We start from the raw sequence: 69,716 nt of genomic DNA on the forward strand, positions 1-69,716 counted from the left end.
ACAAAGGTGCATTATTATTTTCAGAGGTAAAATCTAGTGATTCATCAGTTGTGTACAATACCCAGTGCTCATCCCATCACGTGCCCTCCTTCCTGCCCACCCCCCAGTTACCCCATTGCCCTCCCTGCCTCCCCTCCAGCAACCCTATTTGTTCCCTAGAGTTAAGAGGCTCTTATGGTTTGTCTCCTTCTCTCTGTTTCTGTCTTATTTTATATTTCCTTCCCTTCCCCTGTGTTCATGTGTTTTGTTTCTTAAATTCCACGTAGGAGTGAGATCATAAATTGTCTTTCTCTGACTGACTCATTTCACTTAGCGTAATACCCTCCGTTTCCATCTGTGGCATTGCAAATGGCAAGGTTTTATTTTTCTGATGGCTGAGTAATATCCCATTGTGGGGATACAGACCACATCTTCCTTGTCCAGTCATCTGTCGATGGACATCTGGGCTCTTTCCATCTGGGTGCAGGTGCCCCTTCTCATCACCTCACTTGTATCTTTGGGGGTAAATAGCCAGCAGCAGAATTGCTGGATCGCAGGGTGGCTCTATTTTTAACTTTTTGAGGACCCTCCATCCTGTTTTCCGGAGGGGCTACACCAGTTTGCATCCCCACCAACGATGTAAGAAGGTTCCCCTTTCTCCGCATCCTCGCCAACATCTGTTGCGTCATGAGTGGTTAATTTTAGCCACTCTGACAGCCGTGAGGTGGTATCTCTGTTGAGCTTGGATTTGTATCTCCCTGATGCCGAGTGGTGATGTGGAGCATTTTTTCATGTGTCTGTTGGCCTTGTGGCCATTCTCAAAGAAGACCTATACATGTAGGTTGGATGAAGATCTTCGAACGAAGAAGAAGAAGAAGAAAAGAAGAAGAAGAAGAAGAAGAAGACAACCTTCCAAAGGAGACCTACACATGTAGGTCCAAAAGTTTGGTCTTTTGGAGAAACGTCTCTTCATGTTTCTGCCCACTGAAAATCCAAATTCTTGAGAACGTGTTAAAGGACTCATCTTTGAGTTCGAAAGTATGTGTCATGTGGGAAATGAAGTTCCTGGGAGCAGGGATCAAGTGTTAGTGAGAGATGAGCAGCAGTGGGAGCATCTTCCTGCCCCGAGAGGCAGCGGCTCTGGGAACTTGGCATCGCGTTTGTGGTCAACGGAAATGGTGTTCTCCAACGCTTGCACGTTGACTCCCATCCAGCTGGTTTCTGAGTTTCCAGTGTGGGAAATGTTAGACGCAGCTCTTATGTGGGAACCGTGCATTAGTCAGGGTTCTCCAGAGAAATGGTACCAATAGTGTGTGTGTGTGTGGAGAGAGAGAGAGAGGATTAAGGAACTGGCTTTTGTGGTTATGAGGCTGGCAAGCCTGAAATCTACGGGGTAAGATGACAGGCTGGGGACTCAAGGAAGGGATGATGTTGTAGCCAGGGTTGGAAGCCAGTCCTGGGACAGAATTCCCTCTTGGGAGACCTTGCTCTCTTAAGACTTTCAACTGATTAGATGAGGCCCACCCACACTGCAGAGGAGAATCCGCTTTACTCAAAGGCAGCTAATTGCAAATGTTAGTCACGTCTAAAAAATATTGTCACAGCAACATCTAGACTGGTGTTTGGCCAAACATCAGAGCACTGTGTCAGCGCAGGCCGGGCCCCAGGGCGTCACGTCTGGTCATGGCCACGGCTGCTCACCTACCCCCTCCCAGTCTCTCTTCCCTGAAGTGGCGGAACTGGGGGTTTACTGCATAAAACGGGTGCTCTGGCCTCGAGTGGGGCAGTGGGTGCTGAGTCTCTACCAGGTGATGTAAGAATAGCCGCGGGGTGGGGGTTTCCGTGAAGATGGGGGTCGGGAGGGCAAGGGGCAGCGTGGCAGGGCCACTGGGTGGGACAGGGAGGGTGGCCTGTCGCCTGGGCCCCTGCGGCACTCAGGTGAAGCATGTGACTGTGCCCGGGGCTCCCTGGGAGGCTGAGGAGGTGGCCGCTGGCCTGCGAGTGTCGCTCCGAGCTCCCTTTTGGGGTCTGGATGGTGGTGGTAATTGGGGGGAGTCCGCTCTGTCAGCAGATCATAATAGGTTTCCCAACTTAGCTACAGGGGGTTGAATGGTGGCTCCCCAAACTCTCATTCCAGAGCCTGGAACTGGGAAGGTGATTTTATTTGCAAAAAGGGTCTTTGTACACGTCCAGAGAGTGAAGATGTCTGATGAGATTACCCCGGATAACTGAGGCGGGTCCCAAATCCAGGGATGAGCATCCTTGTAAGAGAAGGGCAGAGGGAGATGTGACACGGACATAGTGGGCCCTGTGAGGATGGGGCCACAACGTGGGATGACGCAGCCACAGGCTCAGGACGGCGGGGGCCCCCGAGGCTCGGGCAGGCAGAGAAGGGAGTCTCTCCGAGAGCGGCTGCAGGGAGCAGGGCCTGCCCACACGCCGATCCCAGACTTCCGGCCTCCACCCTGAGACGGTCCGTTGCTGGCGGGTGAGAATTTGTTAAGAGCAGCCCCGGGGCCCCTCGAGATCCGGGCTGGCTGCCACCCCCTGTTCCAGGATGCAACACATCCCGTTTGCCAAGACGGTGCGCGCTGGCGTGGGTGCCGCACCTCTCCCGGCACAAGCCAGGGGAGGAGTGCGGGGGTGGAGGGCTGTGGAGAGGGCAGGGCGGCTGGGTGGGGGGCCGTGGGGGGGCCGGACTGGAGGAAGCTGGTGTGCTCCTCTCGCCCTGCCAGCCGCTGCCTGGGGACGGCCCCTTGCAGAAGCCGGGACAAGGGTCCAGGCCAGGAGTCGGCAACCTTGTCCCGTACGGGGTCAGATGGTAACGACCCAACTCTGTTGTAGCACAAAAGCATCACAGACAAGGAAGCACAGAGATGTGGCCCGATCCATGGACTCAGGCCTGGGCCATGGGGCAGGTGTCCTCGGGAGGATGCAGGGGCAACGGGGACTTTGGAGAAAGGAGGTGGGGCTGGCCTGCCTTGGGAGCAGCCCCCCCAAAACTGTCAGGCCTGGTGGCCCCCAGGCTCGGAGGACGGGTCTTCTCAAGCTTCCCAGGGGCTTGTTTGGAAGGCAAGGGGTCTGGGCAGTGGGGCTCACGGTGACCCTCCTGCCCCCCACAATGGCAGCCCAAGCAGCCAGCGCTCCCTGGGGACGCTGTGACAAGTCACGACGAAGGTCTCCATGGAGCAATGGCCCACGGTTCCCAAGAGCAGAGACAGCACTGATGCACCGTGGCACAGGCGCAGACCCAGCTCCTGGGTTTATCAAGACACCGGCAGATGCGTCGCACGAGCAACGAGACCCAGACATCGTGGAAAAGAACCGAGTGGAAGTGTTCGGCCTAAAGATACACTCCAAATAGCCACGTTCTCCTGATAGGAGGTGGGGGCGAAGGTGAGCGAGCCGTGACCGGAGCCCCTGGAAGGCCGGAGGGGACACTAGAGGGCACAGCAAGCAACTGGGGCGTGAGACCAAGTTCAGCTGGAAGAGTGACTCTGAGCCCCCAGAGGCGGTGGTGGTGGCTGCTCTCTGGGGTGGAATCAGCCACACGTCCAGCTCCCAGGGGCCCGAGGCCTTGGAGCCAAATGGGGATGGAGAAGGGGCTCCAGCGTGGGGGGCTGGGCCGGCGGGACCAGGGCAGGGGCTGGGAAGGACCCCCCCAGCCTCCCGCACTGTCAGGTCTCCGTGCGGGGCCGCTGAGGGAGTGAAGGCCCGTGTCCTGGCTGTGACGTGCGCCGATGACGGCTCACAAGCCCCTCGAGGCCACCCTGACAGGGGACACCAGGCTGTTGGGAGTTTGAGGTTCTTGGAGCTCAGATCAGCCAGGGAGGAGCCTGGCTAGTGAGGTTCTGGGACACGAGCAGGTAAACTGGGGACCCACTGTCAACCCTCGGGGACAGCGGACTCACTGCTCAGACTCCTGTGAACTCGCACTGACTTTAACGTACTCTGGGAACAGGGAGGGGCGCGCCAACAAAGAAACGGATCCCCTTTCGTCGGTAGGACGCCTTCCATCCCTCGGCTTTGAGTCGGGAGCCAGGTGGCCGCCCGGAGCAGGGGTGTCAGACCCGTCTCTTCTACACACCCTGGCAGCCCTGGCAGCCGGATCCACCCAGAAGCTGGTTCCCGAAGCCCGTGGGCCAGCCCGGTGGCGGCTGCACCTGGGGCTTGGTGGAAGTGCAAGGCTCGGGGTCCTGGGTGGGCGCGGGGAGGGGGTGCGTGGAGCTGTGCCCGTGGTCAGCTCTCGCTCCAGGGGGACACTGCCTCGCACCCAGGACTCTGTGTCCTTGTCCACAAAATGGGCTTAAATTCAAGCCAAGATTGCACACATGAGTCCCCGTGGGGCGGGTCACAATGTGCAGCCGGGGGGAGGGGCGTGTGCAATTACAGTGACCATGTTCCGAGGCAGCCCCCCCCGCCAGGGTCCCCGTGGGCTCCCCTTAGAACCGGATGAGCCACCCAGTCACCCAGAAGCAACCCTGACTCCCAGGCTGCCCCAGGTGGAGGAGGACTCAGGGCCCCTCCAAAACTGACGGCAGGTGGCTAGTGGGCATCCCTAGTTGGTCCTGGCCCCTCGGTCCCACCGGAACCCACCCTGCGGCCCGCCTCCCCAGCAGGTCCTCCGCCCCCCCGACGTGGATCCGAGGCTCCCCTGCTGCCTTGTGCGCGCTGTGCCCTGGACCGCAGCGGGATTGCCCCCGGTCTGTGAATCCCAGGTGGCCTTGCAGAACGGGGGGCAGGAGGGGGCGGGGAGGTCGGCTGGTCAGGGGTTCCGTCACCCGCCTCGATGCGCAGTTGCCGGTCCGACAGCGCACATGCACACACGGGGACACGCACGCCTGCCCCGCTCCCACCCAGGCTGGAGCACACGGCAGGTGCTGCGCGGGCCCAGCCCCCCTCTGGCCAGGCCAGCTCAGAAAGGGACAAAAGATCAGGCTGGAGCATTCTTCTCTGTGGCCTTCAATACGTGCGTGGAGCGCCGTCGTACAGGAAAGCCACGTCAGCCTCGGCGTTTCTCAGGGATCGGGGCAGGCCGGCAGGGGCGGTGGCCGAGGGCATCAGGGAGCAGGGGTGGGGGTAGCGGCGGGTCTGGAGCGCTGTCACCTCGCAGGAGGGCTCGCTTTCGGACGGGGCTCCGTCTTGTCCCGTGTCCCCCGGACTGTGTGCAGCACGACGTTCAGGCGGGTGGAGGAGCACGAGCTGAGGTGCAGGGAGACGGGAGGCGGGCCTGGGTAGCTCCGTCGGGCCCCTTCAGGGCTGCTGGGTCATCACAGGCTTCTGCGGGACACACACACACACACACACACACACACACACACAGGTGTGTGCACTGGCCACTCCCTCATCAGAGGGTGCACGGACAGAGAGGGAGAATTTCAGGCTCTGAAGCACGGGGAGGGATATTCTAATCGGAAAGCCCGTCAGTTCTCAAGTCCCCGCTGGCAACTTCCTCCGGGACAGTCATCAGCCCTGGGCGGGGACTGCGGAGCTCCGGCCACGGTCGTGCCGCCGCTGTCAGTTAAGGTGGGGCCTGCGGGCACCTCTATCCTCGCGTCTGCCCCCACGTGCATCCCCTTGTTGGGGTGCCTGTCCCCTCCCTGGGTGTCCTCCCCATCCGTGGGCTGTCCCCTCCCCAGGTGACCTCCCCATCCATGGGCTGTCCCCTCCCTTTTGTCCTCCCCATCCGTGGGCTGTCCCCTCCCCAGTGTCCTCGTCTGTGGGTTGTCCCTCCCTGGGTGTCCTCCCTGCCCATGGGCTGTCCCCTCCCCAGTGTCCTCGTCTGTGGGTTGTCCCTCCCTGGGTGTCCTCCCTGCCCATGGACTGTCCCCTCCCGGGGTGTCCTCTGCCCCAAGCCAAGACCCACCCCAGGATGAGCAGTGGCCCCTGCCACTGGTACATTCTGGTACCTTTAAGAAATGTTTTCAATTTTCCTTTAAATCTTTGGCCAATTTTACCCGTTAGTGTTCCCCCGGTCTGTGCTCTGGGGTCTTTTTATTTTTTTCAATAAATTTATTTTTTATTGGTGTTCAATTTGCCAACATGCAGAATAACACCCAGTGCTCATCCCGTCAAGTCCCCCCCTCAGTGCCCGTCACCCAGTCACCCCCCCCCCCATGTGCTCTGGGGTCCTAACGTCACTGTCACCATGTAAACCCGCCAGGCCACCAAGGTGTCCGCGCCTCAGGAAGCAAGAGGAAAGCTTACTGCGAAGCTGTGGGCGGCCACCCCCTTCCTGCTGTTGGGGTTCCTCTGCGTCAGGGATCCGCGGTACGTGGACGCCGATGGTCGAGCAGAGTCGGCGGCTCTACCTTCGGGGACAGGGAAGCGGTTAGGGACGTGCACACCCCGTGGACTCCACTTTTCTCCGCGGCCTGGGAGCGAGCCTCACGGTCCCGTCGGAAAGGCTCCCTCCGGCAAAACACCAAGTGCCACTGCCTTTCCTTTACTCTGTGACGTGCTGTGGGCCGCGGGGCCTGGGGGCGCTGCCTTCGGCACGGAGGGGCCCCCCCCCCAAGGGCCCTCGCTCTCACATCCTGGCCAACGGCTTGTGGCCACAGCGAGCGGATCCCGGGGGGAGGGTGGCCAGTGGCCTTGTCTGCCTGCCTGAGGCCCGGCACCTGCTCCCCGGGGGGGGGTGCTGGGCCCGTCTCCCCCTCCCAGCCCCGGGCTCCGTGACGTTGCGGCAGTGGCTGCAAATCCACCACGGTGCAGGTGTTCACGCCACGGAAGACGGAAGCCGCCAAGTAGGGCTGCGTGACGCATCTTGCCAGGGGAGCTGAGGAGCTCCGTTCCGGGCAGGGCACGCAGGGCCGGGATCTGCCACCTGTTCCTGCTCCGGGACCCAACCCTACTGAGGGGACTGCCGATCCAGCGATCCCGGGGTGGGGAGGGAGGACACCCGTGGCCCTCCCCACCTGTCCCTGGGGATGAGGGATAAGAAGCCACTCCGCGGAGGCGGGTCATGGTGGCAGGAGAGGTGGGTGCAGGCCACCAGCCTCCGTGGGAAAGCCCGCCAGCTCCGGGGGCGCCTGGGGTGGTGAGGTATCCAGGCCCGGGACCGGGTGAGTGGCCTCTGAGGGCAAGGGGCTCACCCCCATCCTCCTGCTGTGAGCGGGAGCCTTCACTTGGGTTTCAGCCACGAGGCCTCCCGGAAGCTCCCCAAGCGCCAGTGCATGTGCTCCAGAAACCTCCTGGCCGCCCCGTGGCAGCTGGCCCCACTGGCACAGTCCGTCCCCTGGCTGGTGGCCCTGGGTCGCGGGTTCCCCTCAATGGGCCTTGGGACCAGCTCTGTCTCTGGGCTGACCTCTCGGGGTACGGGGAGCTCAGGGGTGCAGAGAGGGAGCTGGCAGGGAGGGGAGCTGGGTGCACACCGGGGTGTGCAAAGACGTGCCCTGAGGAGGTGGAGGAGAACATTCTGGAAGTGGTGGGGAACCTCCGAGGGGAGACACTGCACCCGGCCTTCGGGGAAGGGATCGAGAAGAGCTCTGGGCAGGAGGCCCGGCCCAGGCAAAGGTACGGAAGTGCGGGTTTGCACAGAGCTCTGAGACCCCAGGGGCCTGCGAGGTGTGTGCTGTCCACCCAGGGCCCTGCGTGGGGCAGGAAGTGAGGGCCTGGAGGGCTGTGCTAAGAAATCCCGCTCATTCTGCAGGCAGGCGGGGGCCAACGATTATTTGGGAGCAGAGGAGGGACACAGAGAGAGCTGTGCCCGGGGCCCTGGCTGTCACAACGGGTGGTGAGGGCAGACGCAGGGACGACGGGACACGCCACCGGGGCTTAGAGGGCTGACGGAGCAGCGGGGGGACCGGGCCCTGACCCAGGAAGGGGGCTGCTTCCCTCTGGTGACCTGCTGCCGGGCTGCGAGGGGATCCACGCACGGGCACACGGCTCCCCGCCGGCCCAGCCGTGCACCGTGCACGAGGCAGCCAGGCCTTCCAGCCTTTCTGCCCGGAACAAGGTCCGTGTCCTTGTCACACGGAGACACGGAGGGACACTAGGTCACATTCTGTGCTTCGCGCGAGACGGTCGGGAGCTGCGTACCGCATTAGACCAGCTTACGGCGCAGGGCGTGGAAAACCCAGCGGGGACGAGAGGAGCCGCTCCCTCTTACCTTGGCTTTTCGGAGAATTACTGAACTTCCTTCTGAGGAGATAGGGCGCAGTCGTCACCTAGAAGAAAGAAGTCTCTGGGCTTCACGACATTGCTGCAATTCTGGGGACCCTGGGTGGCTCCGCCCGTGGTTGAGTGTCTGCCTTCAGCTCAGGGTGTGACCCCGGGGTCCTGGGATCGAGTCCCCCATCGGGCTCCCTGCAGGGAGCCTGCTCCTCCCTCTGCCTGCATCTCTGTCTCTCTCTGTGTCTCTCATGGATAAATAAATAAAATCTTAAAAAAAAAAAAAATTGCTGTAATTCTTAGCCACACTGGGAGCTAACCCGGGACTTCCCAGGGTTCTTCCGGACTCTGGTGAACCAGGTCAGCTGTCTGTCCTTTGGCAGTATGTGAACACTGGTCAATGTTAAAATACGTGGTATCAGTGAAAGAAGCGCCAAGTGCCAGAGCATAAAGGAGGTGCTTCCGTTTGTCCCCCGGGGGTGGGAGGCACGGACAGCACGCTCTCAGCCCCGCAGACCTGGGGGTGTCACCACCTGCATGGTGACGCGGACGACCTGCGTGTCCTCTCTGAACTCATCTGGAAAATGGGCCAGCAGCCCCTTCTCAGGGATACTGGACGACTGCCCGCTCCTCGCACGTCCCCGGCTCTCGTGGCTGAGGCCCCTTCGCTCTCACTGTCCCGTGGACTGCGTCCCTGTGACGACGCGGATCTCCGCTCCCTGTTTTGCCTCTTCGGGCAGGAGCAGGTGGCCTGGAATTCCCCTGGAAAGTGCCCAGCATCTCCCCGGGGTCCTGCTGGGCGCGTTTTGTGGGCTGCACCTGGGGACCTGATGCAGAGGCCTCTGGGGCTGGGGCTCCCCGAGCAGGTCAGAAGCACCACGGCCCCGGGAGCAGGGCGGGAGGTCGGGGCCAGGGTGCCGGGGCCGACATGCCTCCATCACGCGTGGCCTGCGTGATCTCCATCAAGTATGTCCAGCTCCCCGAGCCCCGGTTTGCTCATGGGGGCCACAGGGTTAATTCCAACGCTCACTCGCCAGGTTTGTCAGCCCCAAATGGAAGGAGGGGAAAAACACTGTTTACACTGTAGAGAGCTGCCCAGCGTCACTGCACGATGAACAGGAGTGACCAGGGTGCGCTGTGGCTCTCAAGGGGCACGAGGCAGCAGGCAGGACGGGGAACAGATATTGCTCTTCCTGGGGCACGGGGGTGGCACCCCTGACGCCTCGGAGACCCGCCTCCCTCCTGGGCCTGCACCTCCTCTGCACGCAGTGATGGGGCCACTGTCTCAGACCCACCCCGGTCCCGGTGCCCCTGCAGGCACACTGGCTCCTCATGCCCACGTGGCCACGGCGGACACCTGCACCTCCCGGGGGCCAGGGGGTGCCGACCCCAGGAGCCCACCTGCCTGCGCAGGGCCGCGGGGGAGAGCCCAGAGTGAGGTGGTCTATGGGTGACGGGAGAGGAGGGGTCCGTGCGGCCTCCCGCCCCCACGCTGAACCACTCCCGCCGCCTTACCCAGAGCCAAAGACACCGCGTGTGGGGTTTGCCGAGGCCGAGGCCTCTGCCCACCATCCTGCCTCCCCAGCTGGGTTTTCCTGGATTTCCCCAACACGATGACGCCAGCCCCGTCTCAGCGCACGCCTCTGGGGACGCCCTGGGGTCCCCTGCAGGGCTGGCCAAGCTTACACAGGGCATGTTTCAGCCCCACCGCTCCCTGGACTCGACACGCTTCTGGAAGAGCTGCGCCAGCCTTCCTCTTGGAATGACACGTACCTCGTCCGAAGTCTCTGCATTCGGATCCTTAGGCCTCTGGTCGTAACTCCCAGCAAGTCGGGGAAGAAATATCTGGAGGACAAGGAGGGAGCCTGTACCTGCTTGCTGCTTGTCTGACCCCGTCACAGGTGGGCCCGCGGGACAGAAGGACGGCCGTCCTCCCGGAACACTGGCCCTGCCGTGTATCCCCTGCGGCTGGACCTCCGGGGGCTCTCCTGGGACCACCCTCTCTTCGCCTGCCAGGCTACCCCACCGGCGTGACCTGCCTGGGGACCCCAGCCTGAATCTGGGGAGACAGGTACTGGCCCCAGACCCGCCCCCAACCTGCTCTTCCCGCTGCGCCCAGCTCTGACAGCACATGCGGGACGCCACCCTTCAGGCTGCTTCTTTCGGACTTGAGGCCGTGTGCATGCGTCCCAAGTTCTCACAGGAAGAGCCAAGCTCGCCTCAAAAAGCGCTTCTTCAGCCAGAACCCCGGCGGGGCACAGCTCCCGGGCTGGCCACGGGTCGGCGGGGCGGGCGGCGGCCTCTTGGTTCCAGGCCCACCGGGGGGGCCTGCGCTCTGGCCGGTCCCCGGGCACAAAGCCCCCGCGCTGGGCGCCCGCACTCACCGGGAGGTTGGACTTCCTCCGGGGCTTCCCCGAGGGCTTCACCGTGAGCCCCGCAGCCTGCAAGGCCGCAATCTTGGACTTGATGTTGGACACCTGGCAGAAAGGACAGACAGGCGGACCTCGTTCAGCTGTGCCGATTCACCTGCGTTGTTACGGTTCCCTTAAGACAGGGGTCCCCCGGATGCGCTTTCGGGAGCCTGTTGTCACACGTGGCTGCCGGGGAGGGGGCTGCTGCAGGTTGCCCCAGGTGGGAGGGAGGGGGGCCCTGCACACTTTCTGGCCCATTAGGAATTCTGGTTCCCACCAGGGACGTAAGGAGGGGCAGCGACTGGGGTCGGCGTAGCTGTAGCTCTCAGGGACAGGGCTACACTTGACGGGCAAAGACTTGGTCGGCGTCTGCCTCTCTGGCATTACTATTTTATTTTATTTTATTTTATATTTTATTTTATTTTATTTTATTTATTTATTTTATTTTATTTTATTTTATTTTATTTTATTTTATTTTATTTTATTTTATTTTATTTTATTTTTTTTCTGGCATCATTTTAAATGGGCCCCCATTTTAAATGGCCCCAGCTCCCATGGCAGCCAGAGGAAACTTCTAGAAACAGAAACAAGGCCTCCTGTCCTGCTCCCTCCAATGGCTCCCCACCCTCCTCTCGGACCTGCCTCCCACCCTCTGCCCCCTCACACCCTCTGCCCCCGGCTCAGGGTTTCACTGCTTGTTCCTGAACACGCCAAGTTCAAGACCACCCCAGGACCTTTGCACATGTGTGCTGCCTTCTTCCTGTCCTATCCCTTCCTGGGCAGCCCACCTGGGGGCTCCACCGAGCCACCCTCACTTCCTGTGTGCACAGCTCTCTTTAAGAACCGAGCTCCTTGGTTGTCAGGCTGACTTGTCCCCCCTGACGAGCGTGCTTGGTGCACAGCTCAGGTGACATTCTCCTCACTCCTGGTGGGCACTTGCTTAGGAGAAGCAAGAATGGGCCGTGGATGCTGGCTCCCCTTGCAGCCTGAGGGGCAGACCCTCTCTTCTCTGCGGGTCCCCAGGGGGGAGAGCAGTCCCCAGTCACCTAGGCCGTCCCCGAGGGGCCCTGGCTCCGTCCTTGACCTCTGTAGACTACGGACACAACGCTCACCGGAACTCAGGTCCTGGGCCCACACTTGGGCTCCCAGGGTGACCCTCGGGTCAGAGTCTGGTCCTGAGACCCCCCACCCCCGGGGGCTGTCCTAAAACCCGAGTCTGCTTCTGGAGAAGCCCCTGCGTCCTGAGACTGGGCAGGGTACGCGTCAGCATCAGGCCCGCGGGGCTGAACACCCTGCCCGCCTGCCCCTCACCGAGGCTGCAGGCGGGTGGGCATTTCCAAGCTCCTGTTCGGGAGCTGCGGGTGGACTGTCCACGGCTGCCACTCCTCCTCCCGGGGGCCCCCGCCCCTGGGGTTGGTGCTACCTCGCTCTCCACCTGCTGCACCTCACAGGCCGTCAGGGCCACTCTGTCCTCCAGCTGCAGCAGCTCCTCGTCTGTGGTCCTGCCGGGCTGTACGAGGTCCCGAGGGCCCCAGGGGGTCGTGTCCCGTCCGTGCGTTTGGCCCGCAGCCGTGCACACCTAGGACAGGGAAGCACGGAACGTGACCACCTGCAGGAGACACGGCAAGGCCTCCCCAAGACGGGCCCATCCCAGAGACACCCCTTCCTGTGGGCCTAGGGGGCTGGGCACCCGCTGCCACTCTTGTGGGGGCCCAGGGCCCACCGGGGGTGGGCTGCCTGCCTGGGAGGGCATGGGGTGGGGGCAGCGGCTTCGTCACAACCTCTGGACGCCTGGCCCCACCTCTGCCCAGGTCCCGCAGAGCCTACCAGGGCGCCTCACCTCCGGGGCTGCCCCGGGGAGGTCCTGCGAGGAGGGGCTCCTGGCCAGGTCTGACCCTTCCTCCTCGCTCCCCGCCTCCTCGGACGAGGTGCCCTGGTCACTGACGCGGCAGGTCAGCTCCTCCAGCTTCTTCCTGAGGGTCTCCTCTTCTCTGTCGGCGTCGGTGGGCTCGCGGCCGGCGAGACACTGCAGCGGGCAAGGAGATCCACGTTCAGCGGGTCATCCACGGGCACCAGGTCGCAGGGGCGCTCTGGGAGGGGTCCGCAGCCACTGCCCAGAGGAGCTGGTCCGAAGAGCTCGTGCTGGGCCAGTCCCGGGCTCAGGAGCCAGGCTCTGCAGGGGCGGCGGCGGGGGCACACCTGCCGATCCCGACGCCACCCAGGCTAAGGCCCACCCACGGTGAGCGAGACACTGGGTGCTCCTTCGTGGGCACTTTCACCACCAACAGTTCTTCCCTCTGACCCCAGATGGGGTCCCCGAGCCGAGGGAGTGCCCCCCGCCGTCAGCAGCCCAGCTCCGCACAAGCACCAGATTCCCAAGCAGTGGCAGGAAAGCCGAGGCCACCACGGGTCACGTGACCTGGGGCGGGTGGCCCTGAAGCCCATTTTGATGCCCGAGAGTTCTGGAACACCAAGTGAAAGCTGGGAGTGGGACCAGAAGAGAGGGCGACGGCGGGGGCGGGGGGGTGACAGCGACGGGGGGTGACAGCGACGCCGAAGCTGATGGGCGTCCGACGCGTCATTACCCCCGGGCAGCTGCTGTCACCGGCGCTCCCGACGGGCACAGGAAGGCGCGGATCGATCGTGCCAGGCTGCTTGAACTACGAGTCGTTAGCTGGCCGCAGCCTTGGGTCACCGTGGGCCTGGAGGCACCAGGTAACAGCCTCCCAGTGACTGAAAGCGCCACTTCCTCTTCCCCTGAGTCACCGGAGTCCACGGGCGCCCAGATCGGGACCCGGAAAAATCGATGCCTCCGTTCTGCTTCCAAGCACAGCAGAGGCGTCTTTCCTGCCATTACGTCCTCTGTGGCTCGCGTGTTTTCAAAGGGAAATGGCACTTGGGGAGCGGGGAGATGTTCCTGCTTTGTTCGGCAGGTAATTAGCTCGATCCTCACGGCACCCGGGGCTCCGAGCGGGCGAATCTGCCCCAAGAAGAACGGAGAGCCGGGAAACGTCAACACGAGGGGCTCGGCTGCGGGTCACTGGCCGCCCCCCGCACTGGCTGCGGGTCATCGAGCCCCCCCCTCTGGCTGACGGTGATCAAGCCTCCCCCTGACCCTAGCTGAGGGTCATCGAGTCCCCCGCCCCCGGCTGTGCATCATTGAGCCCCCCTTCTGGCTATGGGTCATCGAGCCCCCCTCTGGCTGTGGGTCGAGCCCCCCCTCTGGCTGCGGGTCATTAAGCGCCCCCCTCTGGCTGCAGGTCATCGAGCCCCCCCCTCTGGCTACGGATCATTGAGGCCCCCCCTCTGGCTGTGGGTCATCGGGGCCCCCCCGGCTGCGGGTCATCGAGGTCCCCCTCTGGCTGTGGGTCATTGAGCCCCCCCCGGCTATGGGTCATTGTCCCCTCCCTGGGATGTGGGTCATTGAGCCTCCCCCACCTCTGGCTGCGGGTCATTGAGCCCCCCTCTGGGTGCAGGTCATCTAGCCGCCCCCCTCTCTGGCTGCAGGTCATCAAGCCCCATACCCCTGCTGCCGGTCATCGGCCCCCTGCCCAGCTGTAGGTCATCAAGCCGCCCTCTGGCTGCGGGTCATCAAGCCCCCCTCTGGCTGTGGGTCACCAAGCTCTCCCTCTGGCTGTGGGTCATCGAGCCCCCCTCTGGGTGCAGGTCATCCAGCCGCCCCCCTCTCTGGCTGCGGGTCATCAAGCCCCATACCCCTGCTGCCGGTCATCGGCCCCCTGCCCAGCTGTAGGTCATCAAGCCGCCCTCTGGCTGCGGGTCATCAAGCCCCCCTCTGGCTGTGGGTCACCAAGCTCTCCCTCTGGCTGTGGGTCATCGAGCCCCCCTCTGGGTGCAGGTCATCCAGCCGCCCCCCTCTCTGGCTGCGGGTCATCAAGCCCCATACCCCTGCTGCCGGTCATCGGCCCCCTGCCCAGCTGTAGGTCATCAAGCCGCCCTCTGGCTGCGGGTCATCGAGCCCCCCTCTGGCTGTGGGTCACCAAGCTCTCCCTCTGGCTGTGGGTCATCGAGCCCCCCCTCTGGGTGCAGGTCATCCAGCCAGCCCCCCTCTGGCTACCTGGGGAGTCCAGAGGTGGTGATGGATACTGGGCAGGGGGAGGCTCACCAGCCACCTCTGTGTGTGCAGGACACGTGGTTGCCACTGCAGACCCCAACCAGCGCCCGGCACAGTCCCTGTCAAATGTCCTCTCGAGCGTGGAAAGGAAAGAAAAGCATCCCAGGACAAGGAGCTGGAGGGCTCTCATCCGGGGTTGGAGGAGGCAGGAGCCAGGGGCGGCAGGGAGCCACAGAGAAGGGAGAGGGCGGCGGGCAGTAGCCCAGGCATGAGCTGCGGGTCCAGTGCTGCCCTGAGCTAGGCCCTGGCACTCTGGGCGCTCCGAGGAGGAGGCAGGAGGGCCCCAGGGCGCCGCGGACGCGGTAAATACACCACCACCCTGGTTTTCCATCTGGTATCAAGGCACTGCCCCTCCCACCCCAAGCAGAACGCCTGCTTCTCAGGTCCTCCTGAGCGACCTCCACGACGCTGGTGGCCCTGTCCTTTCTGCCCAAAGCGGCAACCACCTCGGCACTGGCTATGCCCCCGTGTGAGCTCCGACCGTCAGCCTTTCCACCTTACTTAGACACACGCCGACAGAAAACCGGGCATGAGCTCCTGGTGCTTTCAGCTTGTGTGCAACCAAACCAAAATTTACCATTTTTAAATTGGGAGCAGACCTAGGCCGTGGATTGAAATGAAGCACCATAACCTGGCACGGGTGAGGCTTCCGTGGGGAAACCGAGTCAGCGTCTGCAGGCTGAGCACAGCACCGATGGCCTTGGGGGCGGCTTTTGGGAGTGCGGGCCCACGCCCACCACGGGAGGGGGGCCATGCCAGGGCTGGGTTTCCCGGCCTTCTGGAACCCAGCCCCACGGAAACCCCTTCGTACACATGCTGTGCTGGGGCTCTGGTGTGAGCAATTGTAGATGAGCCTCCCCTGAGCAGCCCTCATCCAGGAAGTCCTGACCCTGACTACAAGCGCGGAGCCAGGCAACAGGGAAGAGCGGGACATTCAGACGGGCGCGACACGGTGTCATTCTGGGGAAGTCTCACCACCCTCCCCCCAGGTGTGTCTGTCGGTCTGGGTTTAGAAGCCGTCTCTGAGGGTGGGCAGGTGGGGGGGCGGTTCCTCCCTTACTCCCGGGGGCCCTCCCCAGGGCCGCTGTAAGAGTCTGCCCTGGTTTTCACTGGTGCACTGGGCGGGCTGCCCGCTTGCCTTTACACAAAGATGCGCGGGACACGGCGAGGTGAGATGCTGGTGGACGTGGAGTCAGAGATGAGAACTGTTCAAGGAGGCTCGAAGGACGGGGGGTACCGGTGGGGCAGGGGCTGCGGGTACCCTCAGGGCGGGGGCAGCAGGTACTCTCAGGGCAGGGTCAGCGGGTACCCTTAGGGCAGGGGCAGCAGGTACCCTTAGGGCAGGGGCAGCAGGTACCTGCAGAGCAGGGGCAGTGGCTACCCTCAGGGCAGGGGCAGCGGGTACCCTCAGGGCAGGGGCAGCAGGTACTCTCAGGGCAGGGGCAGCGGGTACCCTTAAGACAGGGGCAGCAGGTACCCTTAGGGCAGGGGCAGCAGGTACCCTTAGGGCAGGGGCAGCGGGTACCCTTAGGGCAGGGGCAGCAGGTACCTGCAGAGCAGGGGCAGTGGCTACCCTCAGGGCAGGGGCAGCAGGTACCTGCAGAGCAGGGGTAGTGGCTACCCTCAGGGCAGGGGCAGCGGGTACCCTCAGGGCAGGGGCAGCGGGTACCCTCAGGGCAGGGGCAGCAGGTACCCTCAGGGCAGGGGCAGCAGGTACCTGCAGAGCAGGGGCAGTGGCTACCCTCAGGGCAGGGGCAGCGGGTACCCTCAGGGCAGGGGCAGCAGGTACCCTCAGGGCAGGGGCAGCAGGTACTCGCAGGGCAGGGGCAGCTGACACTTGCAGGGCAGGGGCAGTGGGTACCTGCAGGGCTGGATGCCAGGGCACAGGTTTTACTGAATGTTACTAAAGTTGCCACCTCTTAAAGAAACTTTCTGCAAATAGACAAATCTAGTCTTCATCCCCCGTCTTCTGACCGGGGCTCCTCTGCCCACCGTGGCTCTGGCCTGCCCTGGGAGGTCCCTGCCCGGGCCTCACTGCACCTCCACCACCGCCCCAGCCCTCCCGGGGGCCTCACCTCAGTCTGATCAAAGGTCACCTCCCTGTGTAGTGTTTTCCTCGCTATTCCGTAAAAGGGGGGGTCAGGCCCTAAGAAGCGAGTGCCACCCTGGGTGCAGAACGGTAGATAGCTTTTCCCTGCAGACCTTCTCAGGGCCTTTCCCACCCTGCTGTGCTCAGGGCAAAGGGCGAGCACACCTCCTCCTGCAGGATGCTTCAGGGTGACATGCCAGGAAGGAGAGGCAGCTGTGCCTGCGGGCACGGACTCCGGACAGGGAGACAGACGTGGAGCCCAAAGACTCCACAATTCTGTCCTGCTGACGTTTTTCAGCTCAACCAACTTTAGAACAAAAAAACGTACCCCGGTTCCTCAAAAGCCATGCAGGAAGGGCGGGCTCCTCCTGCAAGCCTGCTGCTTGTTTTTGGCAGATCACTTCCTGGGGTCAGGAGGATGGAGGTTGGCAGAGCCTGTAACCTGCCCTACGTCGGCGGAGACTCACCCTCAGCCGCCCCCGCCGGCCTCGTGCATGTCCTGGCCTGCGTGGGCACATCTGCTGCTGCTCGGGCTGATGGGGACAGGGCGCTCAGCTAACCTGGGCCCCACTGGGCCGCCCCCCTGGTCACCGACAGCCCCGGGCAGTGCCGGTGTAGGGCCAGCCGGGCCTGGGGGAGGGGTGTCGACCGTGCTCCTCCGGGTAGTCTGGACACACACAGGGGTACGGGGCGGGCAAGGCCTAGCTCCCTGCAGACAGCCCCTCCCAGCTCCAGCCCCCCGCTGCCCCGCGGGCCCCCCGTCCCCCCGTCTGCCTGTGCAACCGCAGCAAAGCACCACTGCACGTTAGCAGCTTCCCGCCCTTTCTGGACACGCTGGATGTTGGTGAGCCCTCCCACCTGACGGCCCAGAGCTCCGTCCCCGTTGGGGAAGCTCCATGGGTGCATCCCCCGGCCCTCCACCCCCGCCCCGCGGGGAGGGTCCCGGGAGGAGCTCTGTGCCACACCTCCGGGTGCAGACAAACGTGCCGAGACCCGCCTTGGCTGAGCTACATCCAGGCTCCTCCACCCAGAGCGGGGGCTCTCCGCTCGGTGTCCTGCCTCTGGGTTCCTCACTCTCAAACAGCCTCAATCCCACGACCCCCTCCGTGGCAGTCAGGCCTTACTGGGGTCGGTGCATCTGTATCCACCTGGTGGTCCCGCTCTCCTCCTAGAAAGCACTGTCGCCTTCCCCCCGGTACCGTGTACTTGCTCAGGCCTAAGCCAATTATCTGTAAACGGGACCACGGTTTCAACTCCGTGAAGGAAACCCGGGGCACTCAGAGGAATCTTGTGATTTATTCCCTAAATCGGGGTCTTCAGTGTGAGGGGGTCTCACTAATTTAACAGGTGTCACGTCTTCTAAATTTTCTTAAAACCTGCGTGAAGTCTGCTGAAGGTACAAAGCAGTGGAGCATGTCCTCCTCTTGTAGGTGACCTGAGGATACTGGGTGGAGTGGAGAGTGAATACCGGCATCAAAAGGAGCCAAGCGGCGACACAAGCTAGACTATGACAGGCCTCAAAGCACTATTCCTGCGCGCAGGGAGCCGGGCACGGAAGGTCCCGCAGGGGACGCTTCTGTCTACGTGGAAAGCCCGGAAAGGGCAAATCCAGGAGACGAGAAGCAGGCTGGTGGCGGCCAGGGCCTGGCGGGAGGGGGCGGGGAGCGACGCTAATGGGAAGAGTTTCCCTCTGGGGCGATGGCGTTTTGGTGGGACCCGCGTGGTGGTGGCTGCGTGACACTATGAACGTCCCAAGTGCGAGCGAGCGTCCGCTTCGGAATGGCTAATTTTATGTTGTGTGGATTTCACTTCAACGAAACGATGGATATTTTGATGATACCACAACGCACGTCGGTTTGTGCAAATGTAGGGTTTTAAATTCAATACTTGAGATATTTTGAAGGCTCTGATTTCTCCACCAGGACTTGATGAGGTTAAGCTAAAAAGGCTCCTCCCAAGCGGCTGCAAGGAGGAGCTTCCCAGATGCCTTACCTGGCCCTCAGCCTTACTGGCCCTCGGCCTTACCTGGCTCTCAGCCGGAGTGTGGCCTCCCCGTCGGGGATGCTGGGAGGTGGTGCCCGGAGCCCTGGCGCCCTCGTCTTCGGAGACGGAGATGTCCGCGTCGGCCAGATGCTGGGAGCGGAGGGGCTCCCTCCCGACGGCCTGCGTCCCTTTGGGGTGAGAGTGGGTTCGACTTATTTAGAATGAAAAGCGGAAAGCCAGTGGACACGCTTTCCCTGATAAAGAAAAAGGAGAGATTACAGCCGCCGAGACGTGCCGGCGGCCCCTGCGGAGGGGGAGCCGAGAGCTTCAGGCAAGGCGCAGCCTCGGTGGGCCGCAGGGAGACAGCCGTGTGCGCAGGAGGCTCACAGCACACGGGGCCGCTGCCCGGGGTCAGGCGGACGGGGCCCCCGGGAGCTTCATGAGCGGAGGTGACTTTAGAAGTCCTTCCACACTCGTCACTACGGGCTTTTTCTCACGCCAGACCTTCTGTGGGCACGGGTCCCCTCCCGTGGGCCTGGAAATGCTTGTCCTGGGCTCCGGCTGCAGGGGGCTTACTGTCCCCACGGCCTCCCCATGAGGTCCCTCCCGGGGCTCCAGGCAGCCTGGACGGCACGGCGCCCGGCCACGCCGGGACCTGATGGGGGACAAGGAGCTGTGTCCGGGGGTGACCCTCGCTGGGAGGTGCTGCCCGGGAGCTCCTGCGGCAGGAAGTCACCGCGCACAGGGACTTCTGCACTCCATGGGCACGATGAGTCCTGCCGAGCCCCTGAACGAGCTGCCGGGAGGGCCCTGGGCGCCAGGGACACTCCGGCCCCATGACACGCGGGTTCCAGCCCAGGACGCCGTGTGCTGAGGGTGCAGTGCGGCCCTGCCCGGACTCCCAGCCCACGGCGACAGGGTGGACATGTGCGGCTTTAAGCTGACACATTGGTGATCCTACGATCCCACGCGGTGCCTATGAGCACGCCGCCTGTTACACGGTAACCCCTCTTCGCAGAGAGGAGAAACTGAGTCACAGTGGCTAAGTGGGTTGGTCGAGCGGCGTCCCGCGTCCCACCGCACCTGCGGGTTGTCTGAGGCACTCTGAAGGACGGCGCTGCCCGTCAAACCCCGACAGGTCACTGGGAGATGCCCCCAGTTTAAGGGATGAGGTGGAGACTGTGCTATTTGGACAGAATGGCTGGGCTCGGAACTTGGCGCCGGCCGTCTCCCTGGGCCTCTGCCCCCGCCCTGCCCGCCGCCCCACAGTCCGGTGCTCGGGGTGGTGAGGGGTCACGGCGGTGGCGGCAGGGAGGGGGGCATGAAGTCTGCGCACGTCCCCGTCCTAGGACTTGTTCGATGTAGATTCACTTACTCACTGTTCAGGGGGCAGTAAAGCCCCATGTTCCCCCCGAAATGCCTCCAGCATCCTAACTGCCCTGTGCACCCTGAGATTACGGCCCCTAGGATATAATGAAAAGGGAAAACGGAAAGTGGACCGATTTCCTGGCAGACGGTGTCTTAACCACATTTCCGGGCAGCTGGCCCCCGGCTCGTTAGCGGGACGGCAGGTTGCCTCTGCGGTCTGCTCCGCTCCCGCATCAGTAGGGGCTCTGAACTCCTGAACCCACCCCCCCACAGGGCACAGGGAAGACAGCCATGCGGGATCTCATTATGAAGCACACTGTCTGCCAACGAGATTAAACCGAGCAAATCCAGGTTCTCGGCACGCACAGGCCTCCCGATTCCCAGCTAGGAGCCGACGGCGGGCCAGGGGAGGCGGTGCCCAGGGGAGCCTGTACCAGCCGTCCCCCCAGGTTTGGAGCTGCCCGGTCCTTCGGTCACGATGGGCGGTCCAGGTGACCGGTGATCCTAATCCCTCAGGGACACCTGCTTGTCCCTACAAACCAGCTCAGGATCTTCCCTAAAGGCCACAGCGAGTTGTGTGGCCAGTTGAGGCATTAGCGCTGGAACTTCTGAGGGTTACAAGAGAAGCACCCAGCCCCGGGGTCAGGGTGGGGTGGGTGTGGGGATGGGGGGGGCAGGTGTGGATGGCGTCCACCAGGACGGCGTGTGTCGGACGGTCAGAGTGAAGGAAGGGGTTGCTATGAGTGAGCCAGCACGTCTGCACCCGTCGGGGCAGCAGGCAGGCCCCCCCCCCCCCCGGAGCCTCCTCCCCCGCAGAGCCCATCGAGGGACCTACCAGCTGCGGCTGTGCTGCAGGACCCCGCAGGGAGGCAGGGCTCGGCGAGGGCGTCCCGTCCGGCAGGTGAGAGGCTGTCCATCCGCTCTTCTGGATACGCACAGCACCCAGAGGCATCAACATCTGCCTCCTCCAGGACGGCGGCCTCCTGGGAGGCGTCCTCTGCACGAGGCTCATGCGTGAGGGCCTGGGCACACGGGACCTGCGGTTTTACGAGGAGGGTCAGCTCTTTGGCACATGGGTCCTTCCCAGTCCCAGTCTCGAGGGTTTCCAGGCATCATCTGAGCAAACGCCAGACACCCCTCAGCTCCGGCCCCTCGCCACTCACTGCCCTTTGCTTTCAGAAATCCCGCTGAACCCGCTTGCTGACTACTCTGCATCATGCGTCCGTGGGGGGCTGGGGTTCCCGATGCCCTAGGCCACTCATCACACGAGGGACCTGAGACCCACCTGACAGCCTCGGGGGCTCCGACTCACCTGCAGCCCAAAGCCCCGAGGGGGCCGATGGGGAGGTGACTGTTTTTGGGGGAATGCATTGTTCTGTGTACACCCTAATACTCCCAGAAAAGCGAGTGGGAGTGTGGGTGGGGCTCCCGGGGGGCCCCTGGGTGCCACCCCAGCACCTCTTCTACCTGCCGGGGTCTCTCTCTTGTGCCATCGTCCCCAAGGAATCAAGGTGCAGAGGGCTCCTGGAAGCCACATGCCCCAGGGCTCTTTTCCAGTGTGAGAGGGACAGGAAGGAAGCAGTTATCAGGCCCTGGAGGCCACGGGAAGTGGAGACCGCAGGGGCTGGTCTTGTGGCCCAAAGACGTCTGGGGAGCCAGCCCGCCGCCCCCAAAGTGGTCTGCGCATCCGCCTGGGCAGAGGCATCCCCCACCCCAGCTCTGGCCTGGTGCCGCCGCAGGGACGTCCAGGCACACGTGAGGCCCAGAGTCCAGAGCAGACGCCGGTCCTCGGGCCTGCCCTCCTGAGTCACGGCGTAGAAACCTTATTTCTGGGATGGGCAGTCACCCCGAAATCCCTGGGCCCCTCATCTGTCCAGCCCGGTTCCCACGTTCCCATCCCATACACCACTTCTCCAAGCTGCCAGCCCCGTCTCTGCAGAGATGGGGAGTGAGAAGATTCTGGACCCTGTGCCCTCACCCTGACTCTCCCCCCGGCCTGTCGTGCCTTGAAGCCTGCTATGGCCATCGGACTCCTTCCCAGAGCGCCCCGTCCCCCACCTGGGGCCCACGTACCTGTCGCTCAGGTTATCCCGGGAAGGCTGGGGGGCCAGAAACGAGAGCCCACTGACCTGCAGGCTGTCTGTGGCCGCTGAGACTGGGGACGAATGGGGGGGGTGACTTCCAGACCAAGTGGAGTCGTCAGAGTCTGCCTCAAAGTCCAAGTCGTGGAAGGAGAGGCGCTTTTTCTTCACAGGTGTGGGCGGGGGCAAGAGGAGGAGAGTCAGAGTCAGCCTCACAGAGAGGACCGGGGGCCCCTCGGCCCTGGGCAGCGGGAGGGGGGCGCCCCCAGGGGCTCATCTACCTCCTACACTAGAAACAAATCCGAAGGAGCTCCAAGGAGTCCGGAGGCCCCCCTGCCCCGAATTCCCCGCAAGATCTGCATCCTCAGCATCTCTTAGAGCAGAAGGAAACACCTGCTCGGCCCGAGGGGCATGGGGCTGCTCAGAAGTGCTGAGGACACGGGCCCGGAGCTCTGCGGCCTCGGGGTGTTGGGTGGGGGGCCGGGGAGGGGCCGGCGGTCTTCTCCGGGGCTGATGGCTGCTTCTCTCCCTTCAGAGGTGTGTATGGGGGGGCGGTTCATGCAAATGAGGGGGTCCCCCCCCCTACCATGCGGGGATGCAGACTTGGAGGAGAGCTCCCTGGTGTTCAGATGAAGAGCACCAGCCCACTGAAATCCTCCCCCACGACGATCTTGATCCTTTAAAGGTATTGCATAGGGAATGTTCCGGACACTGGCTAGTACTCTTCAAGCTCAGAGTGGCAGGAATACAATTCTCTCGCTGTAGACTGGCCGGATCTGGCAGGTGCCGAGTCTCAGGGACCCCAGCATCCTCCCCGTGTCTCCCGACTAAACTCATCATCCACCCCTGCCCCAACCTGCCCCCTTCCGTCATCCCACCCAGAAACGCTGGGCCGTGCTTTGCTCGTCTATCATCAAAAATAAGTCATAAAATGGGCATAAAACTGGGTGGCTCAGTGGTTTGGCGCCTGCCTTCGGCCCAGGGCCTGATCCTGGAGACCCGGGATCGAGTCCTGCGTCGGGCTCCCTGCATGGAGCCTGCTTCTCCCTCTGCCTGTGTCTCTGCCTCTCTCTCTCTCTCTCTGTGTCTCTCATGAATAAATAAAATCTTAAGAAAAAATAAGTCATAAAATAAATGAAGATGGAGACCAACACGAATAAAAGACTCGTGGTCGCCTATAAGGAAAAGTAAAATGTTCACAGGAAGGAGTCTAAAGGGGGTCCCCTTCCTTAAAAGATGCAGGGTGCTCTGGGACCCCTGCCTGCCCTCACAACCTCACAAGCGTGCCCCCCCCCCCCGGGACTCTGGCTGGACGGGTCAGGCAGGCTTCTCTGCAGCCTCTGCCCACCCCACACCTTGCTTTGGGGTTTCTTATGGTGAGACCACGTGTGAAAGCAGCTCCTCTTTCATGCTCAGTCTCAGAGACCGTCCAGGCACGGCAAGGGAGGCGGGGTCTTGTGCTCATGCTGAAGCACCCAGGAGAGCCGTGGAGAGCACGGAGATTTTTAGGAAATCAGGACCCAAGCCTCCCACTTGGCAGTGGGGATGTCTGGGGAGGACTTACTGTGCTGCTGAGGGGCTGGGCCTGGGCCACTGTGCCCGGTTCTCCATCCTCATCTGTCTGTTCACTGTCTCCACTTCCCTCGCCAGGGCTTGGCTCCGGCCCACCTACAACGGACACCTGCATGACTCCATCCGGGGAGAGAAAGACTGGGGGCAGACCATACATCCACCACCCACACATCCACCTACCCACCCATCCATCCATCCACCCCGCCCATCTACAGCCCATCCACACACCCATCTACCCCCACCCATCTGTCCACCCATCTACCTACCTACCACTCATCCACTCACCCATCCCTTCTCCATCCACCCATCTACCCACTGTGGATCCATCCATCCAGGCAAGCTCATCTGCTGGCCTCACAGAGACCTATCCAAGCATCATTTAGACCCGTTCTGAATCCCAGCAGGAAACTATTACTTTGCAACAATTTTGTCGAGGGTCACACCTTCAGGCATTTGCCCTCCATTCCTGGACTGCTTCTTGGGCAATCTCACCCCCCGGCCTTGTGGTGGGGGAAGGAGGCCAGAGCTAAGTCATGTTTTCTCAGTCATTTCATCTGCTGATCCCACCCCCCCTTTCTCTGCCCTGGCCAGGCCCTCACCTGAGCACCCAGGTGGCCCCGGCCCTCTGCTCTCCCACTCACGCTGGCCTGGCCCCTGGTCTCCTGTTAGGTCACCAGAAAGGAATCCAGGAAATGGACTCTTGGGATTTAGGGCATGGATCTTCCACCTTCCCTCAGGGGCCACAATGAGGAGCTTGGGCTGTGGGGCCGGGCCCTGCACAAGCTGCCACCACACACCTCAGCCTGTGCCGCCCCGGCCCTTACTCCTTGTGCCTTTGCGTGGGGGGAGGTCTCAAGTGTGAACAGCAGGGCATTTAGTGTCCTTGAGAACACCCTGAAAGCCTTTCTGGGTCCCCCGGACTCAGACCCGTGCAGCGGACGGACTAGGTAACTATCTTCACTCTCTGGACAGTGAGCCTTGAGGAAACTCACCCTAAACCACCAGACAGAGGAAGGACACTGAGCTGAGCTGAGCAAATGTGGACGTGGCTTCCGGAGGCCTGGGGCATGTGCATGTGTGCATGCCCCTGAGAGTGCATGTGCATGAGTGTGCATGCCCATGTGTGCATGCATGTGTGTGCATGTGTGTAGCGTGCATGCCCGTGTGTGCATGTGTGCGTGCATGCATGTGCATATGTGAGGTTGTGTGCATGCTCCCGTGTATGCTTGTGCATGATGTGCATGGTTTGCATGCATGAGTGTGCGTGTGTATGCACACGCATGTGGCCTGTCCCCAGGACCGAACAGGAACAGGAGCCCTGCGCCCCTGCTGGTTACCAGCTCCTTGTGCGTGTCCCCGCTGGGAAGGGTTTGCGCGGCCCCCACCCTCTCCAGAGCCAGTGATTCTTAACAAAGCCCAGAGGCCTCCCCGCTGCTGTCGCGGGAGAGGGTGCGCGGGCGCCCTTGACAGGGAGGTGGCAACAAACCCCACCCGGGGGCATGAGGCACTTACTGTGGTTGTCAGGCGAGCTGCGCGCGCTGTCAGGCGAACCTGGGACCAAAGAAGAGGCGGTGGGAAGGGACAGCCTCCTGGGACCACGTGCCCGAGGACGGGGTCCTCTCCCCTCCCTCCCGGCCCTGGACGGTCTCCTGCCGCGGGCCCCCAGGGGACCGGCCTGCACCAGGCCCTGGCTGGCCAGGTCTCTAAACAGTAACCTCCATCACGTCCAGTTTTTCAGTTTGACTACCTGAGAAAAAAGACGCAACTTTCCTCCCCCTGCACCCTCCATGACTCAGTGAGATCACCCCTGGACACAGGGTGCCCCCCTCCACCCCGACCCTGTGCTGCCTGGTTCCTGCTGCCCCACAGTGCCACCTCGTGGCTCTCAGTCGTGACAACTGAAATCGGCAGGTCCCGGCTGGGCGTCACCATCCCACAGCCTTTCCCGCAGCCCACCCGGTGCCTGGAGATCGAGATCGGCACCTCCCAGACGGAGGCCACGTCCTCAGGGGATCTAGTGAGGCCTCTGTGAACGGAGCCGCCTTCGGGGTTGAGGTTCTGGAATGCTCTGCTGTGCGGCTTTCCGTCGCGCTCCCTGAGGTTCCCACCCTCGGGCCTGCAGCGGGGCTGGACTCAGCTCCTGGGGTTGCAGGGAGAGACCCACTCGGCCGGCTCCTGGCTGCCCGAGTGGGCAGGGGGGTATGGGCTTTCCTGACGGACTCCAGCCTGAGACAGACACAGCCTTCAAGAATCGGGTGGCAGCGGCTCCCGTGTCTGTGGTCCCATCTGTTGCCTCAGCACAGTTACCAGGAGAGCCTCCTTTTACTCTTGAAAATGTTCTGATTTGGACGATTTATCATGTGCCTTCTTCCCCCAAGAACCAAGAAGCCTCTCACCCCCTGGTTCCCTGCTCCAGGTGCTACGAGCCATGACAGCTGAGGGGGCCTCTGGGGTGGGGGTGGGGTCCTTGTCCTAAATTCAATAATGTGCTGAGATACCTGAGAAGCACCTGGTCCAGTGAAAGCCCTAGTGCTCTGGGGGTGGCCCTGCCCAATTCAGATCCTGCTTATCAATGTGAAACTTTATAGGACATAAGACACATGTAAGGCCCCTCCCTGGAAGGCCTGAGGCTGGGATGTGATGAGGACACTAAGCCAAGAAGCACAGCATCTGCTCTTAACATGCACGGGCTCCAGCGCCTCGGGCCCTTGCATTGGTCCTCCACTTGGAGAGACTCAAGGTGCCAGCCCCCAGACACCCGCCTGATGGGCTGTGCCAGCCCGAATGCTTGGCCAGGCTTAATGGCAGAGCCTGGAACTCAAGTGGCAGGGACAAGGCACTTGTCCCCTGCAAACACTGCTCAGTCATCTCTGTTCAATTTCCAAACTTCGTCCTTCCCCTGAAATGATCTCCCTTCTCAAATACCTTAAAAGTGGACAATTCAGGTGAACGTACGGTTAGTGCAAGATCACAGTCTAGGTTTCGAGTTCATTATGGAATAAATACTTGGATTCAAAATATTTAAACACACTGCTGCGTTACAATCAGGACCCCTGAGTCTTGATAATCATCAGATGCACAGGGGATATTTCCCGAAAAGAGAAAGCCTAGGCCCCAAACTGGGCTCCCGGGGAGGAAAGGCCTGGAGAATGTGTTGTATTAGCCCGCGAGCGCCTGGCTATTCGACCGGCCACGGAGTTTGAGACCTCAGCTGTCAGTTCTCAACCTGCTAGAAAGCATAGAAAAATATGATTTCAAATAGTGGGCGTGTCAAGAGCATGCAGGACTTCCCAGGGGGCGAGGCCAGGGGGGTGCAGATGTTTGCATCCAACGGAAAGGAGCCAACCTCGCCTAAAACACCTGACACGGACAGACAGGTGCACACTCACATTCCAAAGGATCTGCTTGGTCTTAAAACATAAAACATGCCTGGGAACACAAAGAGCCCCCGGGAGAGGCGCACTCCTCACCTGCACCCTGCAGCCGTCCGCACAGGGACCGGATCACCTTGGCACTCCCGAACCGCTTGAAGCGGGCCCTCAGGTGCTTGTGGTACCACTCTACCGAGCCGATCTTCACAACTCTGCGGAGACACGGGGCTCAGGCCCGCGGCACTGCTCCGCGCAGCACACGTCCGTGCCCGCCCTTCTTCAGCCAGCCCCACCGAGGGGACGTGTCAGGCCCTAACACCCACTGGCTCACCTGGCCAGGTGGCAGGGGTCGCAGAGCCAGCCCTGCTCCTCCGGGTGGGCGTGGCTGCAGTCTTGGCAGGTGAAGAGGTGACAGTCCAGGCATTGCCTTTTGGGGGTCACGAGAAGCCGGTAGGGCTGCAGGCAGCGGGCACAGTGGGTCTCATTCAGGTGCGCGGAGTCCGCAAGCAGCTCCCGCTGGGAGCTTTCCTTCTTAATCTTGCCCTTTAACCCCCTTAGGAAAATATCAGAAACAGGAAATCTATTAGACACCTTCCTTGTTTTTGCAACAGGTTTTTTTTTTTTTTTTAAAGATTTTATTTATTTATTCATGAGAGACACAGAGAGAGGCAGAGACACAGGCAGAGGAAGAAGCAGGCTCCTTGCGGGGAGCCCCATGTGGGACTCGATCCCGGGTCTCCAGGATCACACCCCGAGCCAAAGGCAGATGCTCAAACGCTGAGCCCCCCAGGCGTCCCTGCAACAGGTTTTAAATGCTTGCACGCATGTGTGTGCACACACACGTATACACACACACAGGATCTTTCTCGTGTCCAGAAAACGGTGACCTAAAGTCACCAGCTCCTTTTCCAGAGGGGGAAGCCCAATAAGTTGGGTTCAATCACGTGCAGTCTGGGTAGGCTGGAACTGAAATACTTTATTTTTATAGAAACAAAATTGCATTTCAACAGTTCTGTGACTATTTGCAATTGTACATTTTTCCAGGCTGCCTACCGAGGAGTGTCATCCAGCACCAAAGGGCCGCCCTCGATGGGCTCAGAATCACAGGCTGGGACAGTTGCCGCCGCTGCCTGCACCACCTCAGCTAACTCATACTAATAGAGGAGGGACAGGGGTCCCGAACTCCAGCTCGGAGCTGGAACCCGCAGCTTTCCTGATGCCCAGCCCAGAGTTCGGAGACTGTGCTTCGTTCGGCGCCCTGTTTCCCCAGAGGACCTGAGTCATTAGCACCGAGCATCCAACCTTCCTCAGTCGGGGGTGAGAGGCCCTGGGGAGCCAAGTGGGGCCAGGGGCAGGTGGGGCCCTGGGGGTGCACGTGGTCAGGCCACATGGTTATTTCAAACCAATCTATTGCCCAGTCTAATTGTTTGAGAGGAGATTAGAGGAAAGAAAAATCCAAGTGGTTCATGGGCTGGTCAGTGCTCTGCAGACGCCACAGGGAAGGCAGAGACCAAGCTCATAGACGGGCAAGGCTGTGAGGCCCCGGCCAGTCGCCCCTGCCCTGCACCCTGGGTGAGCTAACGGCCCTGCAAGGAAGGCAGCTCCAGGCAGGTGGGGGTTGGGTTGGCACCCTCCCGAGAAAGTGACCGGTCGCTGCACTCCCCCGAGGTCACGAGGGTCCTGGGGACTGGGACGGGAGGCACCTCCTCACAAGCAGTTTTGGGGTCCTGCAGTAGGGGAGCAAGCTGAGCTGCCCCCCACCTCGCCCTCCCCAAGGTTGGTTCCCACAGAGCAAGGCTGCAATGGCCTGTTTGGAGGGCGTCCAGCACAGGAAACATCCAGCACCAGGGTGTCCCGGGAAAACCACAGTTATCCCAGATCTTCCCGGCGTGCTTGCCAAATTGCACCGACTGGGAAGTGTACCCCCACACCACGGACACATTCCTTTGGTTCTGGATTCTACAGAATGTCTGCCAAGTGCCGTATTTTTAGTTTTAGACGAGATCAACTTGATGCAATCTTAGTGGCAGGAATCAGCCGGACCCTGGGTGCCGCCGTCTTGTGGGAACACTGCGCCTGTGGTTTCTGAGCGGGACACCCCAGAGCAGGTGGAGGCTGGAGACAAGGCAGGGGTTCTGGGAAGCTCTGGGACACCACATGTGGGGGTAAGTGGCATTTCCTGGACTTCACGGGCTTCCCGCTCCTCGTTCTTGGGGAATTTAGGCCCACAAACAAAGCTCTCATCTCAGCTTTGAAAACCAAGGAAACACGGCCTAATGCTGGCGGCTATCCAGGGGGAGAGGTGTCACGGAGCCACGTGGGTGGGGCGGGCCTAGCCTCCTCCGTTTCCCCTGGGACTGTATCTGCATCAGCCAGAAAATCTAGAGGCCACCCCTTTGCCTCTCTCGTCATTCTGTATCCAGGCAGAAGCACAGCCCCAGCCCAGCAGGAAGAAGGCTGGGGGCCCACAGGACACTCTGCACCCCAGGACGGGAAGTCCTCTGAAATAGGGGCCCCGCAGCTGGCGCCTGGACACCGACGTATTGCAGGGGCTGACTACGGCAGAAGCGATAATTACACTCGGATTCTCTTAGATTCTCTAAAACGGAACTTCTCCTCGTCGTGGCTGGAGAGCAGGGAAGGAGAGAACCCGCGCGGGTCCAGCACAGTAGCAGCAGGTGAGGCCTGCCAGCCGCGGGCAGTCACCCCGACCCGGAGCTGCACGAGCAGGAGGAAGCGAGCCGGGCCAGGGCCCTCCGCACATCCCGCTTATTGCAAACACTGGGTCGACCAGATGTCGCTCCACTCGGTGCGCCGGCAGGCAAAAGCCCACCCCGTGCAGCTGTGGGTTCCCGTCATCTTCAGGGAGAAGCGACACCCTGCATGCGGTCGACGGTCAGAACCAGAAGACTAGAAACCAGTGTGGCTGGGATTCAGAGAGAGGGGGCGGGAGGGAAGGAACCAGGCTGAGACGGAAAGACCACAGGCTAGGTTCGCTGGGTGGAGGAGAGACGGCCCAAACAAAGATGGCAAGGGACGGCCACTGACGACGGGGAGGAAGACAGGCAGAATGACCATCGCAGCATCTTAAGTCCCACGACTGAGAACAGTGGTTCTCGGGGTGTGGTCCAGGGACCGCTGGAGGCTCTCGAGACCCTCTCAGAGGCTCCACTTGGTCCCCACTATTTTAGTAACAAAGCTGAGATGGTACTTCTCTCGGTTGCTCTTTGGCACCTGCACCAGTGGTGCAGAAGCAACGGCGGGACCTTAGCAGGGGTCAAGGCAGAGGTGCAGACCGTCCCAGCAGCCCTTGCAGTACGTGCCACAAAGGTAAGGATGGGCATGTCTTTGATGAAGCGTGTCCCGATTAAAGGTACGTCCTTGATGCTGCAGTAACAGCTGTTCATCTTACTCAACCTTGACCCCGGAGCAAGTGTCTTTTCCATATCCGGCGTGAAGGAATTAGTATGCACTCAAAGCATTTCTGCTACACCCCGAATCACCCCCACGTCTTGATGCAAGGAAGCAGGCCACTGCCGGAGCTCCAACGTGAACGAGAATTTTTCTTTTTTCACCAAGCATCATTTTTACTTCGAAGAACAACTGGAAGATGAACTATTCTGACTTGGGCGTTTGTCAGACGTTCCCTTAGAAATGAACACAGGGAGCCCGTCACCTCGAGGAAAGCAAGTGACAATGTTTGTGGCCAATGACAAAACTCAAGCTTTCAAGCATGAAGAAGAATGTCGGGAAATGTAGGTCTGCCACGGTGAGCTTGACAGCGTCCATCACGTAGGGGTTGCCGAGGAGGTTGGCGGTGATGGTAGTAATCCATGTGATTTTTTTTGGGGGGGGGGTAACAGATGAAATGTGTCACCATTTGGAAACTGTATATGGTGTGACCAAATGGCACATGGACAAGATGCACTTCGAGTGCAGGACAGAGCAATGGATTTTAACCTAACGGGGAAGGAAAAGTTCATTGTTACACTTGCTTTCAGATTCCACCATGCAGGGGGCACCTGGGGGCTCAGCCGTTGAGCGTCTGCCTTCGGCCCAGGGCGTGACCCTGGGGTCCTGGGATCAAATCCCGCATCAGGCTCCCCCACAGGGAGCCTGCTTCTCCCTCTGCCTGTGTCTCTGCCTCTCTCTCTGTGTCTCTCATGAATAAATAAATAAAATCTTGAAAAAAGAAATCACCAGTTGCTGCTGGGTTCCCACGTAGTATCAAAGCACGATGTCCAGAATCATCTGGGAAGACAGATGAAACATGCCCTTCCCCCCAACTACACCTCTGCACGAGGACAGGTTTTCTTCAAATCCTTCAGCCAAAACAACATATTACAACACATTCAAAACAGAAGCAGGACGACAATTCAACCATCTTCTATTACCCCAGCCACTGAAGGGATTTCCAAAAATACAGAACATGCCAGTCTCCTCATTTGTTTTGGAAAAAGTTGCTTTCCCTAACAACGTTAGTTACTTATGTTAACGTGTAAGTGGTTTACTGCTGTTATTTTTAAGTGAATGGATGACTGTTTTTGAAACGCCTGGCTCTCATTTTTTTCTTTTTTAAACATTAATGTTTATTTATTAGATTTTTATTTATTTATTCATGAGGGACACAGAGAGAGGCAGAGACACAGGCAGAGGAAGAAGCAGGCTCCATGCAGGGAGCCCGACGTGGGACTCGATCCCGGGTCTCTAGGATCAGGCCCTGGGCTGAAGGCGGCACTAAACCGCTGAGCTACCCGGGCTGCCCTGGCTCTAATTTCTGATAGGGTACACGCCGACATGCATAATCCATACGAACATAAGCTCTTTGGGGTTCTCGATAATTCAAGAATGTAAAGGGAGCCTGAAGCCAAAATGCTTGAGAACGGCTGATTCGGAAGCAAGTCTGCTGCCCCAGACACAGAGCCAAGGGCTGAAGGAATGGGGACGAGGAGGGAGGGGGCGGCCGTGGAATCAGGGACAGACGGAGGAGTGCCGCGAGGGGTGCCCCCAGGACCACAAACCCACAGCACCTTGCTCTGCCAGCCGGCCTCCAGCTCGGCCTGGGCACCAACATCAAGAGCCCAGAGTGGAGGGGGGATGCCCGTCGTCCTCAAGAGAGGCGTAGTGGCCTGGGGTCCGGTGCAAGGAAAGCCCTTTGAAGATGGGACAGGGCAGGGAAGTCCCCTCGAGGTAACAACTGGGTGTGGAAGGGAGGAGGACTGGAGGCGACGTGAGGCAGTCAGACCCGCGTGTCCTTGCTCCCCAGCCCCTTAGGGGCAAATCTGGAGGGAAGCAGAGTGGAAATGCATGAGTCCTGGGGACAGTCCGGGACCCAGGGGTCGGTGGTGCACCCTCCAGGGTCAGCTAGGGAGGAGCACGCGGTGGCCACAGCACCAACGTTCCCCAGCAGCCACTGAGAGAGGGATGAGCTCGGACCAGGGCTTCTGCTCTGTCTCCTGCATTAGGGGATCCTTAGGTGCGGGACAGCACGAGGGGCTGGGGAACTGGAGGCCTAGGGTTGGGGCAAAGAGGCCGCAGCATGTGAGGCTGGGATCGAGGATCTCAGGGGTGGGTGCCAGGGGCTCCCAACGCCCGGCCAGGACAATTCACACATGAGCGATGGTCCCCATCCTGTTAGCTGACCTGATTTATTTATTTATTAGATTTTTATTGTGATTGACCCTCCACGAACCAGTGGCGGTATATGGAGTCAAGACCCCAGCAACCCCTGTCCACCCCACGAAGGCCAAAAGCAGGGGGTGTGGAGATGGGGGGCTCTGAAAGACAGGCCTAAGCCAGGAAGAGTCCGTGCCAGCGAGCGGGGTCTCGGATACCAGACACCAACAAGCTGAAGCATCTTCTGCTCGCGTGGTGGTGGCTCACGAGCGACCTTAGACGGCTAATAAATGAACTGCTCTTCTCTGCACACCCTGGTTGGCTGTGACTTTTGACCATGCCACGGAAGCGGTGATCACTGGGAGAAACCATGAAAAGTCTCCTAACCAGGAGGGAAAAAGAGCCGGATCTGCAGATTAGGAGGTGCTGGGTTGCAGGCCACACACACACACGCGGGCTGCTGGCATCGCTCGGTGAGGGCGCGGCAGGCTCGCTCTGGGGGAGCAAGGGTCGGCGGCAGGTGGAGAGAGAGCTGGAAGCCACGGGGCAGTTTCCGGATGCTGCTGTAGCAAATGCCCACACCTTTCGTGGCTTAAAATAACACCAACTTTTTACCTGATGGCTCTGGAGGTCAGAAGTCTGACGTGGGTGTCACTGGGCCAAAATCAAGGTGTTGGCAGGAACCGTGAGCCTCCCGGGAGGCGGTGGGGGAGGCTCTGTGCTCTGGCTCTTTCCAGCGTCCCGAGGGCGTATCGCTGGCCCTTCCTCTACTGTCAGAGCCAGCAGGGCGGGCGGGGTGCACCTCGCAGTGAAGCGCTCTGGCTCTTGCACTGTCCTGCGTCCCTCCTTTCCTCTTGCAGGGCCTCTTGCGATCACCCCAGGCCCAGCCGGGTCACCCAGGATCGTCTCCCCAAGTCCAGGCCATGTGATGAGCAGCCTTAACTGCAATCGGCAAGCGGATCCCCCTTTTGTCACATAACCTGACATAATCACAGGCCCCGTGGATCAGGATGCGGGCGTCTCCGGGGGGGCACATTATTGTGCCAGAGTTCCGAACGGCAAGTTGGGCGAGAGGGGATATCACGCCCAGCCGAGAGCGTCCCGAATGCAAACTCCACAGCCCGGGCCCTTCCTGAGAAATTAACCTGCAGGGGTGCTTCAGACGGACCCCAGGTGTGACCCTAGGAACCGGGTGTCGGGGCCTGCAGGCACCGATGAGCCTCGGGAGCAGGATGCTGAAGTATGGAAAGCACAGAGCCCCAAAGCAGCAGGACGGCCAGTCACAACTGAACAAGCAGGACAGCGTAGCATAATGATAACTGAAGAGCAAGTATGTGGATATTTTTTTCTTTTTTTTTTAAAAGATTTTATTTATTTATTCGTGAGACCCAGAGAGGCAGAGACACAGGCAGAGGGAGAAGCAGGCTCATGCAGGGAGCCCGACGTGGGACTCGATCCCAAGACCCCGGGGTCACAGCCTGGGCCAAATGCCGGTGCCAAGCCACTGAGCCCCCCCCCCGCCAGACGTCCCCCGTTAGCAGCATTTTTAAAGTGAGCCACGTTCGCCCCCGTCTCATGCCGGGGGAGCTTTCAGAGAGTATCTCAGGAGCCCCGATCTGCTGGCAGAGATGGCAAATCCACATCTCCACCTGTTTACCTTTCTGAGGAAGGTTTCGCAGGCCTAATATTTGATTTTCGGGCAGTGCCCTTGGAAACAGGGTGTTCTATTTAGGTAAGCTGGGTCCTCGCCCAGGGGCATGAGTCACTGCCTGCGCCGAGCGCCCTCGCTCCCCCGCACCTCGGGATTACCCAGGATTACCCAACCCTTTCCGGCACAGACGCAGTCGAGAGGCCACCATCCTGAGCCTCCATCGACGGGGGCGCAGCAACGTGCAAACTCAGGACCTCATCGGCCATCGGGGCCAGCATGCAGGTGTCCCCAGGCCTGGCTCTTCCCCAGGCAGAGGGGGTTCAAGACCTACCCGGGGCCATTACCTGCCCGTTCCCTTCAAGGGGGGGTGCTTAGGTGCCACTCTGTACTCACGGGACATGAAAACATCACGTGCGCCTTTTCTGTAGCTACAACTTTTTCATACCCGAGTAACGAGGACGAATGTCACTTAGGAGCAATAATGCAGAGCGACGCGGAGCAACATCTCCCCTCCCCCACGCAGTCCCACAGTTAGGGACTTCTGGACATTCTTGGACATTCCTCGCCGCCGGGGACGCTGGCCCATCCTCAGCGTCCTCTCCTGGAAACGCAGATAATAACAGAAGCCGCGTGGCAAGCTTGTCTAGGGGGTAAACGATGCAACACAGACAAAGCCCCAAGTGCACGTTGCTCATCTGTGCACACTAAGACGGCTGCGAGTCTTCCCGCGGTCAGGCCCTGTGCTGGGTGCTAGTGACAGACTGGAGCCCTCGCCGGGCCTGACACGGGTGTCGATTCTACTCAGCAAGTGCACGACTCATAGGATAACAGACGAGCCCTAAGGGCCGTGCAGGGGGATCGAGCAGGCTAGGCAGAGAGAAGTGTTGGGAGGGTGGGGACTGTTTTAGAAAGGGCACCCGGGGAGGCTTCTCGGAGGAGGCGGCGTCTGAGAAGGGATGCGCGTGATGTGAGGGAGGGAGCCAAGGAGACCAGGGGAGGAAAGGTGCCTCCTGGGGGGCCATGGGGAGGAAGACAACGGGGTAGGGAGGGTGGAGGGGAGACGTCCAGCAGAGAGATGGCGTGGCATGAACCCGGGTGGCCGTGTGGCTGGTGAGCCACAGCTGGGACTTATTCTGAGGGTTGAGCCAACCGGGCTCTGGGGGCGTGAAATGTGGGATGAGAGGGGAGGAGTGGAAATGACTGTGATTGCTGGGCACTAGACCTCGGCCACCAGGCTGACTCCAAGACGGGGAAGTGGGGACCCTGGGGGCGGGAATCAATACCTGCCTTAGACACGCTGGGTTAGAGATGCTGATTAAACCCCCGGCTGAGGGCAGCCCCGGTGGCTCAGCGGTTTAGCGCTGCCTTCAGCCCAGGGTGTGACCCTGGAGACCCAGCATCGAGTCCCGCGTCGGGCTCCCTGCATGGAGCCTGCTTCTCTCTCTGCCTGTGTCTCTGCCTCTCTCTGTCTCTCTCTCTGTGTCTCATGAATAAATAAATAAAATCTTAAAAAAAAAAAAAAACCAGCTGAGGCGCTCAGCAGACAAATTTACCTGCTTCTGTGGGGTCAGAGGAAAGTTCTCGGCTGAGGGCATACAGCTGGGACTTGCTGTCTAGACCTGCAGTGTCCAATATGGTCACCACGCGGCACATGTGGCTATCTATGTTTAGTTATAATGAGAAAAAAAAAAGACGAAGTCGGTTCCCCATTTGCATCGGGCACATTTCAAGTGCTTAACAGACGCAGGTGGCTCCAGGTCGCCTCCCTGGTGGGCAGACGTAGCTCAGTTCCTGCCCCACAGGTGGCACAGGTCTGGAGGGTGTTAGCACTGTGGAGCAGGTGTGCATCCCTCAGGGAGGGGGTGTGCACAGAGGAGAGCTGAGGTGCGGGCCCTGGACCCCCCAAAAATGAATACTGGGTGGGGGGCAGGAGTATCAGCAAAAAAAAAAACCCAAAAACAAACAAAACAAAACAAAACCAGAAGAGGCTGGACCCCCAGCCACGAGCGTGGTGGAGCAGAGCAAGAAGCGCGGAGCCCCTGTTACTATTAGACTTTTCCGTGCATGTTAAAAAAATGAAATGCCATAAAACCATACATTTCCACAGTCTGCTTTTTCCACTTTAATACCTCGTGAGCTGGTCCTGAAGATTTATTGCTGCAGCTTTATTTTAAATGGGCGCCAGGCGATGTCTTGTTGGATTCACGGTGAAAGTCAGTTATGTAGCCAAAGCTTGTAATTTTGGACGTTACGGTCTTTCTAGTTCTTCACTCTTAGGATCCTTGTTGTGAGGAATTTCCTCTCTGCTTCTCTCCGTGGCATGACTTTTAGCAAAGAGCTTGCTGGCTCAAAGGGCGGGCACCCGTTTAGGGTTTGGTTATGTTGCCCCAGACTGGCCTCCGCAAAGGTCTGATTTATCCCCCTAATCAGCCCTGCATTTGCCTGCGCCCCACAGCCGGGCTGACCCCTGGGGTTCTCGTTCATCTTTGGAAATACGTGAAAATGTTATTTTGATTAGTCTGTATTTCTCCTGGTATTTCTTCAGGTTTATTGGCTATGTGCATTTCTTATTTGGGGAATTTCCTGTTCATATCCTTTTCCTATTTCATCGTTTTTTTTTTTTGTTTTTTTTTGTGGTTTTCTCATTTGGAAAACTTACTCATCTTTCTAAGAAGCTCCTTACATATGAAGGATATGAATCCTCTCCACTTACGCTAAACTGTTTCTTCTTTTTTTAAAAATTAAACCTCTCTCGCCATTTCCCTCTCAAATAAATGAAATCTTTAAAAAAATAAAAATAAATATTTTCTGATAAAATTCATATATAGATATTTTAGTCAATACTTATTGATAACTTCTGTTGTGATTTCTTTTTTTTTTCCTTTTTGTTTTCTCTTTTTTTTCTGTTGTGATTTCTGCCTGCATTGCTGTACGTAAGTCCTTCCACTGGAAGCTGATTATTATTATTGTTTTAAGACTTTATTTATTTATGCATGAGAGATACAGAGCGAGAGGCAGAGGCACAGGCAGAGGGGGACGCAGGCTCCCTGCAGAGAGCTCGATGCAGGACTTGATCCCAGGACCCTGGGATCATGCCCTGAGCCAAAGGCAGATGCTCAACCACTGAGCCACCAGGGGCCTCAAGATTATTATTTTTTAAAATTTTATTTATTTATTTGAAAGACAGAGCACACAAGCAGGAGGAGTGGCAGGCAGAGGGAGAGGGAGAAGCAGACTCCCCAAGGAGCAGGAGCCCGACGCGGGACTTGATCCCAGGACCCCGGGATTACAACCTGAGCCGAAGGCAGATGCTTTACCAACTGAGCCCCCACTTCAAGACCATACACATATTTACCTATATTCTCTTCCAGGAATTTTCCTAGTTACATATTTTACATTTTTAACATATCACTCAAAATCTGAGGTTAACCCTCACCCCTGCCGGTGGCTAGCTGTCCCCCAACTGACCTTTCCTACTGGTATGAAATGTTACCTTTATCGTCCTAGGAACTGTTACTCATCCTTGGTTTTTCTTTAGACCTTTCCATGTTGTTTCATTGATTAATCTGTGAAGGCCCACTTGATTGATTGATCGATTGATTCGAAAGGGCAAATGTACCCCAATGTTTATAGCAGCAATGTCCACAATAGCAGGGCCCGCTTTATTTTAATTAACGTAGCGCTGAAATAAATGATCTCAAGGAACGAAGGCCTTCTTACTATTTTTATTTTAACTGCTTTACCTTACATTTTTGTTTTTCTGTACCATTATCTCATGTTCCCTAAAGTGCCTTGGGAATCTCACCAGGGTCCCAGTTGGCTGATTCTCCGGCCATTAAGATGCTTGTGCAATCTCGAGCATACGGCATCACTTGCTATTTATTTAACATTTTCATGTGAGGCTCCACCATGTTTTGTGCGATTCTCCATAGTGCTTTTGCACATTTCTGATTTGTATATTTCTGGGTACCTCATATTTTTATTGTAAATAAGTTTTATTCCAATATATTTTCTAATTGATTATTTTTCCTATATATTTTCTAATTGATTATTTTTCCTATATATTTTCTAATTGATTATTTTTCCTACATATTTTCTAATTGATTATTTTTCCTATATATTTTCTAATTGATTATTTTTCCTATATATTTTCTAATTGATTATTTTTCCTATATATTTTCTAATTGATTATTTTTCCTATATATATTCTAATTGATTATTTCCGATGTCTAAGAAGGGGACACTGATTTTTCTTTTATATTTTTTGGTAATTAGCCAGACTACTACATTCTCTTTTACCTTGGCTTTACGGAGAACTACCTTGGGTTTTCACATCTGCAGATAACAGGTTTGTATCTCCGGGATTTATTCTGCTGCCTTCTCTAATCGCACCGGCCAGCCCATCGAGAGCAGAGCGAAATTAGCAGGATGAGTGCTGATGATCCTCTTCTTGATGATCCTCTTCTTGTTTCTAACATTAATATATCCTGACGACTATTATTTGAGGGATACTTTTATCATGTTAGGAAAGTATTTTTAGGGCGCCTGGGTGGCTCAGTCAGTTAAGCATCAGCCTTCAGCTCTCAGGTCATGGCCCTGGGGTCCTGGGATCGAGCCCCACATTGGGCTCCCTGTTCAGCGGGGAGCCTGCTTCTCCCTCTGCCTCCTGCTCCCCTGCTTGTGTTCTCTCTGCCGAATATATAAATAAAAACCCTAAAAAAATAAGTATTTTTATTTCTATTTTATTAATTTAACAAAATTATCAGAAACAGCATGCTCCCACTGAGATAGTCCTATGTTCCGTCTCCCTAGCACCCGGGAAGGCTCACAGCCCAGGCCTTGCACCGGGTAGCAGGCTCGGGGTAAAGAGGGCCATTCCCTCACACGAGGCTCTGCCCTCCACTGAGGCTCGAGGTTCATCCACAGCAAGACATACGCCCTCGTTACAGAGCCCACGGCTCAGGACTCGACGGTGGGAAGCAGGTAGTAAGGTAAAGGCATCCTAAAGCACCTCACTGGTGCCCATGTTGTTAACATCCTAATCTCGTCTGTCTTTGAGGTTTTGGTTCTTTGGAGTGCAGTGTCACGTCCTGATGGGAAGCCAGGAATAACAGGACACTCTGTACTGTAAACACCCCGCTCCCAAGTCCCTGGTCCCACATGCCAACTCCAGGGAAAGATTGCTACGTGCCTGGGGCTAAATCAAAGACAGCATGGCCTCTTTCTTCCTTCTTGTCGACTTCCAGAAACGGCCTGCAAGGAAAGCCACCCACTCGGGATGCTCTCTATGTGGTGCCATCCACTCGGGAGCTGGACCCTAGGAAAACTCGTTCCGGTCGATTCAGCGGAGAGGCAGCTGTGTTTTCTATCCGGAAAGCCACATCAAGAGGCTCCTGCTGAGGCAGTGGCCAAGACCCTCCGGCCCTCGCCTCTCACAGCTGGGATGGCCCCCGTGTCCCCCACGGGGCTCTGAACATCCTCACACAGCCTGGGTGAGGGATCAGGGGCGTCAGTATTTGGAGGGGATGCTCTACCTCTGGTCCTGCAGGTGTCATGGAAACCAGTCTCACAGCCACGTGGCCTTCGTCCTCCCAAGTATCAGCGATCTGGGCCAGCTCATTTGTCTCGTGCTTCGACAGAGGAGACCCCAACCTGTGCTGCTCCTACAGGGAGGGCCCAGGTACCCGAGTCTCGGCCCAGGCCCTGTCCTAGCATCCTCTACGGTGGACTGGCATATCCACATCTGGGGAGAAATCCACCAAATACACATTTCTGTTAACTTGTAGACGTTAAAAGAAATATTTTTGTGGTTTATTTTCAAACTGGTATATTCGGTGAACTGACTGTTTAGCAAACTGCCCCTTGGCAAATCTGCTCCCGGCGAATCAGGTCCATGCACTGTGTCCACCGGATGCATATTCAGGGCAGGAAAGTTCTCTCCATTTAGTGAACGTGTTTCTTGGGTTTCCACTTCTTTCCCCCATTAACTTGGTTCTATCACTGACTGTGGAAGCTTCCTCCAGCTGAGCTGTGCACTCGGTCTCCCTTTTGGAGGATGGCAAAGACATGAGAAACCCGTCTGAGCGATTCCCGAGCCGCTAGGTTTGTCACGGCCACTGGGTGACCACTTTCTCCTCTCGGCCCATGACTGCTTCAAGGATCAGGGAACCGGGGGGCGGGGGGGCTGGCATTTTAGCCAACTGCTCTGTAGAATCACCTCTGGTGTCAAGAACCCAGGGTCTTCATTTTCATGCTGGGTTTAGCCGCCCCTTCTAAGCAGAGCTGCCCATTCTGGGCAGAACCTGGACCCACGCGTTCGGGCCTCACGGTGCTCATCATGCCCACCCTCGTGCTCGGGAGCACATGTCTGGGTCCCGTGGCTGCCCCCGGGCCGCTGGGGGTGACGGGAGAAAAGGTCCCTCACAGTGGTCAGAGGCAGCTTTCCTTTCTGTTGTGTACCTAACTAGCAGCATAGTTACCAAGAGACAAAACCATCAGAAATGATAAGAAATATAAAAACCCTTCCCTTCCTCCTCCCTCCCACAGTGACTCGTCACTTCCTGAGCCACCTGCTCCACGCATGTTTGCACAGCAACAACCAGCCCCGGTTATGCCATTTGGGCTTTGCTGCTCTTGACCTAACGCTCCCGGGACACAGGCTCTCCACACCGTGGCCTCTGCACACTCGCGTTCCCGGGGCCGTACGACCCTCCACTGCGTCAACATTCTCCATCCGACCTCCTCCCGTCTGATGGGGGGATTTAATCAGCCCACCCCCGGCCACACGGCAGGCCAAGTACACGGAGCAGAGAGGGCCGGTCCCCCCCATCACCCCCCCCCCCACCGGGTCCCACTTCTGAGCAGACGGCTCCGGGCACTTCTGAATGAGGAAGCTGCCCTGATGGTGACTGGCCCGGGGACCTGGCCCGCGGCGTCACAGTCCGCGTCCTTGTGGGAGCCTTCCGTTTCCAACGGCGGTGAGAGGTCACCTGGGCCTGTCTCCTCGTGGCAACGGGAATAGGACACTACGGAATGGTGGACATCAGAAGGGACTCGCCTTCACGCAAGAAACAGGCATTTCTGGGACACCCACTCCGGCTGGCTGCCGAGACAGAGGAGCAGCCCAGCTCAAGGGTCTCTGGGAAGGAGGCTGCCTCTTGGCACCTGGCCCAGGTGGTCCTCCCTCTGCTCCCTGGAGAGCTGGGCTCCCCTCCTTCCCACTTATCTGTGTTTCTATAGACTGAAAATAAGTCGACAAGAGCTGGGCTGCCCGGAGACAGGGCTGGGTCCATCCCTGGGGAAGAAGGTGCCGTCAGGAGGGAAGGCTGCGCTGGCTTTGCTGGTGCGAGCATCGCGGCCCTGGGCAGAGCCCGGCGGCCGGGCAGGGAGCTGCTCTGGGTCCCAGAGCAAGAGGACGCTGCAGTGTTCACAGGAGGAAGGGAAGAGAGGGAGGGGACCTCAGAATGGGGAGAAGTGAGGTCAACAGAGGCAGGGAGAGAAGGGGCGGAGGGCCCGGTGGCAGCTCGGGCACCTGTGCTATACTCGGAAGTCAGGTCAGGCCAAGGCCTGCCGTGGGCTCCAGTCTGAGGTCTCGTGTGGGTGTGTTAGGGGCTGGCGGTCCCCGGAGGCCAGCACGGAGGCAGCGGCTTCATGACCAAAGCCCAGGGGTGACCTACAGGCCCAGGGTGGAATGGGCTGCACCGAGACGCAGCGGGGACCCCCCGGCGGCACTGACCGGGCCCCTCCCCGCGGGCGCTGCAGGCATTGGGGGGACCACGCTTGCTTCTCTTAGTGGCTCGGCCATTATGTGGGCTTTGTTCTGTGCTGGGACCCAGAGCTCCCCTCGCCCCTGGTCCTCCTCATCTCCCGGCGGGGGGCGGGGGGCGGGGGCATCTTTCTCTCTCTGGACTCCCTCCTGGGGGGTCTCCTCCTGTCTGGCGACTACATGTTGGGGTCAGTTGAATAATGCTCTCCTTCCCACATGAAAATGGTCTATGGGGCAGCCCGGGTGGCCCAGCGGTTTAGCGCTGCCTTCAGCCCAGGGCGTGATCCCAGAGACCCGAGATCGAGTCCCACATCGGGCTCCCTGCATGGAGCCTGCTTCTCCCTCCACCTGTGTCTCTGCCTCTCTCTCTCTCTGTGTCTCTCATGAATAAATAAATAAAAGAAAAGAAAAGAAAAAAAATGGTCTATGATCCTAATTCCTGGGACCTGTAGAGACGTCACCTCACATGGCAAAAGGGACTTAGCAGATGTGATCAAGGACCTCGAGGTGGTGAGGTTACCCTGGATTACCTGGGTGGGCCCGATGTCATCACAGCTCCTTGCGAGGGGCAGAGGGAGGAGGAGGAGGCAAGGGGTGGGGGCCGGATGCCAGGCTGACCGCCCTAGGACGGAGGCAGGGCCAGGGGCCTGGGAGGCTGGGAGAGGCAAGGAAACAGGCTCCTCCCTGGAGCTTCTAGAAGGAACACAGGCCTGCCGACACCTTGATCTTAAGGCGTCTGACCTCCAGAACCCTGAGAAACATATGCCCTGTAAGCCACTAAATGTACAGCGTTACAGCAGCCCCAGGAAACGGATATAAAATGTCATCTACTGGTGAAAACTCTCACAGTCCCCGAGCTCCCGGCCAGCTCGCGTGGAGGCCACCGGCCCACCTGACGCCTACCAGGCACCTAACCGCAACGTGTCGGAACCCTTTCCTGGCGTCCCCCAAACCCGCTCTGCCTCATCTTCCGAGGGGGAGGCGGCGACGACCCATCCTCCCGGTGACTCAGGCCACGACCCTGGCCTCGCCCTCGGCACCCGCACATCCAGTCGTGGGCAAACTTGCTGGCTCTGCCCTCGAGGTACGTGTGACCGTTCCCCGGGAGCCGTCGGCTTGCAGAGCAGAAGCCGGGTCTTGGGGTTCCCCGGCTTGACGGCTGCCGGGGCTCAGAAGGCTCAAGCCCCAGAGAGGTCCTCCAGGACCCGCCGCCTGGCACCCCGCTCCTCACTAGCTCCTCTCCGCCTCCGCCTGGGGTGCTCTTTCGGCCATTCGCTGGGCTGCCCTCCTCCTCCGTGATCCTTTGCTCTGGGGTCTCCTTCTCAATAGGCCTCCGGCCCACACGGACACCAAGAAAGGATCATAAAGGAGCTCGGGGCACAGCTAACATCATAGGTGGGGCCGCGGGTAAATACTGGCGGAGGGTGTTGGCTCGGTCCACGGCCACCCACTCGAGGACGGGTGCCACCCAACACGCGGGAAAGAGAGGCGAAGCCAGCCTGGACGCTGAAATCCCTCCATCCCGACGTTCCGGGTGTTTCCCTATTTTATCACCTTCAGCTCACCAGGTGGCCGAAGCGTCCCTGGACTCAAGAGACCACGGGACCCTGAGCCTGAAGCTGGATCAAGAGGCACTAAAACCATTCAGGGGACACCCGAATGCAGGCTGGAAGGTCAGATCCCCTCATTTTACTCAGGAGGAAGCCGAGCCCGGAACGCAGGACGTCTCCCAGCGCCCTGCACCTGTGCTTCCTGCTGTCTGCCCCCCTCCCCCAAGGGCGCCCCGGTGAGGACGCTAGAGGGACCGGCTCGGCCCCACACACTTACTCCAGTCGTTCCTCTTCTTTCCTTCTCAGGTCAAAGTCCCGCTGCACCACTTCCCAGACGTGCTTGGCCTCTTCGTCCGAGAGCTTGGAAAGATCCAGTTTTTTCCCCATTTCTGCTTGTCAGGATCACACCTGGAATAGGACAGGATCGCAGGTGGTCACCCCGAAAGCCCGTGGACAGAGGCTCCATCACAAGGCCCCACAAGAGTGGCCATGGGACATGCTGAGTTCCCAGGTACTTTGGCCCCGGACGGAAGGGTTTTCTAGAACAGACAAATGCCTGTCTGGAAACTTGTGTTGTTTAAACGGTGTAAGGTTTATGTGTGACATTCCTGCACACTTGGAACTCACACACGTAGCCCCGGGGCCCTTTGTCCCTCCTCTGTGACATAACGTCAGTGACGTCAGTATCTTTCCCCTGCCCCAGGGTCACGCGCTGCAGTGGGGACCCCAGGAACACTGAGGAAACGCTGCAGAAGGGCTCCATCCCCGGGGCTTCTCGCCTTCCAGCTCCCGGTGGAGGGTGATCCTGTCCTGTTTCCAGGCAACTTCCCCTCAGACTCACGGTCAAGCTGTGGAGTCACTGTGCACGCCCTGGCCCCCCGAGAGGTCGCCCCAGCCCGATGTCTTGAGGTCACTGTGTCTGCAGGGGGGGGTGGGGGCCTGCATGTACTTCCCAGGGTGGGGCCCACCTGCCGGCAGAGGAGTGGGGACCAGGCCCGCGGACAACATGGTCAGCGGGAGCGGGTGTACCCGAGGGGGTCGGCCGTGGGGCTCGAGCCTGGGCGCCTGTTAGGTTCACCATCAGTGCTGGCCTCCGAGACCCTGACTTCACTCAGCTGCTTAACGGAGTAGCACTGGGCGCTTGCCTCGCATGGGGTGCTGGGGTGGCTCAGTCGGTGAGGCTCAGGTCATGATCCCGGGGTCCTGGGATCGAGTCCCATGTCCAGCTCCTTGCTCAGCGGAGAGTCTGTGTCTCCCTCTACCTCTGCCTCTCTCCCTGCTTGTCCCCTCCCCTGCCCCCCCGCCTTTCTCAAATACATAAATTAAGCCTTAAAAAAAAAACCAAACCCCCAAACCGAACAGTGTGCCTCGAGGACCAGCAGCATTTCCGGGGAGCTTGCTAGAAATGCAGACTTCTCAGGCCCCGCCCCAGACCTCCTGATTCAGAATTCATATTTTAAGGAGATTCCCAGGTGGCTGTGCTCACACTGGAGGTGGCCGGTGTTGCTGGTCCCGGGACCCCTCTGAGCGGCAAAGCTCTAGCGAAGCAGGACAGGGACAGGGAAGGGGTTGGCTGAGCGGGACTAAGGACGGACAGGCCCCCCTGCTGGTTCTTCCCGCAGAGGAGTCACTGGGGCCTCACGGATGCTGACGCTGCCGTTACACTGGGTACAAAGTTGAGGCATTACCACACCAGGGAGGACTTCACTGGGGATTCGAGCACACGGGGTCGGGGTGCTGCCCAGAAGGGCCCACCCTGCTCAGCCCCACCCCCGTCATGCTCATCCTTGGAGCATTTCTTTGCACGTTCTAGTGTGACGGCTGCTGTCCCTCGTCCCTGTCCAGCTCCACGAGGACGGAGACTTTGTCATTTCCCTGGCACACCGCAGGCACCGTTCTGTGCTCCCAGCGCCCCGGCCCGAGGACGAGGCCGCTACACCCACATCAGCTCTTCTCTGGGCACCGAGGCTCAGGGGAAAACATGGTTTGGGTGACCCTTGTGCGGTGAGAACCTGTGTGACTTCAACAAGCCTTCACCGAGGACTGTCGCCCGTGTCTCGGGGACATTGGAGAAGGGGGTCCCAACTGTCTCCTCCCCCTGGGAACCCTTCAGGCCAACCGAAAGATGTGACGTTGCTTCTGAGTTCTGGGGAGCCTCCCCCCCCCACCGCCCCGTGCTGTTCACATTCGCATGTTCGCCGCGGAGACGTCAACAAAACCTGCTCCGGGCCAGAGACGGACTCTGATGTGTTTCACAAGGGGTTAATGACAAGCGACATTTCCAGGGCAGCGTCCAGACACCACCTAACACGAGCGCTTTCTCAGAGTTCCCAACTAAAATGTCCCCTGACCTCTGCCTTAAATTGGTGAAGAGTAATTTCTTAATATTTTTTGCACCAAACCCTCAGGGGTTCCCCCTTCGGGCACGACACTGACCGTGAATGACACATTCAGGAGTTGCCTCGCTGTGCCAGTCATTCACACTATTCTCACGGATAGTTTAGATTTTGGACACGAAAGCGTTAAAACAAAATTCACTGTTGCCGTTCTCCTGGAATATGCAATTTCTGGTTTTTGAAGCATTGGGGGGAAAGTTCTTTCGTGATGGATGACTGGGGTTTATTCATTTCTTTAAACCACTTTTGGAAAAAAAAAATTGTATCCTAAGAAGCACGTTCATTGAAGTTCTGTTTTCAGAGCAGATGAGAGAGCCGTGACCGTCAGCTGACTCGTTACCACGTCTCCTCTCCAAAGGGGCATCTTTCCAGGCTTCCTTTAGGAAACTAGATGGTGGGGCGCCTGGGTGGCTCAGCAGGTTACGTGTCTGCCTTTGTCTCAGGTCATGGTCCCGGGTCCCGGGATCGAGTGCCGCATCGGGCTCCCTGCTCTGCGGGGAGCCTGCCTCTCCTCTGCCCCTCCCCACTGCTCGTGCACATGTGCTCTCTCTGCTGCTCTTTCTCCCAAACAAATGAATAAAATCTTAAAAAAAAAAAAAGATAGTAAAGAATGAGGGAGAAATGCAAAACAAAAGGAAACCAGTATACTCTTCTTACCCTGCAAGCCCGCCTGTCTTAGAGCACGCCCCGTGAGTGGCCAGTAAGCGGATGGATGGGAGGCGGCTAGCCAGTCAGAGCTGCCTCCCTCGCCCCCCAATCCCCGAGATCTGAGGACATGTCTCCCCCCTCCCCTTCTCAGACTGTTCCTTCTCTTGGAAGCTTCTTGCTCGTAAGGATGGCCCCTTGGTTTCCCAGCTCCAACAGCAAAGACCACCAAGGCCCCGGGGACCAGATGCGTGCTGGACCCAGAGGGTCTGGGCACCTCTGGGGAGGGGGTGCCTGCCAGGAGGGGGTGAGCCCCTCAGAAACATGCTGAGATGCGAACAGGGGAGGCCAGCAGGCCGAGGGCGGCAGGCGGCCGCACCTGCCCCTGCGGAAACCGTGGCACAGTGGCTTAGCACCCTCTTGGGAGTTCCGGTCGTGAGCCCGAGTTATTAAGGGAAGCGACATCTGTCCACTGTGCTGTTTCACGAAGCCAGAGCTGATGGGATCTGGATTGTTAACGGGCATCTGACACCGCCAAGCCGAGAACCAAGAACTGCAAGTGTCACACACGGTTCCACGTCGCCTGAGACGTTTTACTCTTGTGCTTATGTTGAGCTCTGACGCAACCTCCAGGGGAGCTGGGAGGGGGGTGCAGGGAGGGGAGGGAAGGAGGAGGGATTCCAAGGTCCAGATTCGCCCGGCTGTGCTGTGCCACAGTGCCCGGAGGTGGGGGTGGGGGTGTCGGTGAGGGTCCCTAGGGCAGCGTGTCACAGCACAGCCAGGAATTGGGAGCCAATACCCGGGGATCCCTGTCTTTATCTACTTGTGACTGAATCTTCCCACTTAGGAATTAATGATTTTAGTGCTTTTTGAAAACTGTCTTTAAAAAGTGATCTCAAATTGAATGGAGACTAACTTCAGCATTTACAAGGCACATACCACATGGGCACCTGGGGCAGGCATTGCTAGCAGCCCCTCTGGGTGGCCTCAGGCTGGTGCGCTGATGCAGGCGGCCCCACCGGGGGACCTCTGGGGGCTCGTGGAGGCGACAGCCCTTCAGCCAATTTTCCCGTCTTCCATCACTACACACCGGGCTTGCTCCCCGAGACCCCGAGCTCCCCCTTGGATCCCCTCCACCCGCAACAGTCACAGGGGGTGCATGAGGACAGGGCACCTGCTGACCCCATCCAGGAGCAGGGCTGCTTCTGCCCCTGCCCCCACTCCTCCCCGGGGAACCTCCCAGGGCGACCGTGCTCGCGCGTCTGTGTCTGTCTGTCTGTGTGGGAGGAGGGCCGACTCCACTAGGCTCCTAGTCATGTGGTTCCTGCGTGAAACGCTTTCAATTTTGCCTGTTCCGCTGCTCAGATTTAATCACATTTTTAATCCCCGAGACTGTTAGCCCTCCCTAATTGTGTCAGGGTCGTAACGGAGAAAAGCAAGGGTGGACGCGGGGGTTCATGAGTTGGGAAGACAGTGGAACGGGACGGGTCTCGTAAAATGGAAAACCCCGGGTGCAGACCACTGAATTTTGCTGGTGCGTCTTTATCTGTTAGAGACCCGAGGTCATGTTTGGGCCCAGTTAAAGGGAAGCCTGGGAGGGGCAGGCTCCTCGTCCGTGACACGTGGCTCGACCACCTCCTGGGTCAGCTGCCCTCTGAGCCTGGGAGCCAGGGTGATTAGGAGTGGGCACCTGCCTGGGCAAATAAAACTGGGAAGCCAGTTGGAGTTTCCCCTCAATGCCCAGCTCCCAAAAGAGGCAGGAATGCTCTCTGCCTCCATCAAGGAGGAGGTGGTCTTGCCGATAAAGGTTCAGGCACATTCCTGAGCGATGGTGGACGGTGGACGTGCCAGGCAAGGGGCCGGCTGCTTCTCAAACAGCCACTCTGAGCTGGCCGGTGTGGTTACTTCTGCGGGCGGGCCTGGCCGCCCCATAGGAGCAACCAAAGCCCCAGCCCTGGCCAGCTGTGCACTGAGCGTGTTTCCACCCAGAAGCTTCCGCCAACCCCGGCTCAAAGCACATCAGGCACACCTGTTGCTCCAGCAGCAACTGCACTGGGGGTGGGGGGGGGCACTCTGTAGCCTGCCCGCCCACCTGCTCTTTCTCTCTGCTCCCTCAGGTCTCTGGGCAGTTGCTGGTGATCCTCACTGACACACGGACACAAGCTCTGCATGTGCAGCCAAGGCCTCAGCTCAACGTCCACAGCAAGAATGGGTCCCCGGCTGGGGCTGTGGGATGGCAACAGGGCCAAGAGTCTGGAGCTGGCTTCCCATCATGGCTCAAGCACCAGCTGGCTCTGTCACCCAGGACAGGGTCACCGTCTCTCTGGGTCTCAGCTTTCCCATCTGTGTCATGGACAGGGTTGGGCTCCACGAACTCTCTAGCGCTCTCCGGCCATGCACAATGCCAGGATGTTAAAGGGGAGGCTCTAGGGTGGGGTGGAGGAGCAGAGCTCTTCCTCCAGAGGTTGCTTCCTCTTTTTTTTTTTCTAAAGATTTTATTTATTTATTCATGAGACACACAGAGAGAGGCAGAGACACAGGCAGAGGGAGAAGCAGGCTCCAGGTAGGGAGCCCGATATGGGACTCGATCCCAGAACCCAGGGGTCACACCCTGAGCTGAAGGCAGACACTTAACTAACTGAACCACCCCGGTGGCCCCAGAACTTGCTTCTGAAACGAACAAGACAGTCATCCCAGAAGGCTGACCCAGCCACGTGAGGTGGTGCACACACAGGCACGCACCATGCTGTCATCCAAGGACACCAGAGTCACCTTTCCCATTAGCCTTCAGGGCTCTGAAACCTGTTTACCACCCCAAGCCCCCCACCAGACCTACTCCACTGGTTTTAACTTTTTAGTTTCTAATCCCCTAATCAGTAAGACCCCCTGATGTCTCATCTGTGTGCCCAGAACTGTTTCCAGGGCACCTACCACTGTGCCCATTTTTCGGATGGGGGAGAGCACAGGAACCTAGAATTGGTGCTTGGATTCTAAGGCATGAGGTCCTGGAGATTTGGTGTGGGGGGGGGGGCTCTCGCCCAGGAAAGTCATGGCCTTGCTAAGCTCAGCTGTGTGGCCCAACAATGAGGGGGAGGTACGGTCGTCCAGGAAAGAGGTGAATGAGCTGGACCCAAATGCCAGTGTCACTGCTCAGGTGCCCACGATCTCCAAGCCCTTGCCCTTTCTGTAGACTTCACAGCCACAGCCAGGGCCTGCCTTTGCACATAATGGGCTTCTGGGGGCCTCGCCTCCCCCATTACCATTGTAACTTCTCAGAAGGAAATATGTAAAGATTAAAAAAAAAAACCCTACCACATAAAAAAAGAAAATGTAAAAGCCCCAACCCAGCTGAAAATGGCATTTTCAATATTTGATTAAGGTTGGTAGGAAACAGGTGTCTAAGCCTAAGGTACTTTAGAGGATTTACAAGTGGGGTTTAGCTCAGGCCAGGACCTGGGACCAGCGCCCACTCTGCGACGCCCATCACCCACCAATCCGTCCCACATCCTTAGAACTAGGTGGACAGGCGGCGGGGAGCGCTGTTGGTAAACAAAAGATGATTCTAATAAAGCTGGGACTTTAGGAGCCCAGAGGAAGGCCAGGACCCTTCTCCCACCGCAAAACACCAGCCCGGCTCTGTCCCCCCACATCGGCACCCCAGTGCAGGTGAAGACTTTCATCAGATGGCCTTGGGCCCGGCGGGTCTAGCCCTGTGTCTGCTGGGTTGGCCCAAGCCTCGGCCCAGTCCACACTAGGACCCACAGCTGGCTCTGAGCGAAATCACTGTTTTGCCTAAAATGAGCTCCCTGAGAACCCAGGCCAGGCTGACCCGGGGTAGCCCTGAGGCCTGTGTTTGGGGGAAAGGGAGCACCCTCTGCACCAGCCTGGACCACGGCCTGGGAGCCGCTGGGGGCATCTGCACATGGGGGAGCCGCACCCATCACCGTGGACCCTCCCTATGCCTGGGTGCCCAGTCCCGGGGCGCCCCCCTGGCCTCCCCATTCCCTGCTCTGGCTGTACTCACCGGCTCCTTTCCGGGGGGGCGGGCAGGCCCTGGCCCTGCCCCTGCGGCTGCTCTCTCCGGTCCTACAGGGGAAGGAAGGCGACCAGGTGGGGCGTCGGTTGGGGCGCACTGGGGCGACGCAGGATGGCCGGGGCCAGGCTGGGCGCGGGCGCGGGCACCGGGCACCTGACCTGGCGGGGGCGCGGGGCGCGGGCGGGCGAGGTCACATGGGCCGAGCCCGCCCCGCCACGCCCAGCTCGGGGCGCGCCTCCGGGTGCCGCGCAGGTGGCGGCGCAGGTGCGGGGGGGTGGGGGGGATGCTCCGGGGTCGGGGCCCCAGGATCCTCGGGAGGAAGGTGGGGAGGGCAGGGCTTGAGGCCACTCGCGGGAGTGCCCGGTGCCGGTGCCGTGGCTGCCGAGCCTCCGCCCCCAGCCAGGGCCCCGCGGCCTGACCGCGCCCTCGGAGCGCGCGCGCGGCACTGGCTTCTCTTAATTCTTTGGATTCCTACCCAATTCTGCAGGGGAACGCAGTTGACTCCGGCTTTACTGATGGGAAAACCGAGGCTCGGGAAGCCCCCGACTGCTAAGTGGAGGTGCCCCCGTAGTAAGTGGCCCTTGGGGCCCCGGGACCGTCCTGCAGGCGCACGGGCTGCGCTCGGGGCGCGCGGACCCCGCGGGGAGCGCTCGGAGGATGCGCTTGGGGAGACCCCCCCGAGGCGCCCCCCCCGCACCCTCCCCGCACCCTCCCTGCCTGGACTCGGCGCTCAGGGCGCGTCTGACTCCGCAGGTCCCCAGCCCCAGCCCAAACACCCCCGTGCCTCCTCGGATCTCCCGGGGACCCCTGGGGGACCCAGGTCTTCCCCTCTCTTCTGGAGTTGGACGCATTGGAGCGCGCTCCCCTCCTCCCTCTTGCTTATCATTAAAAAATATTGAACCCAAGAGTCCATCGCCCCCGCCCCAGGCCCTACCTTTGGGTCTTGCAGGCCCTTGGGCCGCCTTAGGATGGGAGGTCTCCCCCACAGCTACAAAATGGGGAGGGGATGGTTGATCAATGCATAATCCATGCTGTTAGGTGAACACACACTATCCGCTGCGTTTTTGCAGAGCAGGGGACTCAGCCTTAGAGGTTCATTGTGACGTCACATTAGATGATTTGTAAGTTTTTCTTTCCTTTAATTAATTTTTTATTGATGTTCAGTTTTCCAACATAAAGAATAACACCCAGTGCTCATCCTGCCAAGTGCCCCCCTCAGTGCCCTTCACCCAGTCATCCCCACCCCTAGCTCCTTTCTCAGAGTTAGGAGTCTCTCATGTTCCGTCTCCCTTTCTGACATTTCCCATTCATTTTCTCTCCTTTCCCCTTCATTCCCTGTCACTATTTTTTACATTCCCCAAATGAGTGAGACCGTACAATGCCTGTCCTTCTCCCATCGACTTATTTCGAAAGCTGCACAATGCTGCTGCAGTTAGAGCGTTTGCCTGGCGCCCCAAGAAGCCGTGCAAGTGAATTTGGGTATTTCAGGCCCTTGGAAGCTGCCTTAGGATGGGAGCTCTCACCAAACATCTGCAACTGGTTGTGTGCCTGCCCGTGCTCGTGTGTGCACGCACCAGCGTGTGTGCAAACCCTGGATATAGTTGCAGCTTAAAGCTGAGTTTCCACCGGTTGCCATGTTTTTCATTTCCTTACCATGTATTTTACTATTGCTTGTAAAATTAATAAATCTCTTAAAAGCAACAGGACTGTAAGTTCCTTAAGGGCAGAAGTGGTGTTTTTTTTTTAATCTGTTTTTTTTTTTTAATACTTTAGTGGTCACTTAAATGAGTGGGTTTTAAAAAACGTACAGAAGTGACACATGATGATACCTGATAAAAATATATGGTAAAGAATATAAACAGTATGAAATCAAAAGTTAAATTTGTTCTTGTTCCTGCTCCCAACCCCACTCCCCAAAGGCAATCATTGCTAATGGTGTCTTGGGTATTGTTCCGGGATTACCGTGGGTGTGGTTAAGGACTTGGACTCCGCATCCAACTGCAAGAGCCCGACTCCCAGCTGGGTGTGTGACGGGCCAGCTGTGTTAACCTGTGCATGTTACCTAACCTCCCCTGGGTTCACCTCTTCTATATTGTGGGGAAAGCAATAAGATCTACATAATGGGGTGTTCTGAATCCATATACACAAAGCTCTTGGATGAGCCCTGCCATGTGGTTTTTGGTAAATGCTAGTTGCTCTTAGTACAGACCCAATTCATTCTTCTAAATGCATGAGTTGCATGAGTTTATTGTAATTATTTTACAGTCTCCCATTGATGGACAGTTAACTTGTGATTTTTTTGCTACTTAAAAAATTTCTGTCCTATAGGTATTGTAGGGAATACATGGTATCGTTGACACGTATATTTACAATGTTACAAAAAGATTATTGTACGTGCATATAGACTTATGCCGATATGTTTATAGAATGAAATCCTGATATTGAATTGCTGAGTCAAAGAATGTATGCAATTTCTACGAGGAAATTCTAGAATTAAAAAATTTTTAACTGGGGGATCCCTGAGTGGCTCAGCGGTTTAGTGCCTGCCTTGGGCTCGGGGTGTGATCCTGGAGACCCGGGATCAAGTCCCACATCAGACTCCTTGCAGAGAGCCTGCTTCTCCCTCTGCCTGTGTCTCTGCCTCTCTCTCTCTCAATCTGTGTCTCGAATAAATAAATAAAATCTTTAAAAAATTTTTTAATTGTTGTAGCACTGAAAATTACAGAAATTTGCGTGCATGACACAAATATCTGCTGCTCTCTTCCATTTGTAAGTTGCTGACATGATTTTTTTCTAGTGTGTGTATTTTATACAAACGCGGGCAGTTTTCTAAAAAACTGCATTACCACCAGAATCGCGATACATGGCTGTCTCTAATCACAAGAACCGTTGCAAATTTTGCCAGTCGTCTCCATGATATCTTTTATTGCAAAGGGTCCCATTTAGAGTATCTTAATTTCCTACATTAGCTATTTCGGGGAAGCTGGGAGAGGACAGAGAGGAGAGGGGGGAGATGTTAGCTGTAGCGCTTGGTGGCTCCCGGCCAGGATCGGTGGAGCTGGTTGTTTCCCCTCAGCCTGACATTCCTGCCTCTCCTGGGCCTTACCTTTGGGATTCTGGCTACCTCGCCGCTCCCCAGCTTCTGAGGGCTCCCTGTGTCCCCTTGGTGGTACCCTCTGGCTCCCTGACAGTTCCCCCTGCCCCTTGTTCCCTTGCTCAGGGCCTGGATTGCTCTTTCTCAACACTTTGCGGTTCCATCTTGTCTCTTGATTGGTTGGTTGATGGAAGAGCCGTCAACATACAGTGTTACATTAGTTTCAGGTGTGCAACATGGTGATTCGACAACTCTGTACGTTAAGCTACGCTCACCACCAAGTATAGTTGCCACCTGTCCCCGTACAACCTTATTACAATACCGTATAGTCCCCGTGCTGTCCTCTTCCTCCCATGACTTATTTAGTTTATAGCTGCAGGTGTGTACCTCTTAATCCCCTTCACCTGTTTGCCCATCTCCCTGTCCCCTCCCCTCTGGCATCAACGTGTTTGTTCTCTATATTTATGAGTCTCTTTCTGTTTGTTTTGTGCTTTAGAGTCCACACAGAGGTGAAATCATACGGTGTTTGTCTGACTTATTTCTCTTAGCATAATACCCTGTAGGTCCACCCATGTTGTTACACATAGTAAATTCTCATTGTTTTCATGAATGAGTAATATTCCATTGTGTGTGTGTGTATTTTTACACACACACACACACACATATATATATACCACATTTTTTAATCCATTCATCTATTCATGGACACGTAGGCTGCTTCCGCATCTTGGCCATTGTTAACAGTGCTGCAGTAAACGTAGCGGTGCGTACATCTTTTTGATTTAGTGTTTTCTGTCTCTTACTGGTGAGGAGCTGATGCCCAGAGAAGAGGTGGAGTACACCCAGGGTCACACAGTGGGTTAGAGACCTCCCACCTCTCTAGCGCCTTCTCACTAAGCCATCCTGGACTCTCCTGAAAGCTGGTAGATGGGTGGACGCCAGAGGGCAGTCGAGGGCTCCTCCCCACCTCCTCGTCTTCCTAGTGCCTGTCTGGAGACCTGGCCTTTGCTGGGATTTAGGGGCAGATGGGACAAGGAGGGAAAGAGCCTTGTCTCCACCACTGCAGCAGGAAGCTCAGCATGGAAGATGGCCTTCAGAGGGGGGTCCTTGGTCTTCACGGTTTGGGAGGCCCCCATCTCCAGGGCTCGCTATGCAGGCTGCTTTCACTGACTGGTGGGCTTGGACTTAGCCTGATCTCTGCTTGTAGGTGGGGGCCGCAGGGGGAAAGGAGGCCCCTGGCCCACCAGGGAGTGATCTACAGTATCTGTGAGATGGGCCGGTCCAGGATTTGCGCGAAAAGGCCTGCTGTCCCCGAGCCACGGGCCCCTCCTGGGTCCTCTAGCTCACTGCAGGCAGCTGTTCCAAACCTCTTCTCCCCTGTCTAAATCCTCTGGGCCACTTTGGCATTGGGCCGACAGGGGCATCTGGGTTTCTGAGATGAATGTACAGGATATTGAATACATGCAAAATACTGCCCCGAGCCCCAGCTATGCCCGGTAAACTACCTGTACCTTACAAGAAAATTATGTTTTCATCAGATACTGAATGACCTTTTTCTTTTTTTCTTTTATGAATCTGGAAAGTTGGGAAAAATCCCATTTTTGGAAGCATTCTTCTGGTTCCGTGGTTGTGGGGCCAGGCAGAGAATCACAGGGCCTTTGAGGAGGTGTCACCTGACGCTGCTTCAGCCAGCTCTGCAGTGCACGGGGCCCTGTGACTGTCCCCCACACATCGGGGGACACACACTGACCCTGAGCTGTGTTTCTCATGGGGTCAGGACCACAGCGAAGCACCTGTCTGCTGTCTCCCAACCACCCCTCCCTCCCCCTTGCTCTCTGAGGTCCAGCCTTGTCGATGGCGTCCCCCCGCCCCCGCCACTCCTCTGGTCCTCCTCCCTTTTCAGTTCTTAGTTCAACAGTCCAGAGAGAGCATCTTCTGAGCGGCCAGCCCTCCCCGCCATCGGATTCTGTTGTTCTGTGCACGTTCCTGCAGGGCCCCTCCCACAGTGTACCTGCCATGTGTGTGGCGACCTGGTTCTCGTCTTTGCTCCACTGCTCGGAGCTCTGGGAGCCCTGGGACCGTGCTGTTCACCCTGACGTGTCTGCTGCCTTACATGGTGCTTGGTACATAGTAGGCCTTTGATAACTGTTGAATAAACAGTATTTGATAATCATAATTATCTGTTTCGATGGTGCCCTTGATTTTTTAAAAAAGGTTTTAATTTAAATTCCAGGTAGTTAACTGCAGTGTAGTATTAGTTTCGGGCGTACAGTATAGGGATTGAGCCTTCCCTACAACAGCCGGTGCTCATCACGACAGGTGTGCTCCTTCATCCCCATCACCTGCTCCCCCAGCCCCCCAGCCCTCCCCTCTGGTGACCCTCAGTGAGTTCTCTAGAGCTAAGAGTCTGGTTCTCGGTGTGCCTTTTTCTGTCCACCCCCCAACCTTTGCTCATTTGTTTCTCAAATTCCACGTAGGAGTGAAATCATCTGGTGTGTGTCTCTCTCTGACTGCTCTTGCTTAGCATTATACTGTCTAGCTCCGTCCATGTCCTTGCACATGATGATGCCCGTGATTTTGCTCTGACTGTTGGGCATTCTCCAAACAGAGCTCTGCCCCCGGCACCTGGCGCTCCTGGCAGCCTCCGGGGGAAGGGGTCTGCGGGGAAGAGGCCGGCAGGGGTTCATCGCCTTCACGGAAGCCAGAACTTTCTGCCGCCCCCTCCTCTTGCTTCTGCCACTCACGGCCCTTACTGCGCTCCGAGATGCTGGCCCCCAACTCAGCTCGGCCTCCTCCTCTCTCTTGAGTTGGTGTGAGGTCATCCTGGCTTTCCCTCCCCACAATGTTCTAGGGCAAGAAACAGTCTCCTTCCACTTGAAGCCCTACAGAATTTCATTTGCCTGTTCCTCCCCTGTGTTCAAGGGCTCAGAGGAACATACGATCTGCAAATCCGTTTTGGCAACGTGCTTTTTCCTCATCTGAACACGTTAGGAGTTAGATTTCGATACTGCTTAGAAGCAGTTCTAATTAGGCAGAGAGGCCAAGCCAGAAGAGAGAGAGAAATCTCCTGAGGAATGAAGCCCGTGACTCTAAAATCATCAGACCACGCAGGCTTTCAGGGTTCTGGAAGCTTCGAGTCATGTGAGGCATGAGCCAATGAGCCCTTGGCCTTCTCTAGATGAGCTTAATTAGGGGCTGTCACTTCTGAGGATTCAGGAACTGAGCAGAAATGGTTGGAGTCGAGGGAAAGAATTCAGGAAAATTTTCATGTTTTGTTTTGTTTTCTTGTTTTATTTTTAGATTATTTACTTATTTATTCACAAGAGACACACAGAGAGAGGCAGAGACACAGGCAGAGGGAGAAGCAGGCTCCACGCAGGGAGCCCGATGCGGGACTCGATCCCAGGACCCCGGGATCATGCCCTGGGGCAAAGGTGGATGCTTCACCGCTGAGCCCCCCTGGATGCCCCAAGAATTCAGGAAAGGTTATATGTTCTCCTCTCAGGAGACCCCCTTCCAAAGTGAGGAGAGCTGGTCCCCCCGCCCCCGAAGACCTACTGTGTGCTGAGCAGGCACTGGGGGTGCCTGACGTGTCGACAGCTTTCGTGTTGGGGTGCCTGACCCATGCGGCGTGGCCTGGGTTGTGCAGGCGAGGAAGCTGAGATGCCGGGTCCGCACAGTTAGAGCGGGGAGCCCGGGTTTGGGCCCGGGTGGGGGTGTCCCGGAGCCGGCCGGCCGCGGCCCCCAGCACAGCGGGGTTGGGGGCTCCATCAGGGCAGCGCAGCCTGGGGCGGACAGAGCGGCCCGGTTGCACCAGGCGTCCCTGCAACGGCTCCCCCACCCCCTCTTCACGCCTGCACCTCGCAGGCTGACCTCGTTTCCATTTCAGCAGCATGAGCTGCACTTCACACTTCATGTTACACTCTCCGAATGTTCCTGAACGTTTGCGGTGTTGCCCAGGAGATCTGTCGCACGCTGGCTCCGCGGAGCCGCTGCCAGCCGGACCCTCCCGGGTCATCCTGAAGCCGGCGAGGGCTCGGAGCTCCGTGCCAGCTGGAAACCAGCCCAGAACCTGGAGTATGAGATTCGAGGCCAGCGTGGCCCCGTCCTCCCTCCACCCCGTGGCCCACCCTGCGCCCACTGGCCCTCGCCCTGCCCTTCCCGTCCCCGTGGACTCAACCCCAGTCTTCACGTTGACTAGCCGCCTGCACCCCAAACCCAGCTCAAGTGCCCAGCCCCCTCTCCGGTGGCTCCTGCCCCCCAGGCCCAGACGGGCACGCTGGTTTCTGGGAGCACGGATATGCCTTGGGTCCAGGGCGAGACCTCGGTGTCCACCTGCTTCTGGGCCTTCCCTCTTGTCCTCGCTGCTCTCAAGTTAGCCTTCCAAGGATCCTTGCCCAGGATCCTGGGTCAGGTCACCGGTTTTGAAAATTATTTCACAAATATATTTCGGGGTTCTGGAGACACTGATTAAAGTTTTCAGGTATTCAAAGTCATTTATTTTATTATTATTATTTTTTTAAAGTCATTTAAAACCTGTAATAAAAACCTAACACGTACTCGAGAATGAGAATGGCAGGTGCAGGTGTCTCTCAGGGCCTCCTGTGGAAGCCAGAAGGCCTCCAGCGATGTTTAAGAGATCTGCATCCCCTGACACCTTGGGGCAGACTGTGCTGATAATCAGACCCAGCGTTTAATCATAAGGATGCCAGTGTAGGTTTCCAGGTGAAATATGGGCTGCCTGGTTAAATCTTAATCTTAGGGTAACCATGAATGGGTTTTTTTTTCAAGTATAAGTATGTTCTAAGTATTTCATGAGGCATACCTATTTTTACTAAAATATTCATTTGTTTTTCTGAACTTCAAGTTTAACTGGCCATTTCGTATTGACACCTGGCAAATGTGTGCCAGAGCGGGACAGGTTTTCTGTGCAGTAGATGGGTCCTTGATAGGGGAGTGGTGGCATCCTGTGACCTGGGATGGGGACTTTTGGGTGGAAGAGTCTGAGCGTGAACACCCAGATTCTCCAGAACACTCTGGGCATAAGGAAGCAGCCTCTCCCGTTGGCCCAGCAGCGCTGGTGTTTGGACACCATTCGAACACGTCCCCTGAGCTAGCTGTCTGACAATCAGATGCTTATTCTCAAGACATGTCCCCACCCGGTCCTTCTTTCCTCTAGACCAGGGACTAGGGCCAGGTCTCAACAAAGCCCAAGTGGGAAAATAAAATTCCTGCTCTGGATATCGATGGCGTCTTCATGGACGTGAGCACAGGCCCTGGCTCGTATGTGTCACATACGAGCAACAGGGGAAACGTGTAGGAGCGGACTTTGAAGGCAATGGATTGAGTTTACTGATTTGAGAGAGCTTGGCCATGGGTCAGGGTCTGACCTCCCGGCAAGGATACCGGGAGGCACGCAGATACACCGCTGAAGTGGCCCTGCAAAGCTTGGGCGTGGTGTCAGCGAGCTGGTTTGGGAGGTAGGGATGTGCAAATGGATTTATCGTGTGAGGCTGAAGGCTCTACCCCTTGATCGTGTTCCCTGGGAGGGTCCAGAGGACACTTCCCTCACCAAGGCGGCAGGGAACACACCTATGAGACGTGCTTCTGCGTCTCGATGCTGGTAGTATTGACAGTAGCTTATGCCGTAGAACTTCACTCCTTAGTGTCAGCGGGGATGCCAGGATCGCCAAATAGAGTTTAGGTGGAGGTGCTCAGCTATCAGAGGCAAGGTGGGCAAAGTTGCCATAATGGCAGAAAAATCCAGAAAGGTGACCATGGCCCCTTGGCCCATTGGTATCGGTGGGGCTGGTTAGTAGACCATGGTATTCTCGGGACTCAAAGACAAGCATCCAACTAGGATATTGCTTGATTGGTACGTGCAGAAGAATTCAGGAACCGGCGAGCAGAAGGCTGATACCAGATGCCGCAAGGATGTCTGCACCGTGGCCCAGCGGAACGGGCTTCCTCTCACCAAGCCTGACCTAACTCTATCTTTTGCTGCGTATTGGACTGATGATGAGCTCTTCGTATGGAACCACCCCCCGGAGAAGACCAACCAGCCTGGTGGAACTAGCGTGTGTTTGGGGGGATTAGTGGGCGTTGGTGAGAGGTGAGTTGGAACGTGGGATTATAAAGGACTTAGAATGCTGATTCTGAAAAAAGATGCCGGACTCCCTTTCCCCTGCTCCTCTATCCGGAAAATAACTTAATACCTTGGAAGTTATTCAACTGACAATGATCGGAGGACTATGAGCTTGCGTGGAAGAAGGTGGAAGGGCTGGAGATCTCAGGCCAGAGGAAGGATGCTCCCTGGGTTTTCCTTTTATCTGGGTGCCAGAAAGACCTGTGGTCAGAACCCCCCTTCCCCAAGCAGAGGTTAAAAGAAAACCTCAAAAAAGCCCATTTTCTCTGGCCAAGGGACTAGGAAAAGGGAGCCCAATGGAGCCTCTGTGAACAGCCCCAGCCTCACTCAACAACCGAGTCCCAGCAGGCAGTCCGATCTGTGAGCAGTGACTGTCCCAGCCTCTCCACAACTGGGTCTCCGGGGGGTCCACCTGCCCACAGATGCTGCCCACACCAGCGGGAGGGGTGAAGCCGTGTGCCTCCCTGCCCGCCACCCAGTATAGGGACATCTGGACCCAGTGGCTTCTGTCCCTTCCTGCAGAGTGACCAGTGACCCAGGTGGCTCAGGGGAGCACCTCTTGCCTCCACATACCACACCAGCAGGGACAGAGGGACAGAGCCCCACCACACTGGAAGAATGGGGGCAACTGGGAGGCTCAGTGGTTGAGCATCTGCCTTTGGCTCAGGGTTTGCTCCCAGGGCCCTGGGATCGAGTCCCGCATCGGGCTCCCTGCATGGAGCCTGCTTCTCCCTCTGCCCATGTGTCTGCCTCTCTCTGTGTCTCTAATGAATAAATAAATAAAATCTTAAAAAAAAAAAAAAACACTGGAAGAATGAAGCACACCTGAATAACATGTCATGGGCTCAGGAAACTGGGCTGTCCTTGGAGCACGAAGCAGGCCAGAGCCTACACCTCAACCAAAGCAGGTAATTATCTGCTAAAATAGATTTCGTTGGGGTCAAGTCTCCTAATGTAATAACCAAAAAGTCCAGGATAAAGCACAAAATCATTAGATCATACATCACGATCGTACCAAGATCCAGGAAAACCACAGGAACCGGGCAAGGACAGCGAGTAGATGCCAGGACTTAGATGGACCTGATGCTGGAATGATCTGACAAGGGTTTGAAGGCAGCCGTCATAAGGCCTCATAAATCAGTGTCACAAAAGCGCTTCAACAATCAGTTACAAATCGTTGGTTTATGAAACATGAATAGTGAGAATCAGGGGCCAGCATGTCCCCACTGGTTGTGTGGTCTTGGAAGGGTTCTAGGTTGTTGACCTGTTACTCTAGGATGCTGGTGACGGTTCACTGTGCGCCGGGGGCTGTCCTATAGGATTTACCCACGTGGTCACAGGCCGTCCCCTCAGCTCCCCCGGTCGGGGTGCCAGAGCGGTCCCCATTTCAGAGAGCACCGAATGGGGGGGGGTTCTTGTCTGAGATGCCAGCTATGTGGAGGGGGAGGAGTGCATACACCCCACCCTCCTGGCATCAGGCTCCACAAACATTAGTGGCTACTATTTTATCTTTGTCTTTCAAGGATTTTAAGGGTTTGTGTAAAATCCCTCGGGACGGTGCTCATCACATCCAGACGTCCTCACTCCCTCTCTCTCCTTCCTGCCCTCATCCTGCATTCGGACCATGTGTCTACCTTTGCCAAGGGCTGGAGACCCAGCAACGGATGAAGCTTGGAGGCATCCCCAGGGCTGACCCCAATGGTCCCAGGCTCCTGGCTGCTCCCTCCAGACGTCCTGCCTGGATGGCAGCGTGGGAAGGAGCCCTGCAAGGCAGAGCCTTAGGGACAACAGTGGAGCAGTCCCAAGCCTGCTGCCGGGCCATTTCCTGCTGTGACTCCTCTGTACCGAGAGGGAAGGAGAGAGGCCTATGGCCAGTGGACCCCAGGGCACTTAGTGGCCGACCTCCTGCCCTAAAGGGGCAGGCAGGGCCAGGATGGTCATCCCGCCAAGGCCAGCTGGCACGGGAGCCCACACTCCTGCCCCTTGCGGCCTCAGCATCCCCACATTGGGACACTGGGACACATTTCTGCGTCCTGGCTTCTGAGCTCAGAGGGCACGGGCTAGCCTTCAGCAAAGGTGGAGCGTGGATGGGGTCCCCTGCAGCTCTGATGAGGGCCCCGTGCCGAGCCAATGAGATTTCGGTGCAATGTGGGCCACTGCATCTCCTCACACCCACCTCCCCCTCAGCCTCCCCTCGCCCAATCGCCCAACTGGGGCCTGGCTGGGGCCTCAAAGGGTTTCCTTTTGCAGCCAACAAGCTTCCAGCCACTTTAAATCAAACGCATAATTAAAAGGCATCTTAATTAAAGGCAGAGATGCGGTTCCTGCTGGAGGTGCCCCACCCTCACACATCTGCCCCTTGGGTAGGGCTGACTGTGGCCCGGGGTGGCCCCCACCCCAGAGGAGCCCGGCAGGAACAGAGAAGCCCCGGAATGCTCGCCCTCTGCTCCCTAGTCCTTCCCTGCAGACCCCAGGGGCCTCTGTCTCCTCGGGACGCGGAGCCCCCAGCCTCATACCCTTTAACCAGGAGACCCTCGTGACAAATTGTGCTTTATTGGTGCATCAGTGGCAACTGGGACCTGTGAGCCCAGAACGATATTAGGTGATCCTGCTCTTACTCCCTTTCCACTGTGTGATTCAATGTAAAAACAGACTGAGGTGTAGATAAGTTATGGGAATTTATTTTAATTTAAAGATTTTATTTATTTATTTGAGAGAGAGAGCGAGAGCGCGAGGCACGGGGTGGAGGTAGAGATCGAGGGAGAAGCAGACTCTCTGCTGAGCAGGGAGCCCGATGTGGGGCTCGATCCCAGGACCCTGAGGTCATGACCTGAGCTGAAACCAGGAATCCGAAGCTTAACCCCACCTGAGTCCCACCGGGCGCCCCTAAATTTAGCACAGGGCCCCGCAACCCAGAGTTTCGTATCCACGACAGTTACTTGAAAGCTTTTTTTTGTTGTTATTTTTTGTTTTCAATATCCCATTAAAAAGAAATCTCATCTCCTGGTGCCCCTGTCTGGTTTGTGGGTGGTGCAAGCCTCCTGGCGCTGGGCCCCTTGGGGAGTCGCCTCCCAGCAGGGCTGTTATAGGGTTGCAACACTGGACTATCTGACCCCAGGGTGCAGCTTAGGGAATCCTTGCACTTTCAGGGGAGGGGGTGGGGGCGGGGGGATGGGAGTTCTGGGATTTCCCTCCATCCCGGGTACTGCGTCGAGCTACCATCACAGCCCCAGACCTGCAGAGGCCGACCCACCGCTGCCCCCTTTTCCCACCCTCAGTTAGCAGCTACTGCTAGGAACCTCCAGGGACACCCTTTCTGGCCTGAGCCTCCAGCAGAAGCCCGGCCCCTGCCTCCCCCCGTGGCGTAGACCCCCGAGGGGAGTCCATCTGGCCGCAGCTGTAGGGCAGAGGAGGACTGCGAGTGGGTGGCCCCGGGGGGTTGGCTGGGAGAAGGGGCCAGGCATTATTTCTAATTCTCAGGACGCAAAGGGGTGGGAGCCGGGCCTGCCATTTCCCAGGGAACAATGGGAAACTGGCTGTCTCTGCTGGCCTCTCTGTCGTGTCATGGGTTGTGTGGTTTCTGGCGCGGGGCCGGGCCGCCGTGGCTGTGGGAACATGCGTCCTGGGCTCCAGCAGTCGAGTGAGGGACCTGTAGCGAAGCTGCGGAGGGTCCCTTCTCCCTGCCCGTTCCCACCCAGCACCTACCCCTGAGGGGCTTCCCTGCGGGGTGGGTGTCCCTCAGCCTAACGATCCACGGCGAGTCTGAGCCGGGGCAGCTCTGGGACCTCTGTCCTCACGCCCTGGGTTTTGCCTTCTGCTGGGCGACCTGAGGGCTCCTCGCCCGAGAGCAGAGCCCACACCCCCTTACCCTGGCCTCTCGGGGCTCCGGGCCGGGCGCCCCACAGGCCTCCCTGGGCACCTGCTCCCTGCCGGCCAGGGTCTGCGCAGGAAGCAGCCGGAGGGGTTGTCGCCCAGGCTCCCCCTGGCGGAGGTGAGGGCAGTTAGGGGAGCCAGCAGGGGAGGCTGGGGAAGCCATTGCCACCTTGGGCCTTAAGGGGCACAGGGGGGGTTTCCAGAAGGAGGCTGGAAGAGAGCCCGGGCCCCGGCACCCTGGGCCAGGTGGCAGGCGGGGCCTCAGGAGATGTGGGCTGCGGGGGTCACAGTCCGGGACCCTGGGGTGGGAGCAGCTCCGCAGGGGCGCACGGGGGTCCTGCGCAGGATCGCCCCACGTGTCCTTCGCAGCCCCAGCCCCGGGGGGTCCCCCGAGCACCCTGGCCACCCGAGCGGCCTCCGGACAGAGGCTCCCCGTCCCCGTGCGTCTCACGGCCCCACCTGGCTTCCTGCCCAGCCGCGTGCCGGGGCCTCGGATGGCATCTGTGGGCGGTTGGCGCTCGGCCCAGGCTCGTGGGGGCAATAAATCAGGAGGGTCCTGGGCCTTGCTGGCAAGCCTGAGAGCACGGCCGCCTCTTCAGGAAGGAATATGTCCTTAGGCTGGGAGGGGGCGGGGGGCAACCCAAGAGCTGTCCCCAGGGCCCCGAAGTGCAGGGGGTAAAGCGCAGCCTCCGTGCCCAGGGCCCAGCTGATCGGCACGTGCTCCTGCTGCCCAACAAGTGACAGCCATGTGATGCTCGGTGGCTCCCAACCCCCGAGCCTTTAAACCGTGCACAGCCCTGTGTCTAGGGTCACTTCTAGGATCTCATTCAGTCCCCACAGCACGCTCGTGGAGTAGGCACTGCTGCAAACACCCCCATTTTATGGATCACAAAACTGAGGCTCAAGGGGTGGGGGTGTCAGATAAGTGACTTCCCAAAGGCTGCTGGACGCTGCAGGCGGCCCGGGGGCTCCCAACCAGCTCTGTCTCAGAGCTGAGCGTGGCCTCCCTGCCTCCTGGCTGTGAGGCTGCTCCTGAAAGGCCGCCAGGCCACGGGCACCCGTGCTGTGGTCCTTGGGAAGTCGATGAGCCCCAGGTTGGTGGTGATTGGGCCAGGCCCCAGCTGGGGGGCCCCCTGGGGGGCACCAGGACTCGATGGCTGCCTCTCTAATACACTCCCCTTGGAGACCCTCCTCCCAATCCCCCCCCCCAACGGCCTGACCCGGGCCCCAGCTTCTCCGCCTGGGATGGACCCTGAGAGATTCCCAGAGCTGCCTGCCTTTCTCAGCTCGGCAGCCACACACCTCACCTCTCTGCTAGGGAGCTTCTGATACACGCACATGTTTTTTCTTTTCTTTTCTTTTTTTTTTTAAAGATGTTATTTATTGATTCATGAGAGACAGAGAGAGGCAGAGACACAGGCAGGGGAGGCAGGCTCCATGCAGGGAGCCCAGTGTAGGACTGGATCCTGGGACCCCAGGATCACGGCTTGAGCCGAACGCAGACCCAGGCGCCCCCTGGTATGCACATCTCCTCCCCCTTAGCCCTTCCCCGTTCACTAGGCCCCCGGGTCCCCCAGCTCCATGGCCTGGCCCCCCGGGGCTCCATCTGAGCCCTGCTTTGCATCTTGTCCCTGCCACACGCTCAGACTCTGGCCCTGCAGTGCGGAGCCTTCAGAGCAGGGCTCCCCTGTGCATCAGGCTGGCGGCTCCCTTGGCCTTGGCATGTAGCAGGCCACCGGTGCCCTTCAGGACTTGTGGAGGGAGAGCAGCACGCAGGTCTGACCCTGAGGTCTATGCCCACTGGTTGCTCCTCCTGGAATGGAGGGAAGAGCCAGTGTCCCAAAGGGCACCTGCTGCAGGAGCCCGACGACTCTGCCCGCCTCTGTCCAGCAGCGTCTCCAGGCGCCGGGAGACGCCCACTCAGTCCTTTAAAGACAGGCTTTAGGGCCAGCTGGTACCTGGGCACACCCCGCTGCTTCCTGCTGTCCTCTGATGCCCTCCACTGGCCAGAGCCAGTTACTGAGGCTGACTCTACAGGCCTGGAGGCCCCTGGGGATGGGATTGGGGTTGGGGTTGGGGACTCAGGATCATGCCCCCTCAAGAAGAGTGACCACACACACCCAGCTCTTCCTACCGGCCCCACAGCATACCTCTATCTGCTTAATGTACCCATCTGCCCTGAGCTGGAGCCCACGGAGAAGTCTATGCAACCCTCCCCACCCACCGCGAGGAGCTTGGGTGGCTGTAAGGCTGCCCATCTGGTCTCCATTAGCATCCGAGACACCTACCAGCACAGATTTCTCCTGAGCAGACCTAAGTGGCATGCTTTAGGACTTTAATGTTTATATTCTTTTGCTCAACGGCTTGCCACGTCTTTAGGTATCTGGTTTCAACTAGATGGTCTTTGGAATCCTTATAACGTCTATGCTTGATTTCACAGGCAGAATGGTTTCAGACGTCTGGATGCTAGAGTCAGCAGTGGCTCTGCCAAAACATCCCCTGTGTAAAATCTGGAATGATGTGTGCCAGCCTGGGAAGCACTCCTCCCGGGAGAGCGCCCCAAGTCAGGTGGCAATAGCCTGTCAGGTGAGTCCTTGTGTCCCTGCACAAAACTGAGTGCGGAGCCCTGATGGAGCAACTGGGCCAGCTCTGTCCCCAGTGCCGCTTGGGTCTGGGCACATCCACCCTCTCCCGCTGTCAGCTAGGGTGATCGGAAGCTTCCTGGTGGAGTGGAGTGGATTCCACAGGACCTAGAAAGGATGGCACAATGCCATAGTCATGTCTCTCCTTTTAGATCTTAAGCGAAGCGTTTCTAATATTCTAATGTGTTTAATTTGGTTCTTTTCCTTTGGTCTTTTGAGGGTTGATCAAAGCTGACTCCCTGCTTCGCTTTTCTAAAGAGTTCCATCACTGTGTCTGTTGTTTTGCATTAAGAAGATTTCAGCTGGATGAGTCCTCCCTCCCTCCTTGTCCCCTCTCCATCCTCCCCTCCCCTCCCTCCTCCCTCCTCCCCCTCCCTCCCCTCCCTGTCTATTTACTACCTGTATTAGTCTGCTTGGGCCGCTATAACAAAACACCATACGCTGGGTGGCTTAAACAACAGAATTTTATTTTCTCATAGTTTTGGAGGTCAGAAGTTCAAGACCAAGGTCTCCATCAGTTTGGTTCCTGGAGAGGACTTCCTTCCTGGCTTGCAGATGTTTCTCTTCTTGCTGTGTTCTCACATGGCCTTACCTCATTGTGTGTGTATGTGTGTGTATGTGTGTGTGTGTGTGTGTGTGTGTCTGAGATCTGTGGTCTCTCTTTTTCTTTGTATAGGGACACCGATCCTATTAGATCAGAGGCCCACCCTGATGACCTTACTAAAAAATATAGACCTCCTTATAAGTCCAATATCCAAATATGGTCACAATGTGGGGGGTTAGGGCTCAGCATATGAATTTTGCAGGGGGTATAGTCCACAGCACTACTCATATGTATGAGGTAAGAATAAGGCACAGCATTCCCCAGCTCTCCAGGTTAAGATGCCTAAACTGCAGTTGTCAGCTGACACAGGTGGTTTCATCATACGAGAGCCGGAAATTTTAGTGAGCAGTTGGTTTGTAAGAATCTAGACACACAGTGAAAGCAATATGGCACCAACCAAGGGCAGCCAGCTGAAAGTCAACTCTGGGACCCCGTCTTGGTTTGTGTCCCCTAGAAGCAGACCCCGAGTGCATTTGATGCAAATAATTTATTTTTGGAGGCCACCCCAAAAAACACCTGCAGGGGAGTGGGAAACATAAGAGAGTGTATGGTCAAGTTGGTTACCACTATGGGCAAGAGGAGCCCATGCCTGCTGCGGGACAGGGAGGTAAGGGAGAACAGGCCTTAGAGTCATCCCAGCCTCGGTTGAGGAAGCTGGGATTTTATCCAACAACTCTCTGTTGTTGATTGAGGCTCCTCTTTTCAGGAAAGATGCCTCAGGCACAAAGTCTTGGGGTTACCAGTAACCTACCTCCATTAACGGCTCCTTGTTCACGTAAATGTGGCACTGAACACCCCGTCTGCTGTAATTCCCTCGTGTACCTTGTGTCCTGGGGTTGGTCTAGTCCACTGGCAGGGCTATCAAAACTTCCTGCCCTGTGACTAAAGCCCTACCCCACTGCCACCCTGTGGGAAGTGAGCCTCTCTGCTCAAGGATTGGACCCGTTGCACTGGCTGGGCTCAGGACCATCTTTGCTACTTTCTTGACTCTCACTTGTGTCTCATCTTTTAGAGGGACCTTCAGAGCATGTGAGAGAAGTTGAACAGAAATTTAGTTCATATTACTGTTTTTTTAAAAGAATGGGCTATGATGTTAGGGTCATAATGTAGCTACAGCAATCGAGACTAGATGGAATTGGCGAGGGATAGACACATAGATCAATGGAACAAAATGGAGAACCCAGAAATAGAGCTACGCAAATATGCCCAATTGATATTTGCCAAAGGCGTGAGAGCAGCCCGACGAAGGCAGGATAGTTTTCAACAATGGTGTGAAAATAAGTGGACATCCGGGGGCAAAGAGATGAACCTTAACCTAAATCTAATACATTACACAATACTCAACTCAAAATGGATGACAGACTTAAATGTAAAATATAAAACCACTACATTTTTGTGAAAAAAAAAGTTTAAACCAGAGCGAGGTGAAGCATTAGTTGTTTGACCTGACATCAAAAAAAAAAAAAAAAAAAAGGACATATGGGATAAATGGGACTGCACCAAAACTAAAAACTCTTACTCTGTGAAACATTCTATTAAGAGAAGGAAAAGAGGGACACCTGGGTGGCTCAGGGGTTGAGTATCTGCCTTTGGCTCAGGGTGTGATCCTGGTCCCAGGATCGAGTCTCACATCAGGCTCCTTGTGAGGAGTCTGCTTCTCCCACTGTCTGTGTCTCTGCCTCTCTCTCTCTGTGTGTGTGTGTGTCTCTCACGAATAAATAAATAAAATCTTACAAAAAAAGAAAAGAGAAGGAAAAGAAAAGCAATCCACTGGGGGAACATACTCGCAACAAAGGATTAGTATCTAGAGTATATAAAGAACTTTAAAAAACTCAACAGTGAAAAAAAAATTTTAAAAATCCAAACAATCCAATTAGAAAATGGGCTAAAGATATAAACAGACATTTCACCAAAGAGAATAAACAGATAGTAAGTGAGCACATTAAAATGTTATTGGCATCTTAGTCATGGGGCAAATGTAAAAGAAAACCACAATGAGATATCATTGCCTGTGAGAATGGCTAAAACAAAGAATTGTGATAACACCAAATGCTGGCAAGGATGAGGAGCACATGGGTCACTTACCCTTTCTGGTAGAAGTGTAAGATGGTACAGCTCCTCTGGAAAAGAATATAGCAATTTCCTGGAAGGCTCAATGTGCCCTTCCTAAATGGCCCTACAATTGCTCCGTTGGGCATTTCTTCCAGAAATTTGAAAACTTGTGTTCGCACAAAAATCTGTCTACAAATGTTCATAGAAGCTTTATTTGTATTAGTCCTAAACTGAGAACAGCTTCTTGTCCTTCAGGGGGTGAGAGGTTAAACCAAATCATGTATCTATATCTTGAAATACTTTCCAGCGGAAAAAAGGTACAAACTGTTGAAACACGTTGACAAGCGGGGATGGGTCTCAAGGGAATTATGCTGCAGGAAAAATGTCTCCATAGACGACAAATTGCGTGATTCCATTTAAATAGCGTTGTTGAAGTGACAAATTTATTGAGGTGGAAGACAGATGAGTGATTGTCCAGGATCTGGAGGGGAATAGGGAGAGGCTGTGGCTATAAAAGGGATCCTGTGTTGGAGCTGGCCTATCTCCATT

General features: G+C 57.6%; 1 protein-coding gene across 1 annotated transcript; it reads right to left on the minus strand.

Annotated features, from left to right (window-relative positions):
* Window positions 1-711: 711 nt before the first annotated feature.
* MLPH (melanophilin) lies at window positions 712-50,996 on the minus strand. The gene is made up of 16 exons (XM_041768184.1): window positions 50,746-50,996; window positions 43,958-44,088; window positions 27,430-27,651; window positions 27,198-27,310; window positions 25,240-25,278; window positions 23,720-23,823; window positions 22,204-22,320; window positions 20,910-21,111; window positions 18,749-18,894; window positions 12,343-12,528; window positions 11,926-12,081; window positions 10,476-10,568; window positions 9,865-9,936; window positions 8,090-8,147; window positions 6,187-6,290; window positions 712-5,259 (listed from the first exon to the last, which is right to left on the minus strand). The coding sequence occupies exons 2-16, from the start codon at window positions 44,065-44,067 to the stop codon at window positions 5,233-5,235; spliced, it is 1,749 nt and encodes a 582-aa protein (XP_041624118.1). The 5' UTR covers window positions 44,068-44,088; window positions 50,746-50,996; the 3' UTR covers window positions 712-5,232.
* Between the last annotated feature and the right edge of the window lie 18,720 nt (window positions 50,997-69,716).

This window comes from Vulpes lagopus, chromosome 8 (genome assembly GCF_018345385.1).
Source record: "Vulpes lagopus strain Blue_001 chromosome 8, ASM1834538v1, whole genome shotgun sequence".
NCBI classification, from domain to species: domain Eukaryota; kingdom Metazoa; phylum Chordata; class Mammalia; order Carnivora; family Canidae; genus Vulpes; species Vulpes lagopus.

Bases quoted from the DNA above. Each gene is read 5' to 3' on its own strand.
- MLPH (XM_041768184.1), bottom strand. From the start codon at position 44,067: ATGGGGAAAAAACTGGATCTTTCCAAGCTCTCGGACGAAGAGGCCAAG. The intron at 23,824-25,239 runs GTAAGTGCCTCA...TGTCCGTTGTAG, and splicing joins CAGCTCGCCTGACAACCACA to GTGGGCCGGAGCCAAGCCCT. The intron at 8,148-9,864 runs GTACGTGTCATT...TCTTTCTTCTAG, and splicing joins ATGCAGAGACTTCGGACGAG to GTGACGACTGCGCCCTATCT.